Source organism: Nerophis ophidion, linkage group LG05, assembly GCF_033978795.1.
Source record: "Nerophis ophidion isolate RoL-2023_Sa linkage group LG05, RoL_Noph_v1.0, whole genome shotgun sequence".
Taxonomy (NCBI): domain Eukaryota; kingdom Metazoa; phylum Chordata; class Actinopteri; order Syngnathiformes; family Syngnathidae; genus Nerophis; species Nerophis ophidion.
Window position 1 is genome coordinate 54,732,987 of NC_084615.1, and position 72,089 is coordinate 54,805,075.

The following is a 72,089-nucleotide window of genomic DNA, read 5'->3' on the forward strand; positions in this document are numbered from 1 at the left end:
GACATCACCCAGCTCATAAAGCAGGATCTGTGCCCACGCAGGAACGCTGGAGAACGAGTTCACCCTGCCTCTGACTATCACTTCAAGGGCGCTCTGCCCGCAACCTACCTCCCTGGCATGATCAACCCCACACGTGCCCCTAAGGCTTCACGGCCACCCAAAATGAGACACAGGCCCACTCCACGCATCGCAAAGGACAAACATGTCTTTGGGCCCATTATGGTTTACCAGACACGTTCTCCTGTGCCTATTTTATGTCCGAGTGTGTGCGTCTGCACGTCACAAAACCCTGACAGTGGACTGAACATTAATTGTCAAGAGCGGAAGTTGCATAACATCAGTGATCTTAGTCCTAAGCCCTCCTTTCCCAGGAAACTGCACCTGACCGGTAACTACCTTCATGTGGTTTACAGAACTGATCTAACGGAGTACAGTCTGCTGGAGCTGCTTCATCTAGGAAACAACAAAATAGCAGTGATTCAAGAGGGTGCATTCGAGAACCTTACAAATCTGAGGCGGCTCTATCTGAACGGGAATTACATACAGTCCCTTTCACAGTCACTTTTTGCTGGCCTTCAGTCACTCCAGTATCTTTATTTGGAATATAATATCATCAAAGAAATCTATCCGCAGACATTTAATGCCTTGCATAATCTACAGCTACTTTTTCTCAACAATAACCTGTTGCGGTCACTGCCGGACAATGTCTTCGGGGGAACCATGCTAACAAGGCTCAACCTGCGAAATAATCATTTCTCATATCTCCCAGTTAAGGGTGTGCTCGATCAGTTATCTGCCTTTATCCAGATAGACCTCCAGGAGAACCCTTGGGACTGCACCTGTCACATTGTGGCACTCAAAAACTGGATGGAGCTCTCCAGTACCAGTGTGGTGGTAAATGAAATCACTTGTGACTCACCCTCCAAGCATGCGGGTCACCTGCTGCGTTCACTGCGCAATGAGGCCATTTGCCCTGAGCCAAGTGCAGAGCCCCCACCTCAATATGCACCCCCTACCAAAGCCCCTACATTAGTAAGCCCCAGCACTGAGTCACTAACCCCCATTTCTTCGTCGTCTTTCAGCTCAATCAGCCCCACTGAATCCCGCATGCAAACCCCTGAATTACATCCAGAGGTACCGCTTTCAGTTCTAATTCTGGGCCTTCTTGTAGTTTTCATTCTGTCCATCTGTTTCGGAGCGGGGCTCTTTGTTTTTGTTCTAAAACGACGCAAGGGGGTGGAACACGTCCCAACAGGCTCAAACAATATAGATCTTAACTCATTTCAAGTGCAATATGGCTCCTACAATCCTGAACCGACCCAAGACAAAACCTCGGAAAGCCATGTATATAACTATATCCCGCCACCTGTGGGTTTCATGTGCCAGAACCCCATCTACATGCAGAAAGATGGCGAGCAGGTGGCGTATTACCGCAACCTCAAAGAGCTTAGCTTCGGTTCACTGAATGCAAAAAAGGAGGATATTCTGACACGCAGCCCGGGAGCGTACACAATCAGCGCAGTGGATTTTATGGATAAACCCCCGACAACGCGTGGTTTGACCACCCCAGAGCCTCCTGAGATGTTGTATCAAAATGTCGGGGAGAGGCCGAACAAGGAGCTTCCAACAGCTACCGGCACCTCTCCTTTCAGTTACAATTTCTGCACTTTACCCAAGAGACCTTGCATCGTGCCCCCTTACGAAGCTTCCACAGCCCCGAGGCATGTTTCCAACCAGGACAGATTGTACGGGACCCCCAGGAAGTGCTTCGGAGTGGCGCTCCCATCCAAAAACAGTGAGCACCAATTTCTTCTTCATGGGAAGGTAAAAACAGAACCGGACTACCTGGAAGTTCTGGAAAAACAGACTACTATGAGCCAACTGTAAGCCAGTGATAAATTATCGTCTTAAAATCTACTCCCAGTTTGCCTGCAAGGTTCTTTGCTGCTTTCATAACAATTATTCAGAGTTCATCAGTAACTGCTATAATAGCCTACTACGTAACAATCACGTGTTAAAAGACATACGATTGAGAGACAGCAGCCAACACATTTTATCCCTCCCATATATTTTCCCCTATTTTCTTTCCAATATGTACAGTACAAGTGGATGATGAGGACTATATTTTTTTTTCTCCCAGGATGTATAAATTATTCCATCAAAAGACATAGATGACGATAAGACTGTGTACAAATAAGGCCTTGTGCATTATTTTTATAGAACTGAATTGTATTTTTTTTTCTCTGAAAAAAAGTATTCATTGTCGATGGGGAGAAGCTACAGAATAACATTCCTGTATATTCAAAGCGTGCACATGTAAAGGATGTGCCCCTGAGCCCCTAAAATTGAATAAGCAAACTCTCACTACATTTATTCTATAAAGTGCCTTTGCACTCAATTGTTTTGTCTTTGATTCTCTCTGCAAAATTCAAATGTTCTTTTATTCGGATTGTGCTGTACTCTGAAAAATAATTGTATCTAAAAAAATATATATATATATATGAAAATATTTGTTGAAAAAAATATTGCTGGATGTACTTGAGACTGGGCGGGTCATTATCTTTCATTTCTGGCACAGACAAAACATATATTTTACTCTCGGTATGGTCTTTGGCGATGTACAACTTTACAGAACATTGTATGCTACGAGAGAGTGAGAACAATATAGCGTTGTACAGTTGTGCCATTAAATTTTCACTGAAGCACTTTGTCAAGATACTGAGCTTGAGGTGCATTTTGTTTGGACTGTGCATGATTATTTTGGGATGCAGCTGTGGAATGTTCTAATCAGTGTGTGTTTGTGTGTGAGTGTGTTTGTGGTGGGAGGCAGAGAAATGGGAAATTGAGCTTGCCTGCAGCTTCAACTTCTCCGTCTCCCTGGTGGAAAGAAAATGACACCTTTTGCCTCCTCCTGAGTTCAACCCATGATTACCTACACGTCATTGACACTTAAATGTCCTGCAATGATTCTAAAAACATTTAGTACTTGACCGGAGCTCAATACCTCCCTAAGTGACATGTAGGGAATATTTTGGAGTGGTTATTTGACTTCCCAAAAATGTCAGGCTGTCAGACATACACATCTGAATGAGCTAGCTCATTTTCAAAAGCCATTAGTTTTTGCCATTAATATGTAATTTTGAACCCAATTCTAATGCAATATTGTGGTCATCAACCCAACTGCTCTTATTATAATTCTTGAAATGATTAAAGGTCTGTTTGAGTTTTGTTTAAAGTTACATTTTTAAACCACAAAATATAATAAGAACACCACTAGGTATCTTCTGTTAGCATTAGTGGTTTAACAAAACATATATTTTTTAAATGTCTATATTTTTCACAATTACTCATTTGAATTGAAATTGCTCGTTAATCTGAGAAATGTGTTTGGCATTCAGGCTTTTTTGTACATATGTACATCACAACATCACGTGCAGTCCGTGCACAAAAAACAAATTGCAGAGAAGCAACTTACACTTAGCAATCCTATTGTTGTTATAATAGAATATACATATACATACATAGCTGACGTTCGTAGCTAAACTTGGGTAAATTGCTGTCATTACCAAACAAAGGTAATGTGCACCTGTTACGCAGTTAACGTTTTATGTGTTAAAAACTGGAAGAGGATGGAATATAATGCCTGAAACACACTGGAAAGTTAGTGCCCTCTAGATATCCGCGTATCAATTGCAAACAGCCCCTAAATATAAAACATCCTACAAAAATATGTATCTCACCTTAAAATTGCTAAGGGGACCCTGACATGACTTCTTTGTCACTTTAGGAAACATGGTACTGAGCCACTCAATACATTTCACTGTTTAAAATATGTAAAATTATAAAATTATTTCCTTTTGTTTTATTTAAAGTAAACTTCTTGTACTAGGCACAGTAGTGTGTAACATCACAGATCTTTGAATGCAATGGGTTACATGACGGAGTTCGTAACTCAAAACACTCTTATCTCAAATCAATGTCGCCCATTAAAATTAATCTCAAATAATTGTATTCGGAACTTGACCCCCCCCCCCCCCCCCGGACCCCCCCAAAACATCATAATTTTAGCAGGCAATATGCCTTTTTAAAAAGAAAAACAATCTTTTAAATTATAAATATGTTTAAAAAAACAATACAAATAGAATACATTACAAACATCTACAGTAGTTTTATGAAGTACTATAATGATCATGTATAGTGAAACTCGATTTACGAACGCCTTTAATTGCAAACTTTCCGGTTAACAAACCTTTACTTGCGCCAAGTATGCCTCTGTGTGCGAACCATATCTTGGTGTATGAAAGCGTCATTTATTTATTAATGTTGCATGCCGCCTGAAGTAATCAGCGGGCTGCAATTTTGATGACATTACTTCTCTACATGTGAGCAAAGGCAATTTTGAAGAAACAGGGCCCCTGACGTCACATCCTGTTTACATCCTGTGCACACTGGCGGGGCCATTTCGAAAAGCTTCGACAGCAAGTGGCACTTTTCCGCAAATTTCATACCTTGCAACGGTCAGAGCTGTCAGCCTGACTTCGAGATCACTTTGTGTGATCAGAAACACTTTAAATGTGTCCAAACTCTCACAGTCTCGCTGTATAGCTTTAGTTTGCTACAAAGCCACTTTGAGCTAATGTTTTAGTGAGTTAGGGCGATTTGGATCAAAACTCATATCCAGACTTAGATTGGCCCATAAACTTACCCATAAATAGAAATATCTTTTAACGTAACTAAATATCTCCACGAAGCCTTGATTTAACTATTAGCCGAAAGAGACAAATCCTATCTCAAAACACTAGTAAGTTAAGTTATCACTGTATTTTAGAGTGAACATCAGTATTGTGTTCTGTGTTCCACTTCTTCCATTATATTCATTAAACATAAATTGGTCTGTATATATATATATATATATTTTTTTTTTATATATATATACACACACGTGTGTGTGTGTTTACATATTATAATAATATAATGGATATATACTTAATAATCATAAATAAATATTAAGAGTATGTAAAAGTTCAAATCCTATCTTGTTTACTTCTGTGACAACCTAGTTAAAGCCTTGTAGTCAATCAGAATTATCAACCGGCTAAAAGTCAAATATAGTTAAGTATGGAGATAGTGTTTTGCATTTTTCCTATCATGGCTTGCAATAATTCAGATGGGGTAGTTTAAAAAAAAAAAATAATAATAATAATATACACAATGTTCAGTGAGCAGGTTGTGTCTTGACTTTTTGTGCTGGTTGAATTTCTTTTCTGCACCATGATTAGGAAAGGTTGTTTGGATTTGGCCATATCACCACATCATGGTTGCTTACATTGTCCACAAGATGGCGACATACTGCCACCCGTCAGACCCCTTTGGCCCTTAAGTGTAATATGAAAATACCCCACACCACTAGTTTGCTTATTCAAATGGAACTCATTTAAGTGTGGCCTGGCCAGGGTTTGGACAGCACTGTTTTAAACATTACACATGGTTACCCCTTGATTAACAGCAATCAAACATTTGGGATGATTTCAATACACTCACCAGGAAGTGTCCAAACATAATTGTGTCATCATAAAACAACACCGTTCAAGATTTATAGAAACTGTTTTTCTCTTTTGTGGAAGCGTCAGTCTGAGGAGAAATCCCAGCAGAGAATTGTACTTTATGCTTGAAAAGTAAAATCATTTTTGAGCTGAGAGTGAGCATTAGAATTCATCAGAGGTTTCACGCTGCAGGAAAATAAAATGCTATTACTTACACAAGGTTTTTTTCATATATTACACATTGGTGCAGTTGAGAAAATGAGACCTCTGTGATGGATTGTGGGCTTGTCCTCCAGAGTGTGACATAGAGCAACCCTTCTTTTGTTTCTTGTGTTTTCCCGACTCCAACTCAAGTTGACATCACTTGTTTTCATTCTGTTAATGGCCTCCCAGCCATATCCCACATCCTGCTGCGTCATTGTTCATCCTCAGCCATGCGCCCAAAATCAACCCAATCGTTTTCTGAGTCTTTTGTCCTCATGTCTTCCCTCCTAGCTGGATCCCTGCTGTCCATTGTGTATCTGTCCAAGGTGCTGAAATGTTGTTCAAACCAACCTGACGTTCATTCAAATGCTGCGTCAGTGAAAAGATAAGGGTGCATGTCTTCAGCTTCAGATTGCATTACGCTCAGGCTTTTGTGTATTAAGCCATGTTCAGATGGTAAGAAATGCATTTTCATGCAAACAAACAAGAAACAAAGATCTGCAAACGAGAAAAATAGAGATGAAAAAATATATATTTCATTTATTGAAAATCTTATTTTGGTTGCAAATCTTTTTTTTGGTACAAATGTTTTTTTGTTACAAATTAGCAATCTTCTGAACAATATTTTAGAATAATTTTTTGGGTCTGTTTTGAACGTTGATTTTGCAATACTTTTTGCAAGATCTCGCAAAAGTTTTTTTTACCCATGTCAGTGAACCGGTATGAAAACAGACACAGCAATGGTGAACCGGAAGTTAAACAGACAAAGCGATGGAGGAGCCTACCCATCATCCGTGGGAAAAGTTTATTGTTTATTAAATTCTATTTTAGTACTGGCCTAATATATAAAAACATAAAATCGTATAATGATCCCACAACAAAGCACAGATGATGGATAGGCTCCCGCATGCTCCTGCTCCTCCATCGCTGTGTCTGTTTCACTTCCGGTTCACTGACATAGGAACAAAAACCTTTTGCGAGATATTGCAAAAAGTATTGCGAAATCAATGTTCAAAACTGACTCCAAAAATTATTCTAAAATATTGTTCAGAAGATTTTCAGAAGATTGTTAATTTGTAACAAAAAAAAGATTTGTACCAAAAAAAAGATTTGCAACCAAAATAAGATTTTCAATAAATGAAATATATATTTTTTCATCTCTATTCCTTCAGGGCAGGGGTGTCAAACATACGGCCTGCGGGCCGGATCAGGCCCACGAACAGTTTTATCAGGCCCGCGGGTTGAGTTTGCTAAGTATAAAATTTTTGAATGAAAGAAACAGCTGTTCTAAATGTGTCCAGTAGATGTCACAATATGAATTCTTTGTATCTATGTAGATCAGGGGTCGGCAACCCGCGGCTCCGGAGCCGCATGTGCCTCTTTGATCACTCTTATGTGGCTCAGCTGCATACTTGCATACTCACCCATTTTTCCGAGAGGTTTACGGATTTTAGTGCTTCTCCCAGAAAGCTCCCCAGAATAAAATTCTCAGATTTTCAAGAGGACAACAATATTGAGGGCGTGTCGTGATGGCAATGCGTTAAACGTCCTTCCGACCATGTTGTCACGTCTGCTTTTATACTATGCCAACTGACTGCCGGCCGGTCACATCTAGTGTGCGGCTGCTGACATAATAAGCAAGCGATTGCAACGCATACTTGTTCAACAGCCATACAGGTTACAATGAGGGTTGTGATATAAAAAACTTTGACACTCTTACTAATATGCGCCACACTGTGAACTCACACCAAACAAGAATGACAAACACATTTCGGGAGAACATCCGCACTGTAACACAACATAAACACAACAGAACAAATACCCAGAATCCCATGCATCCCTAACTCTTCCGGCCTACATTATACACCCCCACTACCACCAAAAATAAATAAATCACATGATGTTAGTGCACCAGTCGGGGAAAATGAGCAAACTACATAAATAACATCCTGTAATTTGATTTTGATATTATTTTTTCATCTTAATAGATTGAAATTAACACCAATGAGTTGACTGATAAACATTATCACACATGTACGTTATTCAGAAAGTATAAATAACGGCAAATAAAGATAGAATACTATTAACCCCAGCATGTAAATGTATAATTTTTTTTAACAACATTATGATTTGTTCTATTTTCAACCAAAGAAAACAATCTGAAGTTGTCTTTATTTTTAAATTATCGTGCCGTGATTTTACCACTCGGGAGTAGATATTTCTTCATGTGGCCCCCCAACTAAAATGAGTTTGACACCCTTGCTTTAGGGGCTCTGTAGACTTCTGCCCATTTTAAAGGTAAAATACCAAAAACTAGGGGTTGGCGATAATGACCAAAAAAATGGCTTCTAACATATCCTTCAGAGGAGACCCTGTCCATATAATTAAAGTTGGGTCGGAACCACAAAAAATTATTTAAAATTTAAAATGTAGACATTTTCAAACAAAAAAAAAGTTTTGGTTACAAATCATTTATATGGGTTATAAATCATGTTTTAATTAAAAATCGTGTTTTGTTCCAAATTATTTTTAGGTTGGAGTTTTTTATTTTTTAGTTACAAATCTTTTTATTGGTCAATACTGACCACTCCTATTCTCTGGTATTTTCCCTACAAATGTGTTGATGATGGACGCAGTTAGCGGTCACTCACATAGACATACAATATATAAACTAGACACTCAGAGATTGGCCAGAAAATACATGAAGCTGTCCGCCATCTTACAGTCGTCATTTGTTGAGACTTCAGCAACATTACCGTATCACCGTGTGCTGTTTTATTTATGTAAATGAATAGTTTTTAATCTTTTTGACATGAACTACATCATGTAATTACTCTAAAATGAGACTATATGCTGCAGTGTCCATCCATCCCATCCATTTTCTACCGCTTATTCCCTTTCGGGGTCGCGGGGGGCACTGGCGCCTATCTCAGCTACAATCGGGCGGAAGGCAGCGTACACCCTGGACAAGTCGCCACCTCATCGCAGGGCCAACACAGATAGACAGACAACATTCATACTCACATTCACACCATTTAAAAAAAAAAAATCTAATTCACCTTCATAATTTCTACTATGAGTCTGCTACTTTGATAACCATCAATATATGACTATTGCGATTCTTGACAGCCATGTAAATGTGTGAATTCATCATAAAACCGATAGCTGTCACAGTGATTTGTAGTTGGTGATGGCGGCCCCGCTGAAGCGAAGCGAAGAAGAGGACAGACACATGGGTCGAGGTCTGTAGATGGCTATGTTCACGCTCATATGGTTGCACCGTCATTCGAGACTGAAACTCAAGACACGCCCATAAAAAAAAAGATTTGCAAAATATTTGAAAATATTTTTAGGGGTTAAAAGTCCATTTTGTTTGGTTGTATAAAAAGACAATTTTCTCTCCATATATCCACACAAACATGGATATTTAAAGAAAACATATTTAATCCCTCCTGCATTTAAAACATCTCCTTCCACACCAGTGTAGTAAAAATATACATCTCTCTCTCTCTCTCTCTCTTATATATATATATATATATATATATATATATATATATATATATATATATATATATATATATATATATATATATATTTAGTGTATATATATATATACACTATATATATGTATATATTTACTGTATAGATATACTATATATATATATATTTATATATACTATGTGTATAGATGTATCTTCACATCACACATTCACTTGTTGTCATGTGCATTTTAGTAAATAATTTACAAAACCCTAAACCAGTGAAGTTGGCACGTTGTGTAAATGGTAAATAAAAACAGAATACAATGATTTGCAAATCCGTTTAAACGTATATTCAATTGAATAGACTACAAAAACAAGATATTTAACGTTCAGACTGGTAAGCTTTGTTATTTTTTGCAAATATTAGCTCATTTGGAAATTGATGCCTGCAACACGTTTCAAAAAAGCTGGCACAAGTGGCAAAAAGACTGCGAAAGTTGAGGGATGCTTATCAAACACTTATTTGGAACATCACACAGGTGAACAGGCTAATTGGGAACAGGTGGGTGCCATGATGGGGTATAAAAGCAGCTTCTATGAAATGCTCAGTCATTCATAAATAAGGACAGGGAGAAGGTCACCACTTTGTGAACAAATGCGTGAGCAAATTATCCAACAGTTTAAGAACAACATTTCTCAACAAGCCATTGAAAGGAATTTAGGGATTTCACCATCTACAGTTCGTAATATAATCAAAAGGTTTTGAGAATCTGGAGAAATCACTGCCTGTAAGTGGCAATGGGCGTGACCTTCGATCCCTCAGGCGGTACTGCATCAAAAAGCGACATCAGTGTGTAAAGGATATCACCAAATGGGCTCAGGAAACTCCAGAGAACCACTGTCAGTAACTACGGTTCATCGCTACATCTGTAAGTGCAGGTTAAAACTCTACTATCCAAAGCAAAAGCCATTTATCAACAACACCCGGAAACGCCGCCGCCTTCGCTGGGCCAAATCTCATCTAAGATGGACTGATGAAAAGTGGAAAAGTGTTGTGTGGTCCACATTTCAAATTATTTTTGGAATCTGTAGAACTCTGGACCAAATAGGAAAATGACCATCCGGATTGTTATAGGCGCAAAGCCAAAATATGTGATGGTATGGGGGTGTATTAATGGCCAAGGCATGGATAACTTACACATCTGTGAAGGAAACATTTTTGAGCAACAGATGTGGCCATCGAAGCAACGTCTTTTCATGGACGCCCATGCTTATTTCAAGAAGACAATGCCAAGCCACATTCTGCATGTGTTACAGCAGCTTGGCTTCGTAGTAAAAGAGTGCAGGTACTAGACTGGCCTGCCTGTAGTCAAGACCTGTCTCCCATTGAAAATGTGTAGCGCATTATGAAGCATGAAATACGACAACATAGACCCCGGACTCTTGAACAACTTAAGCTGTACATCAAGCAAAAATGGAAAATAATTCTACCTGACAAGCTTAAAAAAATTGGTCTCCTCAGTTCCCAAACGTTTACTGAGTGTTGTTAAAAGGAAAGGCCATGTAACACAGTGGTAAAAATGCCCCTGTGCCAACCTTTTTGCAATGTGTTGCTGCCATTAAATTCTAAGTTAATGATTACTGGGGAAAAAAAAGGTTCCCAGTTCGAGTGTTAAGTACCTTGTTTTTGAAGTATATTCAATTGAATATAAGTTAAAAAGATTTGCAAATCATTGAATTCTGTTTTTTATTCAGGATTTACACAATGTGCCAACGTCACTGAATTTGGGTTTCGTAAAACAAAATAGCTGACCTGTTTGCACATTAAAAAGATACTTATCATTAATGTATTGAATTATAGTAACCTCCACCAGAAGGTCATGTAATTGCTGTTATTCAGTTAGTTAGTTAGTTAGTTAGTTAGTTGGGGCTGCCAGATAATTTTTACTACATTACCCTATGTTTACGTGTGTGTGTGTGTGTGTGTGTGTGTATGTGTGTTAACCGCACCACAGAAACAAGGATAGTGCATGACTGACAAGAATGTTTATTCAACCCGGATTATTTCTGCTATGTTACCTTACGTTTCATCACAAACTTCAACTTCGATGTGAGTATCTCGCGGCCCCGCCTCCACCCACAGAGACAAAGACGGTGGACGACTGAAAAAAGGTTTCACTGTGTTTCTTTCATTCCACTATAGACAACTCAAAATACCAAAAGCAGATTTTCATCTACTTTACATAAAATTTCAGATAGGGCCTGTCTGAGTGCTCTTCAAATTTGACATTAGCTTGACTGACTGAAGTCTTGCATGCGTGTCTACCATCATAAGCCCAGAACTCCGTTACTTCTGTTCTTTTTGTAGGTTATTTTTACATGCATTATGACGCAAGCCAAAAAGCTCAGTTTTACTCCTCCCTACTCAAACCCTGAAACCAGATGTAATTTTTTAAAAGTTACATTTTTTGTTACAAAAACCTTTGCTTGAGAAATGTGACAGTATGTGGAGGAAATATTCCTTAAAAACAGGTTTGTTGATCCATGAATACATTGAGGCAGGACTGTTACACTCAAGGTGCTTGTTATGGTGACTTGTATTGATTTTGTGAGTTACCTGCGATGAGGTGGCGACTTGTCCAGGGTGTACCCCGCCTTCCGCTCGATTGTAGCTGAGATAGGCGCCAGCGCCCCCCGCGACCCCAAAAGGGAATAAGCGGTAGAAAATGGATGGATGGATGGACATAGTAAAGTAATACTGGAATTTAAAAAGTAGGTCGATTCAGTTCAAATAAAGACGTTTTCACTTTCTCCAACAGACTTCCTGTAGGTTATTGTTGAGTTATTGTTGGCACATGTTTGAGGCAATTGCACAGTAGTTTCTGTGTCACAGTCCTATTTTTAGTTAGAGTTAAGAGGACCAGCTACCACCGTGTCTATGTTTTCTACTTTTGGCCATTGGATGATTTGTGACAACATTAAAGTACCAGTAGAGTGGAAAAACAAGTTGACTCTATATCCTCAATTGTTTTTCACTGTGTCCATTAAATCATGGTATATCAAATTGTATTTACAATTCGTAAATTATGGGAAAATACCGTCCAAACATCACAAAATACCACAAATTTAGTCAGCCATTTTGAATATTCGCGCTCCGAACGTCTTTGATCATTTCCGTGGAATGACGTCACAGTAGTAACACTTCTGCACTGTGACCACAGTATCAGATCAGTCAGAGTGGAAATACGCAAAAATTGGATAGAGATGTGCTCTCTATCATTCACAATCCTTATGTAAAACAATAACAAATAAGTTGGGATTTTTTTATGCTTTAGAAAGCGTAGATAAATAGCTAACAATGAAGTCAACAGATCGAGGGTCCGCTGTTACGCCCATTATACCCTCTCTAAAAAACATCTGGAAACTACCAACAATATTGTATTTACATGTCGTGACCTGATAATTAACCAAACATAAGCTATAATTTTATTAAAAGCGCCAATGCAGACAGTCTATTTTAGCGGCACATTAATAGCAGTGAGCTAACGCTAGTTTATGCTGAAATTGTTGACACACTAAGCCAAAAGCTTCTTTTTCTTTGTCTCAAACTTGCTGAAAGTTAGTTGTAGATTATAATTCATGCATTTTTCACAAGGTAGTAGACAAATATGGCCATGGGCCAAGAGGCTGGTTGACTTTTAAATCCCCCAAGATGGTAAAAAAGACATAGATGCTGCAACTTTTTTAACCCTTTGTGATATTTGCAATGAATCTTCATCCAAACGGAATTATATAAGAGTCCAGTCGGTCGGTATCCCAGCGTTAGTGACAATTGTACAGTCAGTGTTTCTTTTATTATGTTTTTTTCATGGTTAGTTTGTATGTTGTTGAAAGCTGCATCCATCTAGCACTCGGCTTATAAAACTTATTGCTCATCTTTTTTGTGTTCGGGCTAAAAAATATAAGGTTCTGGAACATGGTTTTATCCAAAGTAATCGTTGGCTCTCGTGAAGTCTGCATGATTAACATTGTTGTTGATGGGGAAGAGATCTTTAGTTCCAAAGTCTACACCACGAATCACTTGATTGGCTTGCTTATTATCTCTCAAAATTGCACAGGAATTTCCTTGAAATTGATACAAGTTTGATCACATCAATTTATTCGCAAACTATGGAAGTATTTTAGTGACATACATCAAATACATATGATAATAGCTTCAATACAGAAGCAACTTGTTTTTCAACTACACTGGTACTTTAAAGAGTTATAATATATGCTGTATTTTCTGGAGACCTGGATGTTGATGGCAAGAAGTTTACAAATATTGTATGTATCTGAATTGTTTTGAGTGGGACAGAACTGTGTTTAAAGGCCTACTGAAACCCACTACTACCGACCACGCAGTCTGATAGTTTATATATCAATGATGAAATATTAACATTGCAACACATGCCAATACGGCCGGTTTAGTTTATTAAATTGCAATTTTTAATTTCCCGCAGAGTTTGTTGTTGAAAACGTCGCGGAATGATGACGCGTGCGCGTGACGTCACGGACTGTCGGGAAATAATAGCGCAGCACTATTTGCGGCTAAAAGTCGTCTCTTTTCATCGCACACACAGTATTGTGGACATCTGTGTTGCTGAATCTTTTGCAATTTGTTCAATTAATAATGAAGAAGTCAAAGTAGAAAGATGGAGTTGGGAAGCTTTAGCCTTTAACCACACAAACATACGGTGATTCCTCGTTTAAAATTCCCGGAGGTGAAGCTTTACTATGGATCAGAGCGGTCAAGCGAACATGGTTCCCGACCACTTGTCAACCGGCAGGTTTCGGTGAGAAAATTGTGGTACAAAGTATCAGCTAAACTTGCGCCGTCCATGCAGCTGCCGTCGACTTCCCTCAGAGACTGGCGTCAAGACACCCGTGGACACACCCCTCCGACTATCAGGTACTATTTAATCTCACTAAAACACTAGCAACACAATAGAAAGATAAGTGATTTCCCAGAATTATCCTAGTAAATGTGTCTAAAAACATCTGAATCCGTCCCAATGCAATCACCTTTTTTTTTTAACTTTATTTTTATTTTTTTATAGTCCTTCGCTCTTAATATCATCATCCACAAATCATTTGTCCTTGCTCAAATTAATGGGGAAATTGTCGTTTTCTCTTGCTGCTGGAGGCTCCCATTAAAAACAATGTGAGGACATAAGGGGCCCCCACCCTTGTGCCGTCATCGTCTGCTACTTCCGGTAAAGGCAAGGCTTTTTTATCAGCACCAAAAGTTGCAAATTTTATTGTGGATGTTCTCTACTAAATCCTTTCAGCCAAAATATGGCAATATCGCGAAATGATTAGGTATGACACATAGAATGGACCTGCTATACCGGTTTAAATAAGAAAATCTCATTTCAGTAGGCCTTTAAGTATGAAACTTACCTGTTTAATATATTTTCTTTTTCTTTTTGCAGTTTGATTTTTGTTCATATGTGTTTCTTTATATAAGAGTACTAAAAGAAAAACACAAAATTGATCTTGATCCCCAATCACAGTGAAACCTGTGAATTTTTAATTTAAATACATAGAACAGGACTGTCCTAAAAGTGGCTAAAGACAATTTGCAATTTTTTGTTATGTATAAATATATTTATAAACAAACAAAAACTGGAAGATCTTAATTCCTGGAGGAACTAGAATCTTCCAGTACAACCAGTTGCACAGTACAACAAAAAGTGTTTTGTTGTACTGTGCAGGTTTGAAATAAATATTTCAATCAATCAATCAATCAATTTGCAATCGTGCCAATTGACACAAATTTAACCAGACCCCGCAGATTACGCGCCGCCTCGCACATTTCTCTAATGTCTTCAACTTTGTGACGCTCAAACGCGCATGTCAACTGTCTAATCAAAACGTACGGTTGTTTCTTTTGTAAGCGAATCAGGGACAACAACGTGTAACAATATACCAACTAACAATTTTCGTTTTCTGGCGAAGCTCTGACCTTTTTCCTGTTGCTTTCTACAGAGCTAAGAAGCCTTCTGGGTAATGTGTGATACAAACATTTACATCCTAGTGTTGTATGTATGTATATGTTTATTTAACTGTTTTTTTATCCAGGGTAAGACAATTAAGAACATACTTTTATTTGCCATGCTGACCTTGCAAATAGTGTGATAATAATCTCCTATTTGCCAACACAAATTTGCACGATAGATCGCTCTCAACAGGTCACAAATGTTCTTAACTTGAGGGGGTGAATGTGTTGGAATAGGGATGAATGTTGAAAATGAACGGAAAATTTTCAAGTGTAAAACATACACAGAGAATGTCTGCAACTTGTAAATGACAAAGCAGACAACAAATAATAAGGAAGCCTTAGGTAGTATTTATTTATTACTATTATTAGTTATGAATAATTAACGAGCTCTGAGTATACACTTTCACTGCCATCTTGTGTTTTAAGTCTGTGCTGAATAAAAAGAGTAAAACATAAATACATTATCGGTTTTCAGATTTTTGTTGCAATCCAGTTTTTTTTTGTTTATTCTCAGAAAGAACACTATGGACATTGATAATTCCATAGAAGTACACATTGATACCAAAAAATTGCAATTTTTGCCGCAACTTTCTAAAAAAGCTTCCGCCAATTCAGGCATTTTAGGCCGCGACAATCACAAAAAATAGAATACCCGGAAGCACTGAAATCCCCCAAAACGGCAGCTGCCAGTCAAGATGGCTGCCCACCTGTGCCTCTTCCTGTCAGGCTGAAAATAGGAATACTTTTTGCCAGGATAAACATACATGCAATATGTAGTTTGGAGTATAATAAATGCCTCGAAAGGGCAATTTAGTTCCTGCATAAACAGTCGGAAGGAATGATGTCAATCGGAGGCTCGCGTCTGTCGGTTGTCTTTACGTGCTGTGATTAGGCTGGCGACCAGCTTTGGGATAGGCTCCAGCATACAAAACGGATGGATAGTATTAAGTATTTCATAATAGTCGCTGTGTCACCAACATTACAAAGGTGAGATGAAGGCTGTGTTTTTATTTACATTTATTTAATAGCTAAGCATATTAAAAGTCCCTCAGTGGAACCCGTCTGGACACCCCCGACATACATAAAGCAGAAAGATTCCCCCTCAGTAAGCAGAGTTTAGCTCCACCATTGTTGTTGTAGAAGCTGAAAAAGCAATATCCTTTAATGTTGTGATTAATCTTGCGGCTGCATCTTATTTTCCCCTAACCTAGGCGCTTCTCTACCTGCACACTTTTCTTTTGAAGCTTTTCCGCTTTCACTTGTTGGCCCCAGAGTGCTTAACTTTTCCTTTTTTTTTTTTTTTTTTTCCAAAACACGGAATTGCTTTCATTTGTGGTTTCTGGTGCAGCAGCAACACAGCGAGTGGCGGGGGGAGATGCTGCGGCAGGCAAAGCTGTGAACGCTGTCATGTGGGCTTCTTCTTTTTTTTTTTTCATCTTCTTCTTCTTTTTTTTTTTTTAACAAGCTTTGCCATTTCAGCTGCTTGGTGAATGAGAGGGAGAAGAAAGGGAGAGTGGGGAGAGAGGTTAGGGGAAATGAACGGCGAGAGAGCATGAGCCCATTCCTCTCTGAAAACGGAGTGATTTTCCTTCCTTGGGCACAATTGCTCCTCTGTGTCTTTTTAGTGGCAGTGAAGGAAGGAGAGAGAAAGTGCTTGCTCACACACACACACACACGCACACACACACACACACACGCAGATATACACACAGGGGATATGAGCGAGGGTTTGAACATGTGCAGCCTTGCACACCAATGAGGAGGCTTTCTTTCTCCAGCAGAACACTCCTTTCTCTTATCTCCACGGCCCGCTACTTCGCTGTACGAGTGTTTGAGCGAATGAACGAGTGACTGAGTGGGTGAGCGTGTGTTAATTTAGTCATTTAGTGCATCTCTGCAAACACACGCTACAAAACATATTCATGAAAATCTTCGGCTCTCAGATAAAGACTGCGATGGATAAAATAGCAATGTAGGGTCTAATGTACTCTGTCACATTTTTCTACTCCTCGCTCTCTCAGTCTCTCTCTCTCTCGCTCTCAGATAAACATGATGGAGAACCATAAATTGGTATGCTTGCCGAGTGGCTCAATTTGTGGCTAAGCGATTCAGAGATGACTTTGAAGCATAAGGGCTGTTGCTGTGACTTGATTTATAGAGGCCATTTCCACGCACTTTTCGGTAGATGTGTGTGTTGCCGTCTTTCCGACTGTGTGAAACACGGGTTTATCACCTGCAATTTCAATCATTTTTTGTTACTGGCCGTTCATTGTGTGCGTTGTGTTCCTTACAGGATGAAGAGTTGGGGCGAAACACCTTAGTCACGGTTCTTTACTTACCTCAATTTTAACGAAAATGAATGTTACTTTTCACAAGCGTTAAAAGTACCAGGGTTTTACGGTACACCGGTGTTACTATAGTACCGCAATATTAATGAATCATATTGAAGAAGTACCGGTCCCGCACCTCCCTGTCATGTCATGTCATTCCTGGTTTTACGAGCAAAGGAGCATGTTCGGCAGCACACAATAACAGAGTACTTACAAGCAGACACAGTGTGTAGACAGAAAAGGGAAAACAAATGCATTTTGGCTCAAAAACTGACGATAAAGGTGAAGCTATAACACTAAGGTACTTTAAAAGCCTACTAAAACCCGCTACTACCGACCAAGCAGTCTGATAGTTTATATATCAATGATGAAATATTAACATTGCAACACATGCCAATACGGCTTTTTTAGTTTACTAAATTCCATCCATCCATTTCCTACCGCTTATTCCCTTTCGGGGTAGCGGGGTCGCTGGCGCCTATCTCAGCTACAATCGGGCGGAAGGCAGGGTACACTCTGGACAAGTCGCGAACTCATCGCAGGGCCAACACAGATAGACAGACAACATTCACACTCACATTCACACACTAGGGCCAATTTAGTGTTGCCAATCAACCTATCCCCAGGTGCATGTCTTTGGAGGTGGGAGGAAGCCGGAGTACCCGGAGGGAACCCACGCATTCACGGGGAGAACATGCAAACTCCACACAGAAAGATCCCGAGCCTGGATTTGAACCCAGGACTGCAGGAACTTCGTATTGTGAGGCAGACGCACTAACCCCTCTGCCACCATGAATTTTAAATTGTAATTTAAAATTTCCTGCGGCTTTTCTTGTTGCGGAATGATGACGCGTGCGCGTGACGTCACGGACTGTCAGGAAATATTAGCGCAGCACCACTTACAACTAAAAGTCGTCTCTTTGTATCGCGCAATTACACAGTATTCTGGACATCTGCGTTACTGAATCTTTTGCAATTTGTTCAATTAATAATGAAGAAGTCAAAGTAGAAAGATGGAGTTGGGAAGCTTTAGCCTTTAGCCACACAAACACACGGTGATTCCTTGTTTAAAATTCCCGGAGGTGAAGCTTTACTATGGATCAGAGCGGTCAAGCGACCATGGTTCCCGACCACTTGTCAACCGGCAGGTTTTGGTGAGAAAATTATGTTAAAAAGTCGCCTCTTACAGGAGATCCTTGGACTTCCCTCAGACACTGGCATCAAGACACCCGTGGACACACCCCTCCGACTATCAGGTACTATTTAATCTCACTTAAACACTAACAACACAATAGAAAGATAAGGGATTTCCTAAAATTATCCTCGTCAATGTGTCTAAAAACATCTGAATCCGTCCCAATGCAATCGCCTTTTTTTAATTTTTTAAATTTTTTGTAGTCCTTCGCTATCAATATCATCATTCACAAATCTTTCATCCTCGCTCAAATTAATGGGGAAATAGTCGTTTTCTCGGTCCGAATAGCTCTTTTTGTTGGAGGCTCCCATTATGAACAATGTGAGGACGTGAGGAGCCATCACCCTTCTGACGTCATCGTCTGCGACGTCCGGTAAAGGCAAGGCTTTTTTATCAGCACCAAAAGTTGCGAATTTTTTGTGGATGTTCTCTAGTAAATCCTTTCAGCAAAAATATGCCAATATCGCGAAATGATGAAGTATGACACATAGAATGGACCTGCTATCCCCATTTAAATAAGAAAATCTCATTTCAGTAGGCCTTTAAGACATGGCTAGCTAGCTAGCAACGAACGTCCATCCGCCGTCCGCAGTGTTGTAGCTACTTCTAAATCATTAGTCCTAGTCTCCATGGCGACAATAAAGTAAGTTTCTTGCAAGTATCATCCCTGCAGGACGAGGAATAGCTAAACATGCTTCACTACACATTGCAGCTCACTGGCGTCACAATGTAAACAAACGGATTGGTGGCTCTACACCTGACATCCACTGTAATGATACCAAGTATTATGTCGATATTTTTTTGCATCACATCTTATTTCGTTTTCAAAAAATTCATATCATGTTTACATACTCAGGAAATACGTCCCCCGACACATGAGGACTATGAATATGACAATTTATGATCCTGTAACGACTTGGTATCGGATTGATACCCAAATATGTGGTATCATCCAAACCTAATGTAAAACATTCAAACAACAGAAGAATAAGTAATTATTACATGTTAATAGAAGTGTAGACAGGACATGTTAAAAGAGAAAGTAAGCAGATATTAACAGTTATACAGATATTATTATTAACAGATATTAATGTTCTACCACTTGTCCTTAATAATTTTGACAAAATAATAGAATGATAAATGATACAATATGTTACTGCACATGTCAGCAGCTAAATTAAGGAGCCTTTGTTTGCTTACTGACTTCTAAAAGACAAGTTGTCTTGTATGTTCACTACAACATAATGGTATCGGGACAACACTAGAAAGTACAGTAGGCAGCATGGTAGTTTTGGGGTACATTTTTAGCTGTTACTGTGATGAGGTGGCGACTTGTCCAGGGTGTACTCCGTGGCGACCCCCCCCCCACCCACCCCCACCCCCCACAACCATGAAAGGGTAGAAAAAGGATGGATGGACGGATTTTCAGCTGTTAGTTGTCCCAAAATACGTGATGATTTGAGCTCACCTTTTTCATAAACATATCAGTATCATCCGATTTTCTAAAAAAAATATGTTATCGCCATTTCCGATTAATGCTGATTACAAATGCCGATCCCCTCTGGCTTATTATGTATTCATGTGTAGTCCCCCGGCTGAAAAGCTTACAGGGTGGATCAATCCATAAATTGGTGGTGTCGACACTGAGGTTAGCGTCAGTATATGATTGATACTATTATGATAAGATCAATATTAAAATTTTCTCGAAATAATTTTTTTTTTTTGTTAATTTTTGTTACCAAAATGATTCCTGAGCGCGGCCACCGCTGATGCTCACTGCTCCCTTCACCTCTCAGAGGGTGGAACAAGGGGATGGGTCAAATACAGAGGGTAATTTCAACACACCTAGAGAGTGTGTGTGTGTGTGTGTGTGTGTGTGACTACTTTGTAGTAGTTTGACTTTAACTTTAATGTTTCCAGATTCAGAAAATACATCCCTGGACACAGGGAGACTTTGAGCTGCTTCTTCATTGTGTAACAATAGGAATTATTGTGGGTGATGTTCCGCACGAACTTCTATGAGTGACAGACTGGCGGTCAGAACTGACAACAAGCTAAACGAAATGTATGTCTGCGTACCAAAGTTAATGTTCAATCGTCCAATTTGTAGAGTCAGGATTAAACACAACAAGCTGGAACAGGTCAGACACAGCATCTGCAGCCTCTCAATATTTTCATGAATAAATGTTTGACGTTTGGGACTGAATGCATCGGTGGGATGTGGTCAAGCTAATTTGTTGAGTTGGTTAAATGGGTAAACATATTCTTAATAGTTTTTTTTCCCCCACTAATTTGGTCGTCCACTTCTTTTTTTTTTTGCACTAACTTCTTAATTACGTTGGCTAGAGGTCAGGATAGCGGTGATCTCTGGCTGTGGGCTGTGGACAATTACTACTTCAACCAAAGGCGGGGACACTCGTGACCTAAATAATAAAAAGCAGAGGCCGTTGACATCTCAAAATACTGTAAACCGAGTATCAACTTCCCAAATGTCATTATTAGGGCTGTCAATTGATCAAAATATTTAATTGCAATCTGTCTGTAGTTAACTTGTGATTAATAGCAAAAGTTGCAAATAGATTTATTTTCAGCTTTAATAAGTGTACCCCCAATAGATATGTTTTTAAATTTGGACACAGGTTATGTCTTTTAACACCAGGTCATGTCTTGTTTTGGGTTTATTGGGGTTTTTTCCGTCTTTATTTTCTGGTTAGTGCTCTTATTTTGATTCCATTCCTGTGTGTCATCCTGCAGTGACTTTATCACTGCTCCTGAGTGTTGTTCTCATCACCTGCGGGTAATCAGAGTTCTTTATATGCCAGCCTCCCGTCTTATGGCCTGTCCCCACAGAACCGTTTTAGGTGGAAACCGTGAAGATATGTACCGTTACAGCCTGTTATGCCCACGAAAACTGTTTTTAGTGGTCTGAAAGTGTTTTGAAAACAGCCTCCAGAGCGGGAAGGTCTGAAAACTCCGGCATTGTTGTTTCCATTGGGCGAAAGAAGCTGCCAGAGTACCCAAGAATGATGACATCACAGCCTCCTTTTCACCCTGTTGCCGGCTTGACAGGGAGAAGGCATGCAGAACAACTGTCAACAACAATTCTGTGATTGTGATGTAAAGTCGTTACTAATATTAGCTCTATGATTTCAAACATCATAATCATCTATTAACTAGACATGCAATGCAGACACACACACATAATACATAATACACACGTCATATTATTCTAAATACAATGATGTCAAGTTCGGGCCACCAGAAGAACGAGTGCTTGTTTTTCTCCTTTACTACCGTATACTACTGATAAAACCCGTGTTTTACCATTATATACAGTACTTTTATGCACTAGTGATGTTTAATATTGTAACTTTTTCTTAAAAGTGTGGCTTGAGAACGAAACAATGTTGGTTTAATATATTTAGTTTATTAAGGATCCCCGTTAGTCTGCACCGCAGTGGAGACTATTTTTCCTGGGGTCCAGGCAAAAAACATCACACAATCACAAAACTAAAGATTACAATGCAATACAACATGATCAATATGGTAAAGTGGTTATACCTGTATAGCGCTTTTCTACCACTTTTTAAGGAGCCCAAAGCGCTTTAACAGTATTTCCACATTCGCCCATTCACACACACAATCACACACACATTCACACACTGATGGTGGGGGCTGCCATGCAAGGCGCGCACCAGATCCCGTCAGGACAATGGTGAATTGTCTTGCCCAAGGTAAACATAAAATGTTTTAATACAAAAATAGCTACAACCAAAAACAGTAAAATAACTTTGAGTTTACATAATAATGTTCATACCAAAGATAAGAGCAATATAAATATATTTTTGCAAAAATATACACATTAGTGTACCAAAGACAAACAATAAATGACGAAAAAGTACCATGCATCCATGTTCTACTGCTTGTCCCATAACCATTAAAATAGTCAATAATCAATAAAACCAGTCATGACATTAGGTACAATCGAGAACAGGCCTGGGCAATTATTTTGAATAATTATAATTATTTAGAGAAAAAAATGTGTCTGGGAGCCGGTACATCTATGTTTAGGAACACTAATACAAAACCTCACAATAATGTCTGATTGAATGCTAAAAACGTCATGAAAGAACCGCCTTAAAAAACGGAATACACCTTTTTTATTTTTCTGTGATTATTGACAAAATATGAATGTCACACCCCCTTTCGATCGACATAATTTACAATGAAGTGAAACGCAACAAAAATGCAACAAACAGTGGAATATGAACGCGAAGGGTAGACAACAAACCCACCTACAATCTGATGTATCTGATATTTGCTGAATTTCCCCCAGGGATCAATAAAGTTGTCACACCTGAACATGGATTTGTTTTGCTCCTTCGACACAGAGGGAATACGGGACGAGCCAGGTGTGAATTCAGGTACATGATTATTTATTTATACACTAAATACAAAAATAAGCAAACTAAGGGCTCTCACAAGGAGGTATAAAACTTGGCTACAAAATACAAACAGGAAACAAAAACACTTGCAAGATGGCATGAATGAACTATGAACAGATACAGCCCGATGGCATGGCTATAAACAACTAAAACAAAACACTTACTGTGACAAAAAAACAGGAGGCAAGAATAGCAAGGTGTGTGGCAGGTGATCGTGGGCATGGAGAATGAGAAGCATAGGTAGGCTATGCAATGCAGGCATGAAGGCAATGAAAGCAAAGTTCCCAGACTGATGAACAGAAAGAAAATGACTTAAATACTGGCTGTGATAATCAGGAACAGGTGCGGGACTGAGGGCAGGGGCGTGACAAGGTGGGAACTAATGCGTTGACATGGTAACAAAAGCAAACCAGGAAGTGAAAAAATGTAACAAGAGTCCAGAAAACAAAACAAAACATGATCAAACATAAAACCAGATGTACAGGCGTGACAAATATACTTTCTATTATATTCTATACATCACTAAGCTTTAGAACTTTGTTGTGAAAATCTCCTTCCGCGTGTGTGGAAACGCTCCCCGCCCACACTGCTTGGTGCCTCTCTGAGCTGCTGTGATGTAGATTACCATAGTAACTAATTAGATTACCACAGTAACTGGTATATCATGCAAAAGCGCAGATTCCAATCATTAAAATAGTTTGTATAGTTCAAGACTAACGGTCATTAGAAAACATCACTGCACATCATAATGGCATCTCCACTTTCCATCTTAAAGATCTAAAAAAATGATTAAGGAATGTCCGGCGGGCCAGATTGAAAAGCTCAACGGGCCACATGTGGCCCCCGGGCATTAACTTGCCCAGGTCTGATCTAAAATAATCTATTTCAGCAATTGGTGAATTGTGTGTGTGTGTGTGGTGTAAACAATGACAACAATTTCCTAACTAATTAGATTCCATCCATCCATTTTCTATTGCATGTCGCTCTAGGGGTTGTTGGGGTGCTGGAGCCTATCCCAGCTGCATTCGAGCGAAAGGCGGGGTACACACTGGACAAGTCGCTACAGATAAAGATACGACACAGATAGACAGACAACATTCACACACTAGGGACCATTTAGTGTTGCCAATCAACCTATCCCCAGGTGGGATTCACTTTTTAAATTAGTGCACATACAGTATCAAACAATAAAAAACTGCATACATGAATTTATATAAACACAATCTAACATCAACTTTTTTATTTTCCTAGGTGCATGCATTTCCTTCAAACAATGTATTGATTATGTCTCCTTTGCGGCTGCCATGTGTCCAAGTAATCAAAGTAAACACTTTAAAATATTTTATTACCTCATTGCAAACACTGATTATGCATCATGACTTAACACTTCTGGAGTAACATCATCATAGTAGCTACAGATCTGAAGTAGCATACCAAGTAGCTAGTAGCAGAATACCTGTGAAGATTAAAGTATGATTAAACCTACCAGAAGCACATTTCTATTTTAGTTGTCCACTCCAAGACTCCAAGAGGCAAATTATTTCTGGTGTGACTGTAAGCATTGGAGGGAAGCCGCAGAGTGAGACGCGTTAAGTGGATGAATAATTTTCAGGACTCTCATTTAACTTTCTCTTGATATTTCCCAGTTTTGTACAAACCCTGTTTCCATATGAGTTGGGAAATTGTGTTAGATGTAAATATAAACGGAATACAATTGTGTTAGATGTAAATATAAACGGAATACAATGATTTGCAACCCATATTCAGTTGAATATGCTACAAAGACAACATATTTGATGTTCAAACTAATAAACTTTTTTTTAATTGCAAATAATTATTAACTTTAGAATTTGACGCCAGCAACACATGACAAAGAAGTTGGGAAAGGTGGCAATAAATACTGATAACGTTGAGGAATGCTCATCAAACACTTATTTGGAACATCCCACAGTTGTGCAGGCTAATTGGGAAACAGGTGGGGGCCATGATTGGGCATAAAAACAACTTCCCAAAATATGCTCAGTCTTTCACAAGAAAGGATGGGGCGAGGTACATCCCTTTGTCCACAACCGCGTGATCAAATAGTCAAACAGTTTAAGAACAACGTTTCTCAAAGGGCAATTGCAAGAAATTTAGGGATTTTAACAACTACGGTCCATAATATCTTTAAAAGGTTCAGATAATCTGGAGAAATCACTCCACGTAAGCGGGATGGCCGGAAACCAACATTGAATGACCGTGACCTTCGATCCCTTAGACGGCACTGTGTCAAAAACCGACATCAACCTCAGGAACACTCAGGGGCTCAGGAACACTTCAGAAAACCACTGTCACTAAACACAGTTCGTCGCTACATCTGTAAGTGCAAGTTAAAGATCAACTATGCAAAGCGAAAGCCATTTATTAACAACATCCAGAAACGCCACCGGCTTCTCTGGGCCCGAGATCATCTCATATGGACTGATCCAAAGTGAAAAATTGTTCTGTAGTCTGACGAGTCCACATTTCAAATTGTTTTTGGAAATATTCGACATCGTGTCATCCAGACCAAAGGGGAAGCGAACCATCCAGACTGTTATCTACGCAAAGTTCAAAAGCCAGCATCTGTGATGGTATGGGGGTGCATTAGTGCCCAAGGCATGGGTAACTTACACATCTGTGAAGGCACCATTAATGCTGAAAGGTACATACAGGTTTTGGAACAACATATGCTGCCATCTAAGCACCGTCTTTTTCATGGACGCCCCTGCTTATTTCAGCAAAACAATGCCAAGCCACATTCAGCACGTGTTACAACAGCGTGGCTTTGTAATAAAAAGAGTGCGGGTACTTTCCTGGCCCGCCTGCAGTCCAGACCTGTCTCCCAACGAAAATGTGTGGCACACTATGAAGCGTAAAGTACGACAGCGGAGACCCTGGACTGTTGAACGACTGAAGTTCTACATAAAACAAGAATGGGAAAGAATTCCACTTTCAAAGCTTCAACAATTAGTTTCCTCAGTTCCCAAACGTTTATTGAGTGTTGTTAAAACAAAATGTGATGTAACACAGTGGTGAACATGCCACTTCCCAACTACTTTGGCACGTGTTGCAGCCATGAAATTCTAAGTTAAATATTATTTGCAAGAAAAAAATTAAGTTTATGAGTTTGAAGATCAAATATGTTGTCTTTGTAGTGCATTCATATGAATATGGGTTGAAAAGAATTTACAAATCATTGTATCCCGTTTATATTTACATCCAACATGATTTTCCAGCTCATATGGAAGCGGGGTTTGTAATTAAGTGTGTTGCCCAGAAGTAATTCCACCTCGTCGCCTGTCCAAATAAAAGAGTCACTTTCTTGGCGTGCATTTGACATTCTCTTTTTCTTTTTTGTTGTTTCTTAAGTAAGTCATAGTCATTCCCATATCATGCATGTAGTATAATACATGCATGATAGTATAATATACATACATATCTCCAGTGAACTGTCTTGTGCTCAATGGCAATATTATTATACCACAAAAAAAAGGACAATTGAATTAAGAAAATAAAATAAAATTAAATTAAACATGCACGATTGTAGTTGAGATAGGCGCCAGCGCCCCCCGCAACCTCAAAAAGGGAATAAGCGGTAGAAAATGGATGGACGGATACCACAAAAGGGTAATTGGAAGAAGTATAAACTTTTTGAATCCCACCATTTTTTACATAGTTTCGACTTGTAACCGAAGAGTAGGACTTTATGTGCATGCCCAGTTTCTTCTTCGATAGTTTTGGTGCTTTCGGTGGCTCTCTTTGCTGAAAGCTCAATTTATGGCAAGGCATTGTATTACTTCATTCTCACCCAGGGGATGTTTCCGCCTGAATGGGACTCACTATTGATTGGACACTGTGGTGACGCATTAATATTTTCAACCCAAAACAATAAAGACACACACACATTTCTGTGGAGACAAGCTCTTAGTGGGTGCTGGATGGATGGATTATTGCTAAATGATCCGTTGATGCAAACGGTTCATGTTGACTTGCAATACTGCATTGGATATTGAATGCCTTGTGTTTACCTACCAGAGCTTTCCTTGTGCTTCCCTGCTGCATGACAGTGCTCCACGTTATAATTCCCCATGCAGAAGAAGAATAAGAACTTTATTGCCATTGCACAAATAAATCAAAATTTAATTTTCAACAGCAAACCCGTTCAAGATTAGACAAACATTGTACAGGGTAACAGAACAAGAACATTGATGGGTCACCACTTACAGAGCCCCGTAAAGGGGGGTAAAAGGTGGACGAGGGGATGAGTAAAAAAAAAAAAAGTTGATCTCAGACTGGGCTCCTATAAGGCGGGCGGCACAGACTGGGGCAGAGAAGAAAAAAACTTGAAAGCCAATAAGCACCAGTGTTGTGCCGTCAGGGCCAGCAAGGCCTTTCCACTGGCCTAACATAACCAAAAATCATGATCATAATTAAAGATAAAAGTAATTGTTAGCTTACTTGCCCTAAATATCTATACATATTCTTATTCTCTTCTTGTCATCTTATACTCTTTTCAGTGCTGTTGTTTTTAGGTTAGAGTTTTTATCCAATCAGAATTCAGCTAGCCTATGTTGCCATGCTCTTATCAAATCTGCCGGGGCCTTCAGATTCAGCAATGCTGGCATCCGTGCACAGTAAGTGTACGGGGACATACAGTTGATAGACAGTAGCAATAGCCAATCAGATCACATGTTGTTGTCAGTAAGGTCTTCTAAATGGCCTAAGGCAGATATATACTGTGATGCTAAGAGCCAGGTAACATAAGAACTCCATTACCCAGCATGCCACAGTAGTGAAGAGCATATGCAGTGACGCGTTTAGCAGGATGTTTCTGATGAGCACGCTGTGGAGTAAACTTTAAGAATTCAGCCAACACGCCTCAGCTGCATCTTTTATGATTAGACAAGACAACACATATATTTGAGACACTAGTGATTTAGGGCTATATAAGTAAACATTGATTGATTGATTGATTTGCAAGGCCATTTTCAAAAAATATATTTAAAGAGAAACTACATCTTGTGAGACAATGTCGACCAACCCCGGAAGCCAGCCCAGCTGTCGATGAAATGTGAGTTCAGGTATTTTATTTATTTTTTCACGTTTAAAATGTTTTTTTGTAATTTAAATTTTGACAGTCCCGCATGAAATATGTTTGAATAGCCGATGCGTGTTTATTGATTTTTAAATGCGCCAGAAAATAACCCTTTCTGTGCAATGCCCAAGAGTGGGTAAGTGTGTTTCTGTATAGTATTTCTCCAGGAAAGGTCATGTGGTGACATCAATTCTGGTATTTTGAGAGGTAATCATTGGACACAGGACATCACAGAAGACCTAGGTGGGAAACGCACGGCCCGCCACTGAAAAGCACATATACACATGTTGACACAGAAACCACAAGACTTTCAACAGGAGGGGGAGAGGTTCCTCCTACTAGGGGCGCTGCTTCGTTTTCCGTCATACCACGTGGGATGTAGTATCAAAACCGTGAGATGGGGGTTGAGGTACGTGTGTTTATGGCGTATAATTTCCGTGAATGCATATGTATATGTAAGCCTGCAGTGTGCCTCTTTTACGCGACATTAGTGCAAACGCATATGAGACAACACAGTAAGTCAACCCAAAAAAAGTCAACAAACAAGAGGTGTATGTCCAGGAGAGACAGAGAAAGAGTTTGTTCCGTCTTTTCTGCACTGTCATGGAAGCTAATCTCGAAGGAACGACATTGCCAAATCACTTGCAGCCAGGGAAAACAATCAAGATTTGAATGTCTGTCACAAATGTGATTTTTGACTCAAATTGCTATTTTCTGGTCATTAAATTCATCACATATCACTATGCAGCGCAGACGGCGTCTACTAGATGGTTTCAAGCTTGCAATTTATTTCTAAATCACAAAGGTCTGAGTGTCCAGAGCTCTGCCCGCATCCTCCAGTCATCTGTTTAAACTTTATGGTACTTCAAACGGCTGCCAACGTCTTCCAATTTGACGATACACCAGGGCAACGCTTGCTCCAATCAGCAGATGTTCCGAATTTGTAGGTCTCTTTAAAGTCCTCGACAGTAAAAGGTCGCCAGGCACGAGGCACTTTGTTTCTCCCATAAGTCTGCTGTGTGCGCAGCAACAACCGTCCTGACAGGACAGGCAGGTTACCCCACCCCTGAGATCTTGTCAATTTTGTTAAGAGGACAGTTGATCAATTCCATTGTTTAGATTTTGGAGAGCAGTGCAAAAAGAGCCTACAAGAAAATTAAGACAAAACAAGGAAACGAACAGGTGACCTTGCTGGATCAAGGTCACAATGCTTTTACTATTGTTTCTCCCCAGGCAAAACCAAGACCCAGTCAACAAATATCCAGTTTGGAATAAGAAAATAATGACAAATCTGCCCAGAAACAAGAAGCACATTATCCTCGCTGAAAATTTGTCAAATTTAGGCCATCCGTCCATCCATCCATTTTGTACCACTTGTCTCTTTTGGGATTGTGGGGGCGCTGGAGCCTATCCCAGCGGCATTCTGCCATGTCTACACAAACATGGATACACAATAAACGCATACTGTACCTGTCTCTGCGTTTAGGCGTCTTGTCCTCACGCAAACGCATACCGTATTTTTCGGACTATAAGTCGCAGTTTTTTTCATAGATTGGCCAAGGGTGCAACTTATACTCAGGAGCAACTTATGTGTGGAATTATTAACACATTACCGTAAAATATCAAATAATATTATTTAGCTCATTCACCTAAAAGACTAGACGTATAAGATTTCATGGGATTTAGCGATTAGGAGTGACAGATTTTTTGGTAAACGTATAGCATGTTCTATATGTTATTGTTATTTGAATGACTCTCACCGAAATATGTTACGTTAACATACCTGGCACGTTCTCAGTTGGTTATTTATGCGTCAAATAACGTACACTTATTCAGCCTGTTGTTGACTATTAAATTGCCTTTCAAATGTCTATTCTTGGTGTTGGGTTTTATCAAATAAATTTCCCCCAAAAATGTGACTTATATATGTTTTTTTCCTTCTTTATTATGCATTTTCGGCAGGTGCGACTTATACCCCGGAGCGACTGATACTCCGAAAAATAAGGTACTTTATCCTTCAACACAGAGACTTTTGCAAACGATGATCAAGGAGAAGGGTTCCAAAACTCTCCACTCAGCGTATGCGCGTACACGGCACAATCGGATACCTAAATGAACTCCTCTGATGACATCACGGTTGTGCGCTGTCATTTCCAAAGCTCAACAACACTGCCGTACTGGCTTTAAACACACTTTAAGGGAACTTACTGTTTGAACATAAACATGCTGCTATTTCCCCTCAACATTGATAGAAGAAGACGCATCAAAATGGGCTTTGCGACACTCCCGCCGACTACGATGACAGTCAGCTATTTTGGAAACGATTGCTGTTGAACCTTCAGCTGATGGAAAAACTGTGACAAGAAATACTTTTTGCTTTGTGTCATAAAAGAGATGCAACATTGTCTCATGTTGTAATCATTATCATGAAGTTAACGTGTGTTGGTTCCATTCATGTTGATTTTACTCACGTAAAACGCGCCAGAGCGTCTAAAAATGTTAATGACAAAGTACACTTGATTACAAATGTACTGTATCCTTATATTGATGACTAAATCAATATAAGCAACTACCTCACTCTTCACCGCCTCAATAATTGTGCTCTGGACATTTCATTGCTGCAACATCAATGCAACACCCATCAGACATCTGACTGACCCCCCCCCCCCACACCCCTCTATTCGCAATCTTCTTAACAATGCTAAACTCTTAACTATGGTCAACCTGCACATCAATGCAGTTTCCATGCCACTAGACAAAGCTCAAACAAAATCTCGTTGACATGTATGACTTAAGTGTTATTATGACAATGACAATAAAGGAATTGATTGATTGATTAAATGCGTTATAATTCCACAAGAGTTTTGCGGCGGCACAAGCGAATCTGTGTGCTTTAGGCACTTAACATTCAAGAGGTCTCCTGGGCTCCTTTTTACTGTGCGCTGATTTTAGAAATAATGTACACTTCACTGCACACGTATTATATCACCGTGTTGCTGGTTGGACATGTTATAAGTCCACGAGTGTTGGGGTTCAGCAGCTCAGGTGCGTATGAGCGCTTTAAACACTGTAAAAAGATTCATAATGTTCATGTGTAATTGCAGACTGGTTTTAAACAAATGTACATGTCTCTGTATGTCTAGTACAGTGGTTCTCAAATGGGGGTACGTGTACCCCTGGGGGTTCTTGAAGGCATGCCAAGGGGTAGGTGAGATTTTTAAAAGATATTCTAAAAATAGCAGCAATTCCAAAATCCTTTATAGATATATCTATTGAATAATACTTCAACAAAGAATGATTGTAAGTTCATAAACTGTGAAAAGAAATGCAACAATGCCATATTCATTTTTGTGGACATGTTCCATGAATATTGATGTTAAAGATTTCTTTTTTTGTGAAGAAATGTTTAGAATGAAGTTCATGAATCCAGATGGATCTCTATTACAATCCCCAAAGAGGGCACTTTAAGTTAATGATTACTTCTATGTGTAGAAATCTTCATTTATAATTGAATCACTTGTTTATTTTTCAACAAGTTTTTCCCGTTTTTATATCTTTTTTTCCAAATAGTTCAACAAAGACCACTACAGATGAGCAATATTTTGCACTGTAATACAATTTAATAAATCAGAAACTGATGAGATAGTGTTGTATTTTACTTCTTTATCTCTTTGCTCTGATTAGGGGGTACTTGAATTAATTTTTTTTTTACAATGGGTACCTCACAGAAAAAAGGTTGAGAACCACTGGTCTAGTATATTAAAATAAATATTACAATAACCGAGGTGTAATCCCACTAAGTCAGCTGTGGCTGTTTTTCCAGGCTTCTGATTGGACAAAATGTGCATGACAGCTGGTATACTGTATGTCTTTGTGTCTAAACCGATACAGTGAAAAATCTCCACTCAGGTGGATGAAGATCATTTTAAGCCCGCATACATGTTTTTGAAACTATCTGTTTGTTTGGACATGGACTTAACCTTTATTTCTTGCTAACTACGGCCATTAATTACAAAATTGGACAGGTAATAAAAATAACATGCTAAAGCTGACATCATTAAACAAAAGGTAATTGGCAGGAAAAACATTTTTAATCAATGGTTTTATCATCAGACGTTATCTTGATCTTATGTTTTTGACAGAGACTCGGCTCAATGAAAGAAAATCAATGAAGTGGTTTTAATTGAATCAACACCTCCCAACTTCAACTTTATAAGTGAAAACAGAGATCTTACAAAGAAGGTAGTGTTGCCTTCTGTATGAGAATGATCTCCAATGCAAACAAGTGAGTTCCTATCATCAGTTTGAGTCTTTTGAATATGTTGCCACTAGGTTAAAATTATCCTGTCGAGCAACTTTAGTCACCATCTATAGACCCACATAATGTGATGCAAGGTTTCTTGATGGGTTTGCCAAACTACTGTCAGATGTGTGCATGGATTTTGACTGTGTCGTTTTAGTGGGTGATTTTACCATTCAGTTTAATAATCCGAAAGATGGGTGTGCATTTTTTTAATATTATGGGTAGTTTTCCCAGAATGTCACGGATCGAACACTTCACAGAGGACACATAATAGAAATCATTATTTCCAAAGGTCTTGATATCCCCGAGGTTCTGGTGAAAATTGTTGATCTTTCTGATCACTAATGTGTTTTGTTTAGTTTGGCCACCTTTGCTAATCCTAGGAGAGGTGAAACAGATGTAATCAAAAAGTGTCTTATAAATATGCGTTTTTCACCCAGGGTTTGAAACCACCACCGACCCTGATCTCAGTTTTAGGTGATTAACTTGTAAACAACTTTACTTCCGATGTTATGACTGTTATTGATACTATCGCACCAATTGAAGCGGAACTGCACTTTTCTTTTTTTAATTTAGTCTATCATTCACAATCATTATGAGAGACAAGAACACACAAATCTTTTTTTAGGATCCTAAAGATGATTAAAAAAAATGCTTGCAAAATGCGGCTAATGGGAGTTACCAGTGTAGCCTACAAACCCTCCATCAATGATATATTACACACTGCAAGTTTTTACACAATTAAGTAACAGACTTCTTCATAAAAATATGTATTATATACAATAGTTGCCGTATCTTGGTCATTTTATGCATCACTGGAACTTCTTTACTCTGTGCTTTTATTTCTGTTTCCATAGCAACGCACTTCTGACTTCCGGCAACATATGTGTTCATACTTATGGAAACAAACGCAAGTGTGTTTTAATCATGGCAGACTTGGTAACAGACAACAAAGATGACTATTTTTGGACTAATGACGATTCACAACCATATCTTTTTGAACCGGGCAGCACGGTGACAGAGGTTAGTGCGTCTGCCTCACAATACGAAGGTCCGGAGTAGTCCTGGGTTCAATCCTGGGCTTGGGATATTTCTGTGTGGAGTTTGCATGTCCTCCCTGAGACTGCGTGGGTTCCCTCCGGGTACTCCGGCTTCCTCCCACCTCCAAAGACATGCACCTGGGGATAGGTTGATTGGCAACACTAAAATTGGCCCTAGTGTGTGAATGTGAATGTGAATGTTGTCTGTCTATCTCTGTTGGCCCTGCGAAGAGGTGGCGACTTGTCCAGGGTGTACCCCGCCTCCCGCCTGATTGTAGCTGAGATAGGCACCAGCGCCCCCTGCGACCCCAAAGGGAATAAGCGGTAGGAAATGGATGGCTGGATGGATGGATCTTTTTGAACCTGAATATACAGAAGATGAACTGCTGATATTAAAAACCAGCACAAAGGGTGAAACGTTGCAGCAGACAGAAGCTGAGAGAATGAGGTCGGCGTGACTTGCAGGTATATATGTGGAACTTGAAGCCAAGTTGTGTGGAAACAGATGGCGTGCTTACCCAAAGTCAACTTGAAAAAAACTTCCCCGGCCAGCTGGATCAAACGAACAACTGCCCATTGAGTAAGTCACTATAAGATTGATCAAGATAAATGCAACACACCATGTGTTATTAAAACGACATACACTGTCGAGCAAGCTGTGTACAAACAAAACATGAAATGTGGGCTAATACTTTGTGGATACTGTAACAGGATTGTTCTTATTTTTCAGTCAGTACAAATTGCATTTTTTTGTGCATTACAAACACAAAAGCCACTCAGCTGCTGACGCAAAAGCTATTTTATCTCTTGGCGTAGCTATCTAACGGCTGATGCCGTCCCAAGCAGATGTATTACTCCATCCATTCATCCATTTTTTACCGATTGTCCCTGGCCGGGTCACGGTGTTTGTGGGGCCCAATACCACCTGCATTTGGGCAGAAGGTGGGGTACACCATACACTAGAAGAAGAGTTCCTCAGTGTTCGATCTTACAAAAACAATGTTGCTACAGCTTGGTTATTATACAGGTTACAGAGCATAAATAAAGTATTGTTTATGTTTTTTGGATGCATTTTTAAAGTGATTTAGAGGCAGAATACATTTACTGTATTAGCTGCATTGCCAGCCACCAAAAACACATGTATTTAAAAAAAAATGTAATTCAGAAAAAAAACAACCTTTTCGTCTTCTTGTCTCTCATTAGGATTGGGAACAAAAGGCAAAATTCCCAAAAAAGTGCAGTTCCCCTTTGAGACCAAATATCGGCCAGATAAAGAAAAAGTCACAATGGAGAAACGCGGTGTAGGCACAATAGAGTATGTTGACGCAGGTGGCGAGAAACTAAACTTCAGGTATATTACGACACCTATTAAGAGAGTTTTTGAAATTATAACCAGAAACAGAACAATGCAAGGCAATCATATTTTTCAGAGATTATCAGCAATAACACCTGCACACTTTTTTCAGTAGTGGACGGACTGACAAACCCCACATCACCAGTCCTTACTGACCTGCTATCTAACAAGTCATGAAATTACTTTGCAGCCTTTTTTACAGACAAAAATATTACAAATAAGACAAGGAGTATTAAACTTTAGCTCAGAAATGATAAAATCATTTAAAAGTTAAAGTACCAATGATTGTCTCACACACACTAGGTGGGGTAAGATTATTCTTCAGCATTTGACCCATCACCCTCACACCCTGGGAGGTGAGGGGAGCAGTGAGCACCAGCGGTGGCAGCGCCAGGGAATCATTTTTGGTGATTTAACCCCCAATTCCAACCCTTTTATAGTCTTTGGTATGACTCACGACCGAACGATCTCAGAGCGGACATTATAACCACTAAGCCACTGAGCAGGTTAACTGTCGTCCAGTCAATCTAGGACATTTAAAACTCTAAGATTATATAACTCTAAAGGAAACAGTTTCACACTTAAAGACCACAACATGCTGCCTTTAATCTGCCTTCATTTTTTTTTTTTATAACCGTCATTAACTGCATAGCTCCGGATGTACTGCAGATAATGATCACTTCGCTTCAAACAGGTCAGTTTCACCAAACACTGAAAACTGCAGTAATAAAACCTCTTCAAAAAAATCTAATCTGGATGTTACAACGATTAGTAACTATAGGCCAATATCATAACTGCCATTTTTTGTAAGAATATTTGTTTTCCAGCAAATTCATGAATTTATGATGCAAAATACATTAACACATTTTAAACTGCATTTCAGCCACTCCACACCATTGAGACTGTTTTTATCCAAGAAATAAATGATATTCAAATGCATGCAAATCCCCTGTGCTGGTATTACTGGATCTCAGTGCTGCATTTTACACGGTTGATTACAACATACCACTTAGCAGATTGGAAAAGTGGGTGGGACTCACCGGCTCTGTGTTACAATACTTCAAATCATGCTTAGCGTATTATTCAGAAAATAAGGCGCACTTAACATTCTTAAATAAAAAAAAAAAATTGATAGTGCACCTGAAAAATTGGTGCGTCTAATAAACAGATTAATTCAGGTTGTGCTTACAGACCTTGAAGGAATTTTACTTGGTACATGGTGTAATGATAAGTGCAACAGGGGTGTACATGTCAGTCACACATAAGACAGGGTTGCCAAGTTTCAGAAAATGAAAAACGTGAGATTTGAGAGTCATGATGAAATTATTTTTTTAAACACTGATTTGACCTATTTTAAAGGGGAACTGCACTTTTTTAAACATTTCGCCTATATTGACGACAGATCAATTTTTGGAATGCATTCTAAATTTTAAGTAAACATAAATAAAAGTGGGCAGTGTGGTGGACCAGGGGTTAGTGCATGTGCCTCACAATACGCAGGTCCTGAGTTGTCCTAGGTACAATCCCGGGCTCGGGATCTTTCTGTGTGGAGTTTGCATGTTCTCCCCGTGACTGCATTGGTTCCCTTCGGGTAGTCCGGCTTCCTCCCAACTCCAAAACAATGTACCTGGGGATAGGTTTATTGGCAACACTAAATTGGCCCTAGTGTGTGAATGTGAGTGTGAATGTTGTCTGTCTATCTGTGTTGGCCCTGTGATGAGATGGTGACTTGTCCAGGGTGTACTCCGCCTTCCGCCCAAATGCAGCTGAGATAGGCACATTTACAAGCGGTAGAAAATGGATGGATGATGGATAAATGAAAATCTGCTCACATTGGAGCCCATGGGAGCCCCACTATTCTACCCTTCCATACAGTATACCCTACATCAGAGGTCACAAACGCGGTGCCCGCGGGCACCAGGTAGCCCGTAAGGACCAGATGAGTCGCCCGCTGGCCTGTTCTAAAAATAGCTCAAATAGCAGCACTTACCAGTGAGCGGCCTCTATTTTTAAAATGTTATTTATTTACTAGCAAGCTGGTCTCGCTTTGCTCGACATTTTTAATTCTAAGATACACAAAACTCAAATAGAATTTGAAAATCCAAGAAAATTATTTTAAAGACTTGGTCTGCACTTGTTTAAATAAATTCATTAATTTTTTTACTTTTCTTCTTACAACTTTCAGAAAGACAATTTTAGAGAAAAAATACAACCTTAAAAATGATTTTAGGATTTTTAAACACATATACCTTTTTAGCTTTTAAATTCCTTCCTCTTCTTCCCTGACAATTTAAATCAATGTTCAAGTGAAGTGAAGTATATTTATATAGCGCTTTTTCTCTAGTGACTCAAAGCGCTTTACATAGTGAAACCCAATATCTAAGTTACATTTAAACCAGTGTGGGTGGCACTGGGAGCAGGTGGATAAAGTGTCTTGCCCAAGGACACAACAGCAGTGACAAGGATGGCGGAAGCGGGTTTTGAACCTGCAAACCTCAAGTTGCTGGCACGGCCACTCTACCAACCAAGCTATACCGGTATTTTTTATTTATTTTTTATTTTTTAAAATGTTTTTATTGTAAAGAATAAGTACATTTGAATTTAATTCTTCATTTTAGCTTCTGTTTTTTCGACGAAGAATATTTGTGAAATATTTCTTCAAACTTATTATCATTAAAATTCAAAAAAAATATTCTGGCAAATTTAGAAAATCTGTAGAATCAAATTCAAATCTTATTTCAAAGTCTTTAGAATTTCTTAGAAATGTTTTGTTCTGGAAAATCTAGAAGAAATAATGATTTGTCTTTGTTAGAAATATAGCTTGGTCCAATTTTTATTATATTCTAACAAAGTGCAGATTGGATTTTAACCTATTTAAAACATGTCATCAAAATTCTAAAATTAATCTTAATCAGGAAAAATTACTAATAATGTTTTTCAAAATGATTCGAATTAGCTTGTTTTTCTCTTCATTTTTTGGGTTGAATTTTGAATTTTAAAGAGTCGAAATTGAAGATAAACTACTTTTCAAAATTTAATTTAAATTTTCTTCGTGTATTCTCCTCTTTTAAACTGTTCAATTAAGTGTTTTTTTCATCATTTATTCTCTACAAAAAACCTTCCGTAAAATGAAAAAAAATGTACGACGGAATGAATGAAATAGTCTTTTATATATATATATATATATATATATATATATATATATATATATATATATATATATTTACCAAAAGTAAATTGAGCAAATTTGCTTATTCTGGCAATTTATTTAAGTGTGTATCAAACTGGTAGCCCCTTCGCATTAATCGGTACCCAAGAAGTAGCTTTTGGTTTCAAAAAGGTTGGTGACCCCTGCCCTACATGTTCGAAATGTAATCTTAAAATATCTTATACTGCTATACTGACCTTTTCTTTCACTAATTTATTTTTCTCCACTGAATTAAAAACAGGTGGGGAAAATAATCGATTTTTAGATGCACTGCAACTCTTTTTTTTTTTTGTCCTGTCCAGCTACTCAGGAAAATCTTATTGTTGACGTAGATGTTGATATTTGCTGTACAGATTTACTTTACAGAAGAGAAGTGTGGGATACTTCTCTTGTTGCCTTATTTGAATTTAACTTGTTGCCTTATTTGAATTTGACTTCATTAAATGTTTGACGCAGCAGGACCGGAGCAGATGGGGATAGAAAGGAGGAATAAAAGGAAGACAGAGACAACAACAACAACAGAACAACATCAGTAAATACAGTATGTACAAATATGATAGAAAATGTTAACAATGAAGCAGTTAGTAAAGTAAATATTAATAAAACGAAAATGACAATGAACATTACTAAATTACAAATGGAGCAATAAAAATACCAATAGAAATAGCACTATTGATCACAAATAATAACAATAATTGCCTCTATAATCAACAATAAAATTATTTCAAATGCGACAATACATATATGTAATGATAACTTGGCATACAAAAATTTAACATTTGAATTTTACTGCCTTTTTTACATCATGGCCGGGGGGCTACAGATGAAAACTAGCCTTCTGGCTCATTCTGAATTTTTTAACCATGTGTAGTCATGTGTTTTTATTAAATTACATTGTCCCCTTTGATATAAAATAATCTTAAAAGATAGCAGATAAATGGAGGGGAAGAAAGAAAAGCAAAATGTGTTAACCTTGTCGATTGTTATAGTAAAAATAGGCTAAGCTTTTTCAGTGTGCCATGTTTTACCCAGTTTCCCCCAGGGTAAAAACGTTAATCTATGCTTGACGAAACGTGATTATGTGTACGGCTGTATGTATGCATATGTGCTTTTATATGTAAAGTATGTCTATATGTATGTTTGTACAGTCAATGTCCGTGTGGATATATGTACTGTGTGTTCATGTATGTACTGCAGGGGTCACCAACGCGGTGCCCGCGGGCACCAGGTAGCCCGTAAAGACCAGATGAGTAGCCCGCTGGCCTTTACTAAAAATAGCCCAAATAGCAGCACTTACCAGTGAACTGCCTCTATTTTTTACATTTTATTTATTTACTAGCGAGCTGGTCTCGCTTTGCTCGACATTTTTGATTCTAAGAGAGCCAAACTTGAAAATAGAATTTAAAATCCAAGAAAATATTCTAAAGACTTGGTCTTCACTTGTTTAAATAAATTCATTTATTTCTTTACTTTGCTTCTTACAACTTTCAGAAAGACAACTTTAGAGAAAAAATACAACCTTAAAAATGATTTTAGGATTTTTAAACACATATATCTTTTAAAGTCCTTCCTCTTCTTTCCTGACAATTTAAATAAATGTTCAAGTATTTGTTTTTATTGTAAAGAATAATGAATACATTTTAATTTAATTCTTCATTTTAGCTTCTGTTTTTTCAATGAAGAATATTTGTGAAATATTTCTTCAAATTCATTATGATTAAAATTCAAAAAAATTATTCTGGCAAAACTATAAACTCTGTAGAATCAAATTTAAATCTTATTTCAAGGTGTTTTGAATTTCTTTAAACATTTTAGTTCTGGAAAATCTAGAAGAAATAATGATTTGTCTTTGTTAGAAATATAGCTTGATCCAATTGGTTATATATTCTAACAAAGTGCAGATGGGATTTGAACCTATTTAAAACATGTCATCAAAATTCTAAAATTAATCTTAATCAGGAAAAATTACTAATGATGTTCCATTAATTGTTTTTTTTATTTTTTCAAAAAGATTTAAATTAGCTAGTTTTTCTCTTCTTTTTTTCGGTTGAATTTTGAATTTTAAAGAGTCGAAATTGAAGATAAACTATGTTTCAAAATTACATTTTTTCCCTGTTTTCTCCTCTTTTAAACCGTACAATTAAGTGTTTTTTTCATCATTTATTCTCTACAAAAAACCATACGTAAAAGGAAAAAAAATGTATGACGAAATGACAGACAGAAATAGCCATTTTTTTATATATACTATATATAGATTTATTTACTAAAGGTTAATTGACCAAATTGGCAATTTATTTAAGTGTGTATCAAACTGGTCGCCCTTCGCATTAATCAGTACCCAAGAAGTAGCTCTTGGTTTCAAAAATGTTGCTGACCCCTGATGTGTACTGTATTTGTGTGTGTATGTGGGCGTGTATATACCTGAGTGTGTGCGCGTATTTATGTATATATGTATGAATACTTGTGTGTATGTGAGTATGAATGTGTCATTTGTGTATTCGTCTATTTTTGCGTGAACCAAAGTACGGCCCCAGCCACCCACAGAGCCCAACTCAAAACAATAGGTGCGGTGCCCAGGGAACAAGGGACCAGAGCCGGGCCCACCATGCCACCCGAAAGGCCGGCGGCAGGCCGTAAACATGAATACATTATTGTTTACATCTATGTCAGTGTGCCAAATAATAACTATGCACGTTTTTCAGATTGAAAGCTTTCAGCCGGAGACACACTCATTGTATTTAAAGTTTTTTTTTTTAACCCAGCATCTACTATATCAGTGTTACCGACAGTGAACCGGCAGTCTCACAGTATGTGTTTGGAGGCTGGATTCATTCCATCCGAGTGATTCCGCTTTGCTTGTAAAAGGCTGTCTAAGCGAGTTGTTCTCAAGGTAAACCTAATGCCTTGAGCACTTTGCTTTATACAAACAATACCATCTATAGATGTGTAAAAGAGGCCATGGTCAGAGAGAGTGGATACTTCTAAAATGTCACAAATATATTAAGAAGAGCCCACATATTTACAGCGACTCACACACACACTTAGAAAGCTGAGAGATAGCGCTGAATTTTGTCTTATACAGTACAAATGTTTTTGTTTTGTTTCTGGATTCTTTGCGCTGCAATGTGAGCAGAGCGCTGATCTACATTTAAAGTGTTGATGGAGAAAGTGTGTTGAGTAAAAATATATATTTTGAGCAATCGTTTCAACGTCAAGGATGGTTTCAGGTCACTTCACCTTCTTTTATGTGTAAGGGCAGTTGTTTCTGAGTTTGAGACGGATGGAAGAACATTTTTTTAGACAAGCTACAAGCAAGCAAATGAATCACTGGAGAAGGGAAAATACTCATGCCTAAAGCCACTTAGTCATCCCTAATTAATTTCTTTTAATAGACCATCAACTAAAATGACTTCAAATTAGCAAATCTGAATATTGCTCTCGGCGAACACAAATACATGATGTGTACATTTATACTGTACCATCCTGATCTAAGATAGTTGTGCCTTTCAAGGCTTAGTTTGACTTCTGTTTTTAAGACAGATAGAGAGTTCTGTGCAAAAAAATGAGGTATAAACCAAAGGAATGACAATTATATTAATGAAGCTGTTAACACAAAAGGCCATGCGATGCAAAAGAGATGTCACAGAAAAAAAGAAGGGCCAATGAATTAATGAAGAGGAGCACTTAACGTCTGACTGAAGTTACTGTAACTCAGCCCTGCAGCTGCAGAATGAAATACTTTAGATCACTACTTTTTAGGTTTTTAATGGCACTGCCTTTTCATCAAGTTCATATACTCATCACTTTGACTTTTAGATATGAGGGGAAAGGATGAAGGATGGCAGTAATAAAGGGAAGTGACAAAAGCAATGATGTACAATGTCGAACATTATATCTCAGGGCAAGCAAAGTATGACACAAGTGCAATCCTAGCATATGTTAAAATACTGCAGAAGAATGCGCAAAAAATGTAACAGAGAAGAGTTGAAGGATACAGAGAACTTTTAAAGTTAAACTCCTATGAAGGTGTACAGTTTACCCATCCATCCATCCATCCATCTTCTTCCGCTTATCTGAGGTCGGGTCGCAGGGGCAGCAGCCTAAGCAGGGAAGCCCAGACTTCCCTCTCCCCAGCCACTTAGTCCAGCTCTTCCCGGGCGATCCCGAGGCGTTCCCGGGCCAGCCGGGACACATAGTCTTCCCAAAGTGTCCTGGGTCTTCCCCATGGCCTCCTACCGGTTGGACATGCCCTAAACACCTCCCTCGGGAGGTGTTCGAGTGGCATCCTGACCAGATGCCTGAACCACCTCATCTGGCTCCTCTTGATGTGGAGGAGCAGTGGCTTTACTTTGAGTTCCACCTGGATGGCAAAGCTTTTCTCCCTATCTCTAAGGGAGAGTCCCGCCACCTGGCGGAGGAAACTTATTTTGGCCACTTGTACCCGTGATCTTGTCCTTTCGGTCATGAACCAAAGCTCATGACCATAGGTGAGGATGAGAATGTAGATCGACCAGTAAATTGAGAGATTTGCGTTCCGGCTCAGCTCCTTCTTCCCCACAACGGATCGATACAACGTCCGCATTACTGGAGACGTTGCACCGATCCACCTGTCGATCTCATGATCCACTCTTCTCTTACTTGTAAACAAGACTCCTAGGTACTTGAACTCCTCCACTTGGGGCAGGGTCTCCTCCCCAACCCGGAGATGGCACTCCACCCTTTTCCGGGCGAGAAACATGGACTCGGACTTGGAGATGCTGATTCTCATTCCGGTCGCTTCACACTCAGCTGCGAATCGATCCAGTGAGAGCTGAAGATTTTGGCCAGATGAAGCCATCAGGACCACATCATCTGCAAAAAGCAGAGACCTAATCCCACAGCCACCAAACCGGAACCCTTCAACGCCTTGACTGTGTCTAGAAATTCTGTCCATAAAAGTTATGAACGGAATCGGTGACAAAGGACAGCCTTGGCGGAGTCCTACCCTCGCTTGAAACGTGTCCGACTTACTGCCGGCAATGCGGACCAAGCTCTGACACTGATCGTACAGGGAGCGGACCGCCACAATCAGACAGTCCGATACCCCATACTCTCTGAGCACTCCCTACAGGACTTCCCGAGGGACACGGTCGAATGCCTTCTCTAAGTCCACAAAGCACATGTAGACTGGTTGGGCAAACTCCCATGCACCCTCTAGAACCCTGCCGAGAGTACAGAGCTAGTCCACAGTTCCACGACCAGGATGAAAACCACACTGTTCCTCCTGAATCCGAGGTTCGACTATCCGCCTAGCCTCCTCTCCAGTACACCTGAATAAACCTTACCGGGAAGGCTGAGGAGTGTGATCCCAGTTTATAGTTATTGTTTTATTTTTTTTATAGCACCTTGTGATTTTCATTATTTAAAAAAAAAGGAATTTGTCAGGCTTGGACTGTGGATGTTTGTGCTTCCACGATGCAAGGATGATGTGTGACGAGTCAGGTATGAATGTAAGTACATGATATTTATTAAATAAACAAACAAACTACAAAAAGGCAAACCAAGGACACGCTCTATGGCGGATAATAAGCTATACTAAACTTAAAACAAAACAGCACAATGGCATGACTGTATACAAATAAACAAAATATACTACCTATGGCATAAACAACAAAACTTACTAGGAATGGACCAAAACAAACAACAGGGCATGAAACAGATTATTGAGGTCGTGAAGGAGGTGCAGCATGGGTAGGGTGCGTGCGAGTGTGAAGATCCCAGACTGATGGACAGAAAGTAAAATCCTTAAATAGGAGCAGTGGTAATGAGAAACAGGTGTGAGAGGCTGATGATCGGGGCGTGACTAGGGGAAACTAACGAGTAGCTATGGTAACAAAATAAACCAGGAAGTGAAAAGACAGAACCAAATGTCCAAAAAACCAAACCGAACATGACCAAAACAAAACATGATCCATAGGTGTGACAGAGCCCCCCCGTTAAGGACAGCTCCCAGATGTCCAAAAACAAAAAACAAAACCAAACTATGATCAAGAGCAGGGGTGGGCATTATGTCGATCGCGATCGACTGGTCGATCTCGGAGGGTGTGTCAGTCGATCTCAAGCCAGGGATGAAAAAATATACATAAAAATGAGCAATCATCAATCATACCAAGACTTCACTTTCGTCAGTTGTTTGACATTCTCGGCACCCGAGGATCTTGTGAGATGACGCTGGCTGCTGCGAGCTCATATTTAAGAAAAAAATCACTAACAGGGCGGACGCAGAGAAACACATTTTATTTCTAGAGACTCCGTACCTACTGTCAAAACTCTAAAGACCGACTGCACAGTTCCTGTCTTCACCATAAAAGACCTGTTTCATCCTGCCTGTGTTAACAAAATAAGAGTCTCAGAAAGCTAGCGTGCACAAGCTTGCAAGCTACGGAGTTTGATGCCAATGTATTTCTCCCCTGCCCTCAGCGACCACTTTCTCACTTGCTTGCCCACCCGCACACTCACTGACGTCACTCACCTGCTGCCAGACATTAAAGGGCCACACACATATGCTACTCTCATAACAAAGTGTTTAAAAACGAGTATGCAAGTTGGACAAATGAGATGCCAAATCCAACCACTTTCATGTGGTATTGGACAGAAAGGAGGACTTTTTTTTCCCTCCATTTGAAAATGCGGACGTTATCAGCACCACTGTCTAATTCCAATCAATGCAAGTCATCAGAATCAAATACTCCAACTTATATTCTTGTCTTCATGAAAGAAAGGAATCTATGTGTGTTAAACATGCTTGTATTATCATTAAACACCATTAACTTGTTAACAAAAATATCTCTTTCATAAATAAATAAATATGCATTATAAATAGGAATGAGGTAGATCTCCTCGACTTGGTCAATTGAAAAGTAGCTCACCTGCAGAAAAAGTGTGAGCGCCCCTGATCAAGTGTCATGGGAGGGCGGGAGGGGGGCATGGCGGTGGGTCGCCAGACCATGTGTCCCATGAGTCAGGTGGCGGTGACGCATAGAGGATTGAGGTGGGCGACCCGGGAACGGCCATATCCGTGGCCGACCCCCTTGGCGTGGTGGACGACCACGTAGTGGCCACAACCGTGGCCGACGAGGAGGTCGGCATTCCTGGCGTGGTGGACGCCCACGTAGCAGCCACATCCGTGGCCGACAAGGAGGCGGACGCGTCGTCATCGTGGCAGTGATGAAACAGCGTGGCGACAGCGTTGGCGCTTGGCGTGGCCTTGGCGGTCGGCGTGGACTTGGACTTGGGCTTGGCGGTCGACGTGGGCTTGGCGCTCAGCGTGAGCTTGGCGGTCGGCGTGGGCTTGCCGGTCGGCGTGGGCTTGGGCTTGGCGGTCGACTTTGACTTGGGTTTGGCGGTCGACTTGGGCTTGGGCTTGGCGGTCGACTTTGACTTGGGTTTGGCGGTCGACTTGGACTTGGGCCTGGGCTTGGCGGTCGACTTGGTTTTTGCGGTCTACTTGAGCTTGGCGGTCGACTTGGGCTTGGGCTTGGCGGTCGTCATGGAGCTGCCACTGGCGGCGCTTGGCGACGTAGAGCTGCCACTGGCGGCGCTTGGCAATGTGGAGCTGACACTAGCGGCGCTTGGCGACGTGGAGCTGACACTGGCGGCGCTTGGCGACGTGGAGCTGACACTGGCGGCGCTTGGCGACGTGGCGCTGACACTGGCGGCGTTTGGCGTCTTGGCGCTGGCACAGGCGACGCTTGGCGTCTTGGCGCTGGCACAGGCGGCGCTTGGCGTCTTGGCGCTGGCACTGGTACTGGACGTGGACTTGGTCGTGGACTTGGACTTGGACATGGACGTGGACGAGGTCGTGGTGTTAGCCTTGGACTTGGCACTAGCATCGGATTTGGTCTTGGACTTGATAGTGGACTTTGACTTGGTCTTGGTGCTGGTGGAGGTGGCCGTTGTGGCTTGACAGACTGAAAAACTGGAGGTGAGGGACGAGCTGGTCGCTGTGGCTTGGAAGTGCACTGAGCAGAACCTCCTGACAAGCTCCCAGCCCCAGCCTCCCCTCAAGGAGTGGCTCCCAGACACTTTCATCATGACACGGAACAGTCTTTAGGGGTGGGTGGGGGGCGTTGAGGAGGAGGGCAGAATCTTCCCCTTTAAATTCTCTATATCGTCTTTATTTTTTATTTGTCTTGATTTGATCGTTTAAAAAAATATATATTGTGACTTGCGCGGGGCTTGAGTCCTGGGGGGCGTGGCAAGAACTTTGGAAACTGCAGAAAAAACATTTGTTTGTGTCTTGGGAGGGGAGAAAAAGTCGCACAGCGTTGAGGGATAAGTCCTGCCCCTCTTTCGCGCGTGCCTGTGCGCTGCTACGGGCCGCAGCCGGGGCGCTCACGTCCCAGGTGGTGTGTCGTCACCGCGAGATTAGCCAGGTGCTGGGGAGGACATCCGGATGGCCCGCGAGTCGGGGCGGAAGCGGTCCTGTGCATCCGCCACTTTCGCCAGAAGTTGGCTCCATGCTTCCACCGCGCCGGGAGGAAGCTCCTCATCGCTCAACTTCACGTCGTCCTCGCGCGCCCATGGCTGAGCGTCTGCAATAAGCCGAAGGAACATCTCCTGCTTGTACGCTTCCGTGAGGAATATTTCTTCCATATCATTTGCGAGGAAGCCCTTTTGCTGGGATCTTTCTGTCAGGCTTGGACTGTGGAAGTTTGTGCTTCCACGATGCAAGGATGATGTGTGACGAGTCAGGTATGAATGTAAGTACATGATATTTATTAAATAAACAAACAAACTACAAAAAGGCAAACCAAGGACGCGCTCTGTGGCGGATAATAATCTTTACTAAACTTAAGACAAAACAGCACAATGGCATGACTATATACAAATAAACAAAATATACTATCTATGGCATAAACAACAAAACTTACTCGGCGTGGACCAAAACGAACAACAAGGCATGAAACAGATTATCGAGGTCGTGAAGGAGGTGCAGCATGGGTAGGGTGCGTGTGAGTGTAAAGATCCCAGACTGATGCATAGAAAGTAAAATCCTTAAATAGTAGCAGTGGTAATGAGAAACAGGTGTGAGAGGCTGATGATCGGGGCGTGACTAAGGGAAACTAATGAGTAGCTATGGTAACAAAACAAACCAGGAAGTGAAAAGACAGAACCAAATGTCCAAAAAACCAAACCGAACATGACCAAAACAAAACATGATTCACAGGTGTGACGGAATCAAGTTTCTCAGTTCAATCATTAATTTATCTTGTCTTTGCGGTCTATTTATTTGAATATAAGTTGAAAAGATTTTGCAAATCATTGTATTCTGTTTTTATTTACGAAATACACAACGTGCCAACTTCACTGGTTTTGTGTTTTGTAATATAATGGATAAAATAATAATTATTATTACTGAATATTAAGAGTATTTGAAAATTAAACTCCAAACTGGTTTACTTCTGTGACAACCTCTTTAAACGTTGGTAATCAATCAGAAATATCCATCCATTTTCTACCGCTAATTCCCTTTTGAGGTCGCGGGGGGCGCTGGCGCCTATCTCTGCTACAATCGGGCAGAAGGCGGGTTACACCCTGGACAAGTCGCTACCTCATCGCAGGGCAATCAGAAATATTAAGCAGCTAAAAGTCCGAATTTGGTTAAAAAAAAAATAATTTTCGGCTTCCTTTTAACTACAAATTATTACGATACATTAAACATATGTTTTTTTATTACACTCAAAGAGCAATTTTAGAAGATTAAAATAAAAAATAAAAGCCATCAAACACATTGGGCTTTTCTTGTTGCATTTAGAACAATTTAAAATTGGATATATTACATATTGTAGATTACTAAAGTAGCCTTAAGCTTGACGCTCCTTTACTATCACATTCACTCCGCTTGCTGCGGCAACAACAAAACAAAACTCCAGACGTTCTTCATCGTTTGTATGATTTACTTGTGATCTTAATCATTCAAAACATAAAACAGTCACAATGTGGGAACAATTGAATGACAAAATAAAGAGAGTTTGTTGCAGTACTAGTTAGAGAAAGTATGAATGAGAATAAGTATGAGTGAGGTCAAAAAACTGTGTGGCTCGATTCCACCGCACCTGACAGCAATTACCCATGACACCTTGTGTCCAAAAACCCCCTTACCACACAGATCCTTCCGCCATATATGCACTTAAAACAGTTACGTCATCAAATCATTTTGACAAATGTAATAATTACAATTAAAGTGAGCTTCATATAATTACTCTAAGCATTCAATATATCAATGTTCTTATCATGCAAATAAAGTAAATAGTCCCATTTTGACTGAATAAACATAAAGCACCTTCCATAAAATGTAAATTAATTTAAACAGCATTTAGGCTCCTACTTTACCGGCCCCTAATTGTTATCAATGTCCTTGAAACAATTACTTAAATGTGTGAACTCAAAATTTAAGGTGTGGCTGCAGTCAATTCCATTCGAGGAATAGTCGGAGATTTTAGAGGCGCCACCCTTGTCTTTGCCATGATCAAGGTGGATTGAGCTTCACCTGTTGAAAAGCGTGTCAGCAAGTAGCTTGTGGTTCCGTAGGCGTCATCACTTGCGTCGGCAAAATGATGAAGCTGCGCAAAAGCTGGCACACCAAACTTCTTCAACTTGACGCATCTGTCAACTCCAATATTTTCAAGTTGTGCCAAACTTGAGATCCACTTTTTCCATCTCTCAATCAGGGCAGGTCTTGATCCCAATTATATCTTTGCCGACATAGCTCTTGCAGAATTCTTTTAGCAGGTAATATTACTGGAGACAGAAAGTCCAAAGGATCAAAAATTTAACTTACTATGGAAAACAATCCTCTCCTTGTGTATGGTCTATCTTTGAGGTTGATCTTAAACTTGAAGTGGTCTGATTCGGCACATCACTGGATGCCTAATGTTCTCTCCATCGGCAGGTAATCTTCGTCCTAGTCCAGGTCTTGAAAGCCCTGTGCTTTTTCCTTTTCTGGGATCGAGTTAAGCAACTTCCTGCTGTTGCTTGACCATTTTGTCAGCCAAAATCCTCTTTTTGCCAACATTTTCCTCAACTCAGCACACAGGGTAATGGCTGTATCTTCATCAGCAACTGACTTAAGACAGTCATCCACATAAAAATTATTGTTGACAGACCTTGCCGTTTCCTGTCCAAACTCATCCACAAAGTCTGTTTTACATTTTTGAAGTGCAAAGGTTGCAACACTTGGTGATGATGTTGCGCCGAAAATGTGAACTAGCATCTTGTGTTTAACGAGATCCAGCTCGTAGTTTCCATCAGGCCACCAGAGAAACCTTAGGAGATCAGTGTCTTCATCGCTTACTCCAACCTGATAGAACATGGCTTCCACGTCCGCCATAACCGCCACAGACTCCTGGCGAAATCTTATAAGGACTCCTAATAGTGAGCTGGTGTGGTAGGGTCCCTGCAGAAGCTGTTGGTTTAATGAAGTACCTTGAAAGCTTGTGCCGCAGTCGAAGACAACACGTAATTTCTGTTTGGTTGGATGTCTTACTCCATGGTGAGGCAGATACCATGTTCGCCCCTCAGCAGGTTTGCTCTCTTCACCTTCAAGCTTTACTGCGTAACCTTTTCTTAAAAAGTCATCCATGAACGCCACGTACTCTTGGTAAAACTTGACGTATCTCGAAAATCTCTTCCGTAGGTTCAGTGCACGTTCCTCCGCAAATGCCCTGTTATTTGGCATAAACAAAAGCTTCTTCTTCACTGGAAGGCAAATATTGTAGTGGCCATCGTTTGAGACATCATACGGATAAACTGATGGTCGTCCTTGGACATCTCAATGTTTTCATTTTGTCCAGCATCAGGAAAGTCGTGCTTGAACTGCAGCTGCCAAAGCTCCTCAAGCTTCACCACTGAGATCCTGTTTGCAGTGATTCCTGTCCATTTGTCAATTGCAGTTCTGTCACTTCCACCTCCGAGTGGTCCATTTACTGTCCAGCCTAGCATCGTTCTCACAGCGTATGGTCCAAATCCACACTTTTAACCACTTGCAGTGGCTCCATCGCTTTGGGAACGTTTACTCCGATGAGTAATCCAATCTTGGCTTGAATTTTAAGTATTCTCACCTCCTTTAGGTGTGGCCACCTATCAATATCCTCTTGTCGGGGAATATTGTCCTTAGAGACAGGAATGTGCTTCTGTGAATACACTTCCTTTAATTCCACAAACTCTTTTCCGTCCAAGCTGCTGATTTCCAAACCAGTCACGCTGCTTGTGTTAACGACAGTGTCATTTCCCATTGTTCGCAACGAGATGCTTACATTGCGTCCACTCACATTCAGTTGGTTTATTAGTGACTCTGTGGCAAAAGTAGCTCAACTACCTGGGTCCAGAAAGGCATACGTGATCACTGTCTTGGTTCCTTTTTGTGCCTTGATGTACACTGGAAGAATCGATAGAACACAATCTTCTCTACCGGCCCCAGTGACACCACAGGTTTCAGTTGTTTGTACAAAGGCACTTGATATTGATTGCTGTTCACAATTGTCCTTTCCGGTTCCTTCTCTGGAGTCTTTATGACCAATGTGTAATAATGTGGGATGCAGTCTCGAGCATTCTTGACATTGAAGTTTTTGTTTGCAGCTACTACTCATATGTCCATGCTTTAAACATGCAAAACACACACCTTTGCTTCTCAAGAAGTCAATCTTGTCTTTGTGGAGCTTGCTCTTGAATTTCTTGCAAACTGTGAGGCTGTGTTGCTCTCCATTACAATGAACACAAGGTTTTCTGTCCACCAACACTGTTCGTGTTTTTGTTATGATGTTGTTATCATTTTCTGTCTTGGGGGGCACAACGACTGTTGTAAACACCTTTTTTGGTTTTAGGGTTTCTACATATTGTGGTTTTCTTTTCTGTCTCACAGAATCTTTCATGTTCATTGTGGTATCTGTTATGTTCCCATAAAGCGGGTTCAAAAGATACTTGACTTGCCGGTTTACAAAGTCCACAAAATCCTTAAACTTAACTCTTGTCTTTGTTCTTTCTTGTAAGTCGCATGCAAACTTCCTCCAAGGTTCTCTGAGTTTATATGGAAGTTTGTTTACCAGTGCCTTTATATTAGCTGTGTTGTCCAAGTCCTCCATGTAGGTAATGTCTGTCATTGTGTTAGAGCAGCCTGTGAGGAATAATGCGAAGGACTGAAGGGCAACACCATCTTCTGGCTTGATTGTTGGCCACTCCATGGCTTCTGTTATGTAGGCTTCGGCTATCTTAAAGTCATCACCAAAAAATTCCTTTAAAATGTGTTTTGCTTCAGTGTATCCTGCTGAAGATTCCATATTGATGCAGCTCTTTACCAACTCATGTGGTTGTCCACTTGTATATTGTAGTAAAAATTGAAGACGATCCCGGTTGTCACTTGTGCGGCTTTCAATTCCATGTTCTATGGCCCCAATAAAAGATTTGTATTCCAGGGGGTCACCCTTGAATGTTGGAATGGAAAGATGTGGAAGTAGAGATGCCTTGTGACTTTTCACGAGATACTCTGTGACGTTGGCTTGCTGAGATATTGCTTGGCAAAGCCCATCAAGAGTTAATGTCTGTTGTTCGATAATTTCAGTCCTTGGTGTAAATGTAGTCATTTGAATAGATGTGGGGGGAGCATTATGTTTAATGCTACGTGTTGGTAAAGTGGGTGGTGGTACTTGTGTGTTAGGACTAGCAAGTATTCTAACATCCGTTTTATCAGCTGTATTGATACTGTCTTCTTCTTGTGTGTTTTCATAGTTTTGTAAAACTTCCATTTTAGCGTCACATTCAGCGAGTGCTGTTTGGGTTGCATGCATTTCTTTTTGCGCTTTTATTGCAGCTTCGTCATGTTCTATGGCCAACTTTTTTTGTAAAGCTGCCGCCTTTGCTCTCAATGATACACGCTCCATTTCCGCCTTTAATCTGACAGAAGATGAAGAACATGAACTTCTGCTTCGTGATCCAGCTTTACTTTGACTTCTAGCGGTCCTCTTTGTTGATGTAGACCGACTATCTGCAGGTGACACTTGTTTATTGCATTCTTCCGCTTGCTCAACACGCTTAAAAACATCTTTCATCCACTCCTCACATTTCCAGAAAAAGTCCTCCATCATTTTATTTTTTGGATCAAACCAATTGTTTTGATCTTCCACAAACTCCTCCTCAGACATGAATTTCTGAACATCAGCATTAAGATCCAAAAATTCTTGCTGCAAGCCACTAAAGTCCACACGAAGCTGATTTTTTACAGCGTCCACATTAACATCTTTCTCCATTAAGTGCTCAATCTGCGTCATCAAGCGAGTCAATTGAGCCAGAGAGCTCTTGCGTGCCTGCATCTTTCTCACCTTGTGCATTTCTACAGCCTTCTCGGTCATTTTTACTGTCCTTTTTCCACCGTTTTGTGCATCCATTACAAGCCAATATTTCCACAACGAGTCAATAAAAATGCCGATGTGCCGCAGCGTCGCACCGGGACGAGCTCTCTCTCTCTCTCGTTCACTTTCAAGCAGCGTGCACTCACGTACCTGTAGCCTCCTCTTGCAGGCTTGTTCCTCTTGATCCTTTACAGTCAGGCAGTTCCACGTTCCCTTTACTCCACAAAGAGCCAGTTTTTTGACTAAAATGTAGATTCCTAAAGTAGCCTTAAGCTTGACGCTCCTCTACTATCACATTCACTCCGCTTGCTGCGGCAACAACAAAACAAAACTCCAGACGTTCTTCTTCGTTTGTATGATTTACTTGTGATCTTAATCATTCAAAACATAAAACAGTCACGATGTGGGAACAAATGAATGACAAAATAAAGAGAGTTTGTTGCAGTACTAGTTAGAGAAAGTATGAATGAGAATAAGTATGAGTGAGGTCAAAAAACTGTGTGGCTCGATTCCACCGCACCTGACAGCAATTACCCATGACACCTTGCGTCCAAAAACCCCCTTACCACACAGATCCTTCCGCCATATATGCACTTAAAACAGTTACATCATCAAATCATTGTGACAAATGTAATAATTACAATTAAAGTGAGCTTTATATAATTACTCTAAGCATTCAACATTCAATATATCAATTTTGTTATCATGCAAATAAAGTAAAAAGTCCCGTTTTGACTAAATAAACATAAAGCACCTTCCATAAAATGTAAATTAATTTAAACAGCATTTAGGCTCCTACACATATTGTCAGAGTTAGTTTGTGATGAACCCCAAGATGCAGAGATGGAGGCAGGCATGGAGTGAGAAAACATGATTTAATTGAAATACTAGAACAAAAACGAACAAAAGGGTACAAACAAAAAGCGTGCACGAGGCGGATAACCAACTAAGAAAGCTAGCATGGGAGCTAGAAAATAAAAAGGAGCTTAGCATGGAAGCTAGCAAAAACAAATACGGCTTAGCATGGAGGCTAGCATAAACAGAACCGGGAACAGAAGTCATTACGTGTTGTATAAAGACAAATTGGAAACAGGGAACAAAAAACAGTAAGCTACAAACATCTAACGAAAATATATCTTACAGCTACGCTGCAAAGATATGACACGACACGACAGGTAGCAACGACATGAGCAACATGTGGCAACGACAACACAATCCAGTACTCAACTGGAAAACAAAACAGGTTCAAATAGGAGCGGGCTGATTGACAACGGGTGTGGCCGGGTGCCAATCAGCCACATCTGAGGGGAAACAAAGCACTCAGGGAGACAAACAGGAAGCTGAACCAAAATAAGAGTGCTGACAGGAACTAAGGACAGGAAATACTAAACAAACAGAGGAGAAACACATATAGCCTATTGTAATCTAGGGTTAGGTTATAATAAAATAGAAAGCTTTATTAACATTATGCTTTATGATTAATGGTTGCCAATCTTGGTATATTTTCAAGAACAATAAAATCATTGGTAAATACAATACGATAGCTGAAAGTAAGATAAGGCATGTAGCAGATAAAACACATTGTAAAAGATAGAACACAAATTGTAGGAATTTGTTACAAAATTCAGACAAATTAACTTGTATCAGTTTGTGCGCCAAACTGGTTTGGACTCATATTATGAGTCACATTATTTCAATATTTAGCATCAAGCCAAACAGCTGTGTGCACCTCTAGGTATCTGTATGGGAACAACAGAAGAGCTCGTTAACTTTATTCCCTGTCAATCTGACTGTTGGTAATTTAAGTATTTGAAAATTTGAATCAAAGACGGTCATACTGGAATCATGTCACATTTGGCAAGGCATTTTTTAAAGCAGCGGCCCTTCTGTGTTTAAAGCTTGATCTCGATAGCTTGTTTTGAAGCCCAAATATCTTCATACGGTGCTTCACGCACCCTGTTTATAAACCAGCAGAATAGGCTTTTGTTTTCCATTTTTCCTCTCCACACTGTTTCTTCTTCTGCACGCACAGTGTGAGCACGCTGACACACTCAACATGCTCAACTACTCTGTACGCCGGCGCAGCATGCAGAATTGCAGATGAATAGAAGATACCGGTATTTTTCAAAGGCAGCATAGTATCGTTTTGGCCTCATCAGTACTGCGGTTTTTCATTAGTGCCGGTATACCATACCAACCACACCCACAATTTAACCCATTCTCACCACTAATATTTGTAAGCAGACTGTAATTTTGACCCTGTGTAAATGAGAACATTTTGGATTAACTAAATCATGTGCACTATGTTATTGTTTTTGACAATAATCACTGACATATTTTCTATAATCATTCCACTTTTAAAAAATAATGGCTCAGATAAATTATATTGGGGCCCCTCAAAAATTTACATTAATTTCCATGATGAGTGTATTTAATGTGATTTAGTTGTACACATAGGTGTCTGTGAACGTCTTCCTGCCGCCCTCGTGCGGGTTCCATGGATCATTGAGGAATGACATCGCTAAGCAGGTTTGACTCGCTTTTATTTTTCATTAAAGCTGTCATTCATAGGCTCTTTTGCAATTGTCCTTCGTGTGCTTTTCAGCAATTGTCCCTTTCGTCTTTCACGTGTGTTCGTGCTCCAACTCCTTGTCCTTTCTGACTGCTGCCTTTTAACAGTATGACAGGCGATTAGATGAACACTTTCAGCTGTGTCATCCACTCACCTGTCGCCAACCTCGAAGCCGGCCCTGCCACACCCCGCTTCACTGCAGGTGCGCAGGCCACGCCCACCACAGTATCGTTAGGCCAATTCTATTAACTAGATAACTTGGTGAGATTTTTATTTATTTATTTATTTTTTTGCAAAAAAGTGCAGGCAAATTCAAAATGAATATGCAGGAATATGAGCTTAGATAAATAATAATATAGCCTGTCGTTAAACACAATGTTCATAAATCATTTGGTTTACCTTCACTTCACAGTGTAAATCCTAAATGGGTTATACTTGTATAGCACTTTTCTACCTTTTTAAGAAACTCAAAGCACTTTGACACTAATTCCACATTCACGCATTCACACACTGATGGCGGGAGCTGCCATGCAAGGCGCTAAAGAGGACCCATTTGGAGCAAGGGTGAAGTGTCTTGCTCAAGGACACAACGGACGTGACTAGGATGATAGAAGGTAGGGATTGAACCAGGAACCCTCAGATTGCTGGCACGGCCAGTCTACCAACTTCGCCACGCCGTCCCGTAAGGTGGTAACCATTTGTCAAGGCTTAATATCCAATCCAATCCATTCCACAAGTTACGCCCACATTATGGAAATTCCAGTCCACGTGTTCACTGTTAAAACTCCACCGCAGCTGCACCTGGTTTTGGATCCTATTTCCCTGTCATAGTTGAAATTGTCATATTGTAGTATTTTTCAATTTAGGTTTTAATGATCTTATATTTGTTTAATAAGCTTAAACTACGACATAGTAATAAAAAAGTGGACAGTTACATAATCGTTCTGATTGTCATAAATGTTAGATACTGTAATATAACACATGATAGTTCTACCTCACTTGTTCTGGGATGCCCGTGATTTCAGCCTTTTAATGCTTCTCTTGGACCACCAATTTTTGACCTTGGTATTTCTCACATCCTCGTTACACCTCACTACAATGTGCATGCAAATCAAAATTAGCTCCAACCAAGCGCTAATAGCCAGTGGCGGGCCATGCGTTTCCCACCTAGGACTTCAGTGATGTCCAACTTCAAAGATTTCTTCTCAAAATACCATAATTTATGTCACCACATGACCTTTGCTGGAGAAATGAAGAAATACATTTACGCACTCCTGGTCATTGAATCACATAAACAATATACAAAATGGGTTATTTTCTGACACATTTAAAAATCAATTAAAACACATCAGCAATTAAAACATATCTTATGTCGTACGTTCAAAATTAAAATTGCAAAAAACATATTAAAAGTGAAAACTTTTAAATATTTGAACTCACAATTAGTGAGACCTATGCAACGCAGTATAAGCCAGTAGTCCCCCTCGTCGTTGGCTTATTCGAGGGGAAATGGTGAGCGTTTTATCGCCAGAACAGCTGAGTTAGCTTCCGGGATGGCTGATATCGTCTCACATGTTGTAGTTTCTCTTTAAATATCCTTCTTGAAAATGGCCTCGCAAATATATATATATATATCCATCCATCCATTTTCTACCGCTTATTCCCTTTGGGGTGGCGGGGGGTGCTAGTGTCTATCTCAGCTACAATCGGGCGGAAGGCGCTGTACACCCTGGACAAGTCGCCACCTCATCCCAAATATATATCTGCCACCTAATCAACGTTTTGTTCTCCTTCTCTGCTATCCCAGTATGGCTATGGCATTACACTTCTCACTTCCTACGAAATTGAAACTTGTGATTGGATATTAACTTTGGAATGACAAATGAGTCTATTTGGATAGGCTACTGTCAACAACTTGTGATCTGATCGGCTATCGCAACTGTCTATCAACTCAATGTGTTCTCAAATTCATCTACTAACGGTCCCAGTGAGAATCCAATCACAGGACGCGTAAATGTCACGTTCAATATGAGGCCAACTAGAAGGCCTTACTGAAAACAATTTGTGATCTGATTGGCTATCGCAATTGTCTATCACCTGTCCGCTTGCATTGTTGATTCTGGAGGCGTCTGGAAAATTAAGTTCTTCATGGCAACATAAGCTAGCAGAATTCTGATTGGATACAAACTAAACTAAAAACAACAGCACTGGAACGAGCATACTATGACATTAAGAGAATATAAATAGTTGTATATATTTGGGGATAAAGTATTTTGTCTTTTATTATGATCATAATTTCTGATTATGTTAGGCCAGTAAAAAAGGCCTTACTGGCCCTGATGGCACACCAATGCTAAGAGCTAATAGCTAACAGTCCCATGTAATTAATGAACCAGGTGTGCCCCATTTTGATAAATAAAAACCTGGCTAGCAAATAAGTCAGGTTGTTAGCATGATGGTGACTGATTTCTGTCACTTGTTTTAGGTTTGAAAAACATGAGCTGAGCTCCTCCTCTCTGAGCTGCCACCTTATCGTGGAAGAGGAGTTTGCGTGTCCCAATGATCCTAGGAGCTATGTTGTCCGGGGGCTTTATGCCCCCTGGTAAGGTCTCCCAAGGCAAACAGGTTCTAGGTGAAGGAATCAGACAAAGAGCAGCTCGAAGACCTTTATGAAGAAGAAAAAACATGGACCCAGATTTCCCTCGCCCGGACGCGGGTCACCGGGGCCCGGAGGTGGGGCACGATGGCAAGCGCCTGGTGGCCGGGCCTGTTCCCATGGGGCCCGGCCGGGTACAGCCCGAAGAGGCAACGTGGGTCACCCTTCCAATGGGCTCACCACCCATAGCAGGGGCCATAGAGGTCGGGTGCAATGTGAGCTGGGCGGCAGCCGAAGGCAGGGCACTTGGCGGTCCGATCCTCGGCTACAGAAGCTAGCTCTTGGGACGTGGAACGTCACCTCACTGGGGGGGAAAGAGCCTGAGCTAGTGCGCAAAGTGGAGAAGTTCCGGCTGGATATAGTCGGACTCACTTTGACGCACAGCAAGGGCTCTGGAACCACTTGTCTCGAGAGGGACTGGGCCCTCTTCCACTCTGGCGTTGCTGGCAGTGAGAGGCGACGGGCTGGGGTGGCAATTCTTGTTGCCCCCCGGCTCAAAACCTGCACGTTGGAGGTAGCCTCCCTCCGCCTTCGGGTGGGGGGACGGGTCCTGACTGTTGTTTGTGCTTACGCACCAAACAGCAATTCAGAGTACCCACCCTTTTTGGGTACACTCGAGGGAGTACTGGAAAGTGCTCCCCCGGGTGATTCCCTTGTCCTACTGGGGGACTTCAATGCTGGACACCAGCTTCAATGCTGGACACCAGCGGTGAGGGATGCCGTCAAGCTCAAGAAGGAGTCCTATCGGGTCATTTTGGCTCATAGGACTCCGGAGGCAGTGGACAGGTACCGACAGGCCAAGCGGTGTGCAGCTTCAGTGGTCGCGGAGGCAAAAACTCGGACATGGGAGGAGTTCGGGGAAGCCATGGAAAACGACTTCCGGATGGCTTCGAAGCGATTCTGGACCACCGCCCGCCGCCTCAGGAAGGGGGAGCAGTGCACTATCAACACCGTGTATGGTGCGGATGGTGTTCTGCAGACCTCAACTGCAGATGTTGTGGATAGGTGGAAGGAATACTTCGAAGACCTCCTCAATTCCACCAACACGTCTTCCTATGAGGAAGCAGTGCCTGGGGAATCTGTGGTGGACTCTCCTATTTCTGGGGCTGAGGTCGCTTAGGTAGTTAAAAAGCCCCTCGGTGACAAGGCCCCAGGGGTGGATGAGGTCCGCCCGGAGTTCTTTAAGGCTTTGGATGCTGTGGGGCTGTCTTGGTTGACAAGACTCTGCAGCATCGCGTGGACATCGGGGGCGGTACCTCTGGATTGGCAGACCGGGGTGGTGGTTCCTCTCTTTAAGAAGGGGGACCGGAGGGTGTGTTCCAACTATCGTGGGATCACACTCCTCAGCCTTCCCGGTAAGTTTTATTCAGGTGTACTGGAAAAAGTTTATACAAAATAGAAAACAAGTTCAAAAAAATGATGGAAGTCGGGTCCTCGGATTCAGGAGGAACGGTGTGGTTTTCGTCCTGGTCGTGGAACTGTGGACCAGCTCTATACTCTCGGCAGGGTTCTTGAGGGTGCATGGGAGTTTGCCCAACCAGTCTACATGTGCTTTGTGGACTTGGAGAAGGCATTCGACCGTGTCCCTCGGGAAGTCCTGTGGGGAGTGCTCAGAGAGTATGGGGTATCGGACTGTCTGATTGTGGCGGTTGGCTCCCTGTACAATCAGTGCCAGAGCTTGGTCCGCATTGCCGGCAGTAAGTCGAACACATTTCCAGTGAGGGTTGGACTCCGCCAAGGCTGTCCTTTGTCACCGATTCTGTTCATAACTTTTATGGACAGAATTTCTAGGCGCAGTCAAGGCGTTGAGGGGTTCCGGTTCGGTGACCGCAGGATTAGGTCTCTGCTTTTTGCAGATGATGTGGTCCTGATGGCTTCATCTGACCGGGATCTTCAGCTCTCACTGGATCGGTTCGCAGCCGAGTGTGAAGCGACCGGAATGAGAATCAGCACCTCCAAGTCCGAGTCCATGGTTCTGGCCCGCAAAAGAGTGGAATGCAATCTACGGGTTGGGGAGGAGACCCTGCCCCAAGTGGAGGAGTTCAAGTACCTAGGAGTCTTGTTCACCAGTGAGGGAAGAGTGGATCGTGAGATCGACAGGCGGATCGGTGCGACGTCTTCAGTAATGCGGACGTTGTACCGATTTGTTGTGGTGAAGAAGGAGCTGAGCCGGAAGGCAAAGCTCTCAATTTACCGGTCGATCTACGTTCCCATCCTCACCTATGGTCATGAGCTTTGGGTCATGACCGAAAGGATAAGATCACGGGTACAAGCGGCCGAAATGAGTTTCCTCCGCCGTGTGGCGGGGCTCTCCCTTAGAGACAGGGTGAGAAGCTCTGCCATCCGGGAGGAACTCATAGTAAAGCCGCTGCTCCTTCACATCGAGAGGAGCCAGATGAAGTGGTTCGGGCATCTGGTCAGGATGCCACCCGAACGCCTCCCTAGGGAGGTGTTTAGGGCACGTCCAACCGGTAGGAGGCCACGGGGAAGACCCAGGATACGTTGGGAAGACTATGTCTCCCGGCTGGCCTGGGAACGCCTTTGGATTCCCCGGGAAGAGCTAGACGAAGTGGCTGGGAGAGGGAAGTCTGGGTTTCCCTGCTTAGGCTGTTGCCCCCGCGACCCGACCTCGGATAAGCGGAAGAAAATGGATGGAGCTGAGCTCATTCAAGTATGATTATAATCAGAAATGATGATATACTAATAACAATTACTCCACCACCTCGTGTGAGCGAAAAGATCTTGCAAGTGCAAAAATGTTTGGCTCCTGCGCTCTTTTCATGTGAATCTCTTAGTCTCAGTCCACCTTGTACTTAAAACATAATGACGGCCCTTATTGTACATCAAAAATTCTTGAAGTTATGTTAATATATCCTCTAATATTATGCAACAAATCACATTGATAATGTCTATTCATGATGGAGAACAACTATCAAGTGATCCTGGGTTCCAATGTCTTGTGTTAACTCCCTGACTGAAGACTGAATGTTCTCCTTCTGGTGCTTCTGAAGGTTTCCTCTCACAACCAGAAAACATACATGGTAGGTTCATGTCAGACACTAAATGGTCCATAGGTGTGAGTGTGAATGACTGCATTGTGATGGATTCAACACCAATCCATGGTCATCTTGGCCAAAAACAACTGGTATAGGCTCCAGTTTACGCATGACCCTGAACTGGCAGCAGTGGTGGATTACTGGGGAGAGACTCTTCAGGCCTGTCCTACTGTGATATTTGCACTCTAATATTTATTAGTAAGAACGAATAGAGTCGCCATTATGAAACAAAGTGAAGTGGAAACACAATTAGTGCAACTCTTCTCGGATTATTTCCACAATGTTGTCAAACCTTGTCAGGGAAAACATGCACACAAAGCATATTTGTTAAAGACAATTGCCTTACGCAGCCATTTTGAAGGTATTGGTTCCAGCTTGTTTATGCAATATTGGACCAATTCCAAAAATGGTCAACCTCTTAATCTCAAAGCGACGGAAAAAACATCCAATATAAAAATATCTTAGGCAGGCTATCCTCTATTATGTGAACTGTTATGTAGATTACATATGCACCCAGCGTGCCGATTCCATTTCCCATACACATAATCAACTTCAAGCTCAGTATAAATTGTAATCACCTCACGTATCTCCTGTCAAGCCGTTTCCTTCAGAACCAACTAAGTGCTTATATCCACTGTATGCCCGACATCTGTTATTTCAATCTCATGCATTGAAAGTTCTTTTCAATTCTATATCAGTGTCGGCTTTAAATAATATAGTCCACGTGCTAAAATGCAAAAATGTGATACTTGCAGTAGATAGAAGACAACATACTTACTTAGAGGCAAGGCCTGGCGAGACACGCAGTCTGAGCTACGACACCCTGCCTGGGTCTGAGGTCGACATGCGTAGGAATTTATCTACAACTACATTTAATCACAGAGACAGTTCATTCAATTGATAGCAACGGTGGATACAATGAAGCACTAAATCCACTAAAAGTATATTGACAAATGTTTTGATACGTTAGCATGTAGCACTATCTTAACCTGATCATGATACACAGCTACGATAATTGCAATATTCTTGCATGGATGAACATGGTTGTTTCAATTAAGGAGATACATGTTACCTTCTTATGTTGAGGTTGTTGGTTTGGACCCCAGGATGCAGAGCAAGGAAGGCTAAGTACAGGCAAATAGTCCATTTAATTGGTAAAGACAGGTACTGCAAAACAAATGGAAGTACACAGAAGGTGGTTGTCAAGGTACAACGCAAAATATTAAAGCACTGGCAATAAGCAACAGGTGAAACTCAATAGGCTAAATTTACTAATGGGTTGCTGGCAGGAAACAGAGCAGAAAGTGAAGGTGCAGCAAAATAATAAATCCAAAAGGAAGTAGAGCCAAATTAAAATCACCAGGACAGGAAATTATACAAAACACAGTAAAATAGCCAAAAAGGTGTGGGAAGTGGGATCATGACAAAACATACGTTATAATAACATGCAACCTGTATACTTTCAGCATCATAGCACTAAAAGTTGGTGAAAGAGAAAGTTGATAAACTAACCTAAGAGATGCTCTCATCTCCTCGGTTCTGAAGTTCCTCCTTCTTGCTTTTGATCATGTATGCTGGGATGGTAAAATTCTCCACTGTTACCATCTGCAATAGAAAGCAGCACCAAGATCTTGTATTTGTCAGTACAGAAGTGTACCGCTGAAACTAAACATGGCCGATGGCCAGAGATGGAATCACACCTAGCTGTAGGGCGCGAGGCGAAGAGGAGTTCATTTGCGTGTAAAAATGACTACCCTCAAAACAACCTGTTTTCAAGAGAGTTAGAAAGGGGTTGATGATGGTCTATAAAGCAAAATGTATGTCAACTTTTGACCAAAGCACCACCAGTACGTGTTATGTGGACCAGAAAAAAGTGTTTTAAATGTAAATTACAAACAACACATGACCTTTATCATCTTCAATGAGGACAAGCAGTATGAAAAATTATGTGTTAAGTGTAGTAGCAGTAAAAGCGATATTTTGGATAAGGGCTATGGCAATACATGGAACGCCTATGCAGCCAAAGCCAGGGGTCCACTCGGGAACTCCGACTATAGTCTTATTCTTCTGCTTCCAACTTACAAGTCTGTTTTTAAGTCCTGTCAACTTGAAGTTAAAATATAAAAATTGGGGATTAAAGACAAAAATCAATTCTGCTTCCAACTTACAAGTCTGTTTTTAAGTCTTGTCAACTTGAAGTTAAAATATAAAAATTGTGGATTAAAGACAAAAAACAATCTTAAAGGATGCTTTTTTTGTACAGACTGCAACATTTAACTGGAGGACAAAGATGTGGAAAATGCTGCAGAGGCATTTTGTCACGGCTGGTTTATACCAGGCCGTGTCTTATGTTGCATTTGTTAGCATTCTACTGTGCTTTAGTGTTGGTTCCTGTCCTGCGTTCTTATTTTGGTGGCGCTTCCTGTTGTATTGGTGTTTTTTCATAACTGCTTTACGCTTGCCTTTGAGCACTTTTCCCCTCACCTGTTTTCTGTTTGTGATTAGCACTATTTAAGTTGAACTTTCAAAACCATTGGTTGGTCGGGACATTATTCACCGTTCACGGGTGACGATAGACGATCCTTTTTGATGCTAAGCTCTAGTATGCACTACTTTGTGGACGCCATCTGCTCCAACTTCATAGTAAGTGTTTTTTGCTGGGTTCCAGCATTTTGTTTGTGTTCCTTTTATGTCCATTCACAACATTTCCCTTCTGCTCTCGCTTTTGGTTTTGTCTGTTTGATTAATGAATCCCCTTTTTACTGCACGCTGCTACCTTATTCGTCTGCATCTTGAAAATCACTACAACCTTCCACGATGCATCGCTTGACACCACCTGACACAGTTTTGGATTACATATCTTTTTGCATCGACTCTGTAATTCCCAAGCAATGGTAAAGCAGTGCCCATTAAACAAACCCTACGTTACAAAGGGTGTGAGAGAATGCCTACGGACAAGGCGTTCTGTCCAGGAGACTCGTCTGGTGCTAACACGCGTCAGAATGACCTAAATTCTAAACTATGAGGCTCTAAGACTCGGTACAAGAAGCAGGTGGAGCAGCAGCTGTCCACATCCAACACAAAGCAGCTGTGGGACTTGATTACAACAATGACTTATATGGACACAAAAAGGAGGTCACTGAGTGCCCAGAATTGAATTATAAAGTCAAATTAAGGATTTTTTTTTTTTGTTACATGAATTTTGATTAAGATGATGATTGGCAACACTAAAATGGACGTAGTGTGTGAATGTGAGTGTGAAAGTTGTCTGTCTATTCGTGTTGGCCCTGCGATGAGGTGGTGAATTGTCAGGGGTGTACCCTGCCTTACGCCTGAGTGCAGCTGGGATAAGTTCCAGCAACCTCGAAAGGGACAAGCGGTAGAAAATGGATGGATGGATTGATTGAGATAATGATTGGCAACACGAAAATGGACCTGGTGCGTGAATGTGAGTGTGAATATTGTCTGTCTATCTGTGTTGGCCCTGTGATGAGGTGGCGACTTGTCCAGGGTGTACCATGCCTTCTGCCCAAGTGCAGCTGGGATAAGCTCCATCACCCCTGTGACCCCGAGAGTGACAAGCGGTAGAAAATGGATGGGTGGATAATGTTAGTGAATGCACTGCAGTTTTAAATTATGTAACAGCTCTCTATTGACACCCACAGTGTGCCAATACTGTTGAAAAAATCATCCACAACCCTAGTACCAAAGAAGGTGAGCCCCCAGTTGGACAATGATTATAGGCCAGTTTCTTTGACCTCTAATGTCTTCTAATGTTCTCAACGGCTGATGTTGGCCAAAAGGGACAGGAGGTTGAAAATAGATGGATGGCTGGACTGATGTTGGAAAACCTATGCACACAAGTGGAACCATTGCTCGATAAATTCCACTTTGCTTATGTTAAAAACCACAGCACAAGTGATGCTACATTGTTGCTGCACCAATGCATCTCATTTTAAAACATCATTAGAAACCATCTTGAACACACCGCTGTATACACCAGGTTGCTATTTAATGAGGTCTGCGTTGAATTCTATTCAGCCCCACAATTAAGCTGGTTTAGGTAAATGTTAGACAGTTTCTTATGAAATGGTACCACTGGTTTCTATCAGAAATACCCTTACAGGTAAAAGTCCACCTTATCCAACACACAGTACCCCAGGTGTCATGTGTGGGTACTTTCTATATCAATTACTATATCAATAACTGCATTGTCACGGAACCAGATCAGTACATTTTGCAATTTTTCTGACGATACAGTCTTACTTAGTTTGATGACGAGGAGTTGTTATCCAAACATACACAGTGTTGCTGTTAATAACCCTGTAGCCTGGTGTGATGCACATCAATTGCAGATTAACACGGAAAAACACTATCAAGATGGTAACTGACCCCAGAACACCTGGTCATCATGAGCCAGCTGTCCATCCAAGGTCAGGAGATTGAGCAGGTGGGCTCCTTTAAAATTTTTAGAGTCCTCATAGACACCGACAGGTGGCTCCTGTCTGCAGCAGAATGCGCCAGCGCCACCACTTCCTGTGTAGACTGTGAGTATTCTGTGTCAAGAACATCATGCTCATCTTCTACAGATCCTCCATTGAGTCGGTGCTCAGGTACTTCTGTACCTCTTGGCCTACAGGAGCTGTATGAGAAGGCTATTAGGAGACGGTGCATGAGCATCCTCTCCAACCCTACACATGTCCTGTACCCTGAAAATTAACTGTTGAACTCGGGGAGGAGGTACAAAGTGCCCCTTTTCCGCCACAACTAGTACAAGAACTCAGTTATACCTGTTTCAGTGAATCTGTTAAAAAAGGAGAGAAAATTAGGTTTGGGTGAATTTGTGGCAGATAATGTAATGTATAGCACTTTATTTAATGGTGTCTTCTGTCTTTGTTTTTTTGTTAAATGTAAATGGAACAGAGGGCTTCACGGTGGAAGAGGGGTTTCTGCGTCTGCCTCACAATACGAAGGTCCTGACTAGTCCTGGGTTCAATCCCGGGCTTGGGATCTTTCTGTGTGGAGTTTGCATGTTCTACCCGTGAATGCGTGGGATCCCTTTCGGGTACTTCGGTTTCCTCCCACTTCCAAAGACATGCACCTGGGGATAGGTTGATTGGCAACACAAAATTGGCCCTAGTGTGTGAGTGTTGTCTGTCTATCTGTGTTGGCCCTGCGATGACGTGGCGACTTCTCCAGGGTGTACCCCGCCTTCCGCCCGATTGTAGCTGAGATAGGCACCAGCGCCCCCCGCGACCCCAAAGGGGATAAGCGGTAGTAGAAAATGGATGGATGGAAATGGAACAGATAGGGTGTACGGCAGTGGTCCCCAACCTTTTTGTATCCGCGGACCGGTCAAAGCTTAATAATTTGTACCGCGGCCCGGGTGGGGGTGAGGGGCGGGGGGGATCCTTATTTTTTTATTTTATTTTTTTATTTCTCATGAAAAAGGGAGGTTTTTGTGTTTGATGCACTAATTGTAATCGCATATTGTGTTTTTTATGTTGATTTAATAAAAATAAAAATAAAAACCAATTAAAATTGTATTTATTTATATATTTTTTTTAAATAAAAATTTATAAAAAATTATTCTGCGGCCCGGTACCGATCAGGCAACAGCCCGGTGGTTGGGGACCACTGGTGTACGGTATACCGGTATTGGTATAGTACCGCGATACTAATGAATCATTTTCGGTACGATACCTTCTCTGAAACGTACCAGTCCCGCACCCCCCCTGCTCCGACGTCAAAGTCATGTCGTGACATTGCAGGTGTACAAGCAGACGAGCATGTTCGGCGGCACACAATCACGGAGTACTTACAAGCAGACACAGTGTGGTGACAGAAAAGGGAGAACAGACGCATTTTGACTTAAAAACTTACAATAAAGGTAAAGTTATAACACTGAAACGCCCACAGGGAGAAGTGCTTTAAGACATTGTTAGCGAGCTACCGTCGGAAGTGTTTTAGAGACTTCCAAATCACTAATCCTGGTCTCCATGGTGACAAATAAAGTACATTTCGTACAAGTATCATTCCGGCAGGATGAGGAATAGCTAAACATGATTCACTACACACCGTAGCTCACAGGCGTCAAAATGTAAACAAATGCCATGGGTGGATCTACACCTGACATTCACTCTAATGATATCAAGTACAGGCACGTATCTAGTCGATACTACTATGATTACGTCAATATTTTTTGGTACCAAAACATCTTCTTTCCTTTTTAACCCTTTGATGTATAACATATGCACACCCCTTTTAATGCACAACATGGGTCAAAAATGACCCGCATCAATTTCCCATGTTATTTCATGCTGCCTGAGTGTCTCTCTGCTGTATATTTTGAAATCAATGTATTTTATAATTTAATAATTGTATTATTCTTTAAAAATCTTGTTTTTGATTACCACAAATCATTATTAATATTTTTCCTACCATACTTAATGAACAAAAGTTTACACACATGGGTCAAAAATGGATGAAGGCATATTACAATAATATTTTACTTCAAATACTTATTTTAGATATGATTCGGGCCAAACAATCAAGCATTTATTATTTGAAACCTGGTTATTTGTCATTTGGGCAAACATCTGGCAGTAACAAAAATAAACTTGTGAATTAGACCAACGTAAAATAAAATTGTCAATTCAGTTCTTATGATTCTTTTATTCTTTATTAGTTAGTTGTCCAAAGACATGCACCTGGGGATAGGTTGATTGGCGACACTAAATTGGCCCTAGTTTGTGAATGTTGTTTGTCTATCTGTGTTGGCCCTGCGATGAGGTGGCGACTTGTCCATGGTGTACGACGCCTTCCGCCCGATTGTAGCTGAGATAGGCGCCAGCGCCCCCCGCCACCCCAAAAGGGAATAAGCGGTAAAAAATGGATGGATGGATGGATAGTTAATTATCAGATTCCTCATATGTAGCACACATTACCACTGTGCGTTTGTGCTCCTTGCACACAGGCTTCTTGCACTGTGAACACCAGCTGACTTTTCTGTCTTTGTCAGATGGGCAGATCGCACACCTCTTCCTCTTCGCCGCGCCCTTCTGTCTTATGTCCTCTTCTGGTTGGGTGGTGACTATGGTTTGTTTTTCTATCCCACATCTTCCCATTGCCTCTATGATACGCTTTTGGAGTGTAGGCGCGCCCTCCATGCGGCTCTTCATATGTGGCATGACCAGCTCTTTGCCCAGCTCCTTGATGAATAGTCTGCGTGCACTGGTGACACCACCCATGTAACCAGGGTGTTCTGCGGTGAAGTTGGTGTAAGCATTGAGGGTGGCAATGTCCAGCATATTGTACCAGAGCACCATGGGCCACCTCCGTGTTCTCCGCTTGCATGTGTAGGTGCCAACCATCTGATCTGTTGTGTCCACTCCTCCTTATGTTCTGTTGTGGTACAGTATCACTTCTGGTTTCTTCTTCTGACTGTCATCCACTGCTTTGTCATCATGCATTGTGCTCAGAAGGACAACAGCCTTTCCTTTCTTCTGCACATAGCTCACCATGGTCATGTTGCCCATCCATCCATCCATTTTCTACCGCTTATTCCCTTTCGGGGTCGCGGGGGGCGCTGGCGCCTATCCAAATTCTGAGCGATGAATCATCCGTGATTTGCATGGCTCTATCATAGGTGGTATGTCTGGTTTGTTCTGGCAGAGTCCCAACAATAGTTAGGTTCTTCTCGATGAGCTTCTCAGCCAGAAGGACACTGGTGAAGAAGTTGTCCATTGTGATGTTGCGACCTAACCCTAACCCTAACCCTAAATTATGATTTTAGCTGAACAAAAACATGATATTTACTGAATATATGTGATAGTAAACGATGAAATACATTTATTTGAAATATACAGCAAAGCAACGCTCAGGCTAACATGAAATAACATAGAAAATAGATGTTGGTCATTTTTGACCCATGTTGTGCATTGGAAGGGTAGTAATACAAAAATCATTTTTATTCAAAAAGTATGAAGAGAAAGAATAAAATAACAATGTTTAATGACCAAAAACAAGTTAATTGAGGAATACCTGGAATACTGAAAGATTACATTCAATTATTGCAAAGAAAAAGATAATAAAAACTTGGTTGGGTCACATTTGACCCATGTTATGCATCAAAGGGTTAAAAATGTTTTATTATCTTTATAAACTCAGCAAATATGTCCCTGGACACATGAGGACTTTGAATATGACCGATGTATGATCCTGTAACTACTCTGTATCGGATGGATACCCAAATTTGTGGTATCATCCAAAACTAATGTAAAGTATCAAACAACAGAAGAATAGGTGATTATTACATTTTAACAGAAGTGCAGACAGAACATGTCAAAAAAGAAAGTAAGCAGATATTAACAGTAAATGAACGATTAGATTAATTATTCATTTTCTACCACTTGTCCTTAAAAATGTTGACAAAACAATAGAATGATAAATGAAACAATATGTTACTGCATTTGTCAGCAGCTAAATTAGGAGCCTTTGTTTGTTTACTTGCTGCTAAAAGACAAGTTGTCTAGTATGTTCACTATTTCATTTAAAAAATCAACTGCAATAAGAAACATATGTTTAATGTACCCTAAGATTTGTTTGTACCATTACCAAAATATTGGTATCGTTACAACACTAGTAGCAAAGCTATCAGTCCAAACCAATTTCTCCTAGGGTTGACGAATAAACACATCTTGAAACAAACGGTAAACTAACAATCTGGCATCTTCCTGCACCAGCCGCTATGCTTTTCAACAGCATTACTGAAGGTGTCTCATTGCCTGGCCCTGCATCACAGTTAGAAGTATCTGCAAAGGGTACACAAAAAGGAGCAAGTAGAAGAACAAAGGGACGGTGTGGCGCAGTGGAAGAGTGGCCATGCGCAACCCGAGGGTCCCTGGTTCAATCCCCACCTAGTACCAACCTCGTCACGTCCGTTGTGTCCTGAGCAAGACACTTCACCCTTGCTCCTGATGGGTGCTGGTTAACGCCTTGCATGGCAGCTCCCTCCATCAGTGTGAGAATCTGTGTGTGAATGGGTAAATGTGGAAGTAGTGTCAAAGCGCTTTGAGTAACTTGAAGGTAGAAAAGCGCTATACAAGTACAACCCATTTTTTATTTATAAGAAAAAAAATACAAAATAAAAGTCAGAGCGAAAAATTGGAACGTTACTATTTAACCAGAAAACTCATTGGTGTTTTGAACCCTTTTCCAAACTATTTATCTCTCAACTTTTTTTTTTTAAGTGTCTCAATTTTACATCTGTCTTGGCATCCAGCCATCTTTCAGAAAGTTTTGTGCCGTAGAAAATCATTCAAGTTTCTAAACGATTTATGTGGAGAAAGCAAGGGGAAACACACGTCAATGCGTGGAATAATAAGAGGTGTATTATCTTATTTCTATTTTCATTTGAGTGCTGCTCATCTGGTTTCTGTTTGGATTCCACCACAGAATCACTCTTACTAATTTCCCCTGCCAATTAGCTGCCTTTCATTCTCCACAAAAAAAATAGTTCTGCTTCCTGTGCAGTGGAGGAGCCGCAATAACATGGCGGTGTTCAGAGTATGTGGACCAGTGTGGCATGCAAGGCAGTGATGTTAAAGAGTGTCTGCTTGTGTACGCGACCAAATCAATAGCAAGTCATCAGGTAGGAGCTGCTTGTGATTACCTCTGGCAACAGAAAGAAGAGTTGTTAAGGACCCAGGGAAATTTGCTTGACTGTAATAGCGCACATGTCCATTAGGATGCAAACACACTCGCTCACACTCAGACACAAAATACGTGAGGGTATGAGCACGTCTTTACCCTGAAATAAATGTGTATTATAGCATGTAAGTGTATGACATTTAATAGTCTTATTTGCTTTGGGGTAGCTCAGTGGGAATGGTGCAGCCAATGTTTCAATGTAACGCCTACAATCCCCTGTAGCCAAATGTTTTTTTAGACCAAACTATGAATACAAGACGCATTTTGGTCTAAAAACTGACGATAAAGGTGACGTTATAACACAGGAACGCCCTCCGGAAGAGGTGCTTTAAGACATGGCTAGCTAGCTAGCAGCTAACGTCCATCCGCCGTCTGCAGTGTTTTAGCTACTTCTAAATCACTAATCCTGGTCTCCATGGTGACAAATAAAGTAAGATTCTTACAAGTATCATCCCTGCAGGATGAGGAATAGCTACATATGCTTCACTACACACCATAGCTCACCGGTATCAAAATGTAACCAAACGCCATGAGGGGATCTACACCTGACATCCACTGTAATGATATCAAGTTAAGGCACGTTTTTAGTCTTCCTTTTTTTTATGTTTATAAACTCAGGAAATATGTCCCTGGACACATGAGGACTCTAAATATGACCAATTTATGATCCTGTAACAACTTGGTATTGGATTGATACTCAAATTTGTGGTATCAACCAAAATAATGTGAAGTATGAAAAACTGAAAAATAAGTGATTATTACATTTTAACAGAAGTGTACACAGAACATGTTAAATGAGAAAGTAAGAAGATATTAACAGTAAATGAACAAATAGATTAATAATTAATCTACTACCACTTGTCCCTCGTAAAGTTGACAAAATGATAGGCATACATCAGCGGACTTATTAGGACCCTTTGTTTGTTTACTTACTACTAAAAGACAAGTTGTCTAGTATGTTCACTATTTTATTTAAGGACTTAACTGCAATAAGAAACAAATGTTCAATGTACCCTAAGATTTTTTGTTTTAATAAAGCCAATAATGCAATTTTTTTGTGGTCCCCTTTATTTTGAAAAGTACAGAAATAATTTTAACGCCGATACCGGTACCAAAAAATTGGTATCGTTACAACACTAATATATACTGTATATATATCTATCTATCTATATCTATATCTATATCAATATATATATATAGATATATATATATATCTAGATATAGATATAGATATATAGATATAGATATAGATAGATAGATATATATAGATATAGATATATATTCGGTCACTTTTCTGACTGGCTGCAGGTTGTATCAGAGTTGTTTCCATGCATGTACAGCATGCTTTAATTTAATAGTGCCTTTCAATTTTCTTGAATTGTTTGTTCTCTCCTTTTTTTAAATTTATGTAACATTTTTCCTTCGACAGAATAGAATACAATGTTAT

The 72,089-nt window shown here is 40.5% G+C and overlaps 2 protein-coding genes across 2 annotated transcripts in view; one reads left to right on the top strand and one right to left on the bottom strand.

The window, feature by feature from the left end:
• slitrk2 (SLIT and NTRK-like family, member 2) overlaps positions 1-2,709 on the top strand; it is a 4,175-nt gene extending 1,466 nt beyond the window's left edge. Inside the window, exon 1 of the mRNA XM_061901531.1 lies at positions 1-2,709. This exon is cut by the window's left edge and continues 1,466 nt beyond it. Coding sequence (XP_061757515.1) covers positions 1-1,887 — 1,887 coding nt within the window. The 3' untranslated portion in view covers positions 1,888-2,709.
• A 6,206-nt stretch (positions 2,710-8,915) lies between these two features.
• LOC133553700 (uncharacterized) lies at positions 8,916-46,333 on the bottom strand. Its single transcript, XM_061902173.1, has 3 exons — positions 45,923-46,333; positions 45,450-45,730; positions 8,916-8,991 (listed from the first exon to the last, which is right to left on the bottom strand). The coding sequence occupies exons 1-3, from the start codon at positions 46,331-46,333 to the stop codon at positions 8,916-8,918; spliced, it is 768 nt and encodes a 255-aa protein (XP_061758157.1).
• Between the last annotated feature and the right edge of the window lie 25,756 nt (positions 46,334-72,089).

Coding starts and splice junctions, on each gene's coding strand:
- LOC133553700 (XM_061902173.1), bottom strand. CDS start 46,333: ATGAAAGTGTCTGGGAGCCACTCCTTGAGGGGAGGCTGGGGCTGGGAG. Junction 45,731..45,922: donor CGTCGCCAAGCGCCGCCAGT/GTCAGCTCCACG, acceptor GCAAAAACCAAG/TCGACCGCCAAGCCCAGGCC. Junction 8,992..45,449: donor CACTGCCACGATGACGACGC/GTCCGCCTCCTT, acceptor AGCCATCTACAG/ACCTCGACCCATGTGTCTGT.